This window comes from Zootermopsis nevadensis, unplaced genomic scaffold, assembly GCF_977971745.1.
Source record: "Zootermopsis nevadensis isolate Lab colony 2312 unplaced genomic scaffold, Znev_1.0 Znev_ptg000021l, whole genome shotgun sequence".
NCBI lineage: Eukaryota > Metazoa > Arthropoda > Insecta > Blattodea > Termopsidae > Zootermopsis > Zootermopsis nevadensis.
In genome coordinates, this window is record NW_028259153.1 from 21,285,140 (window position 1) to 21,338,186 (window position 53,047).

Genomic DNA, 53,047 nt, shown 5'->3' on the forward strand with positions numbered 1-53,047 from the left:
GGCAGATGATCCAGAAGTGGTTTGCCATTGCCTTCTTCTGTGTGTGAATGGAGTAATTGTTGGGATGCCACGGAGGAAAACTCCGTGTTGCCTAGACCACGGCCTTGCCCAACACAAGTTATAAATTCGGGCACCGCCGGGAATCGAACCCGAGAGCCCCAGGATTACAAGGCCAGCGTTCTAACCGCTAGACCACCGTGGCTAAGAGTTAATAAATCAGCAAAAACATCCCAGCTGATGTGCTCAATAGCTCGTTGTTGCAAAGAACATAACCAACATGGCTGCTGTCTGCAATTGAGGGTTCAGACTCTGATTGATGTACGATATGTTACGGACACTTGTCATAAACGGGGGGAGGGGGAGGGGAATGCATGCCACCTCCCCCCTCTGCCCCTCGTTCAAAATATAACGTTTTAATCTCCACCGCAACTCCCTTACGTTACATTTAGTAATCAAATGAAATGGGTCTAAACTGACATGATATGATTGAAGCTGAGTTAGTTACCATGGCAACAGCGGAAAAACTGACCACTGTGATACGCCTTCTTCCTCGCTTGATTATACAAATGCTGGGAAAAAAAAGTGGCGCAAATCGAACACAGAAACGTGAACATTTAACAGCCCAGTGCGTCCTGTTCTCTGAACAATGTGGACGTCTGACCGACAAATGCATACAATTACAGTCTGATCGAGGAATTCATTCGTAGCAAAACTTCGTCTGTCGAAAAAACAAAACAAAGAACAAAATACAAGCGCAACAGCGAAATAAAATATTTTCACTTTTTCCACAGAATGAGAGGATGTGAACTGAATTCATCTGACTCAAGACAGGGCCCAAAGAAGGGCTGTTGTGAAAACGGTAATGAACACCCAGGTCGCATTAAAGGCTGTGAATTTGACTATCACAGCAATTATTTAGCTTTTCAAGGGCAGATCAGCCATTGGAATTAGTTATGTAGACGACTGTCTGCTTTTACGTCTCGCAGAAACAGACCGACGTTTCGGAGATGCTTACTACCACATCGCCCTGATGATAGAGGCAGTAAGGTCCACCGAAACGTAGTTTTCTTAGCATATATTTAAGACTATAATTTTACACTTCTAGTAGCTTAAACGATCACGTAATTATCACAATCTAAAACATAGTTTGAGTCCTGAGCAACTTAAATTTTATATTTTCTGACAGAACGAGGAGAATGGATATAAAAATATAATATAGGTCGGGTATGACACGTGTTTATGATTTATTCCACTAATTCGTAAAATTTTAATGCCGGGAATGTGCATCCAGCGCGTTTTGTTTGCAAATAAACTTGTAACACGCATGCCTTGACATAAAACCGCAGTCACATTTATAGAACAATAAAAATTACATTTGTGCTCGCAAGCACATTTTGTTATTCACTTTTGACAGAAGTTAAGATGACTTAAACTACATTAAAGTAACCACATAATAACTCACGCGCCATCAAACGGTGACGGTCGGAAAGAGAAACAGTTGACAGGTGAAATGCGACAGGACGGAAAAGGACAGTAGCGCCTCACGGCAGAGATATGAAACACTGACCGAAACAATGGACTGTGCTCAAAATCATTCTCGAACACGTGCGTAAAATAAAATGGTACTGGAAATAAAGAAACTGGATGTCTCTTTCGGTTCACTTTGTAAAATAAGAATTCCTTTCACTATTGCATGAAATACGGCCCCTAATGCACATTTTATCGCCTAAATAAAACTAATTTTACCTACGTAAAAAGCTTGCGTACCTTTACAAATAATCTCGAATTATTATTATTATTTGTTCTTTACATGAACTCCTTTGCGAGAACGCATTGTGGTCTGGTCGCGTCTGTCTGTCCGTCTGCCCAGTTGATTGAACTCGAAAATCACTACACGGATTTCGACGAAATTCGACGTAGAGGTTGTGCCATTCAGCACGACCTCAGAATCTTACTTACGAATATCCTACGGACAGTGATAACAAAATGACAGATGGATAAATTCGCGAGGCAGACGCTGAGGTGCTGCGATCTCGTGAGCAAAGTAGGAATTGTCGAACAACGCGGGTCTTATACCCCTAAACGCACGTTGCAGAGAACGCATGAAGATATTATGATTATTCGGGTTCGAAATACACGCTTCGGCAGATTTACCACCTGTAAATCAGCCCCGGTACATTTCGGATAAGCGGCTGGTTTGACATCGGTTTCTATTTAGATATGACCTTGACTTTAATGAGAATCAAAACTCGGCAGTCCTGCTGGAAACCCACTCACTGTACTGATCGAGTTGCATCAGCTCCTGTGTTCGTAATAAACAGTCCAAAATTCAAATTTCTGTAGTGACTCTGGTGACTGGTCTAAACGTTTGCATTCGTTGGTATCCTAGCTTTTTCGCCTATCCTTCGAATGCCTTCTCGATATAAACCAGTATAAAGCATTAATTACAAGTTTTAAAGCAGACAAATGCAATTAAATTTAATTTAAGTCATCCTCTGATACACAGTTCTTAAAGACGTGAACTGCTACACGACTTGAGAAATGGCTTGGAGTCGATCGGCCCGTTAGCTCAGTTGGTTAGAGCGTCGTGCTAATAACGCGAAGGTCGTGGGTTCGATCCCCCCACGGGCCAATTTTTTTTCAACCCGTTTTTAGTCCACTGATGATTTTAAAAGGATAGACTTCAAAGAAAAATATCAAACGTGCTTCAATTTTCATCTTCAACAAGCTGAAGTGCACCTACGATCTTGCTAGACGTTTTTCAACATGTGAGATTTGATGCTCTCACATCGGTGAAAGTGACGTGTTCTTCTGGATTGTTACACCGTGAGGATGGACTAATAAGGGAATACCAACGTTTCGGTCGAATATACTGTCTCCATCTTCAGGAAAATTCCTTCCATGTTGTGCTGTACTAACAAATATGTATTTTTTTTAGAATACTGTTCCCATGATTACTTTGTTGTTCACCAGTAAAATGCCACAAACAACCCAAATTAAATTACGGGTATGAAATGTTTACTTTCTCGCTGACAATTTCATATGTTATCAAAAATTACAGAAGTTCTGACTGAAAAGTCTGAAAGATACTAAGGAATTCTTGAGTATTCTGTAACGATATGATTGACAACAGGAGGGTAATTTTCAGAAAGGCCACGATATCATGAAATCATGGTCTTGGTTTAACTCATTACATTTTTGTTCCTTGCTCTCTCTACCGACAAAAATCACAGAGGCACCGCCTATAAAATGAGGCTCCTATACGCAGAGTTACGCGAGTTATCTCCATGGATACGTAACGAACGCATTTGCCTTTTTCCATATACATAACTTCAAAGGACGTTTTGTCAGCAAAGTGTTGCAGAATGTAACCGAGCATAAAAATGTTTAAAAAGTGCTGATAGCGATTCTAGTAGTCTTTAAATGAGACTGTAACACATTATAACGATTTCATAACCTCCCCCTCCTCCCAACCACCGCAACTCTTCCTGTATCTCTAGTCTGAAAAAAAAGTACAAAAACTTTTTCACACGTAAGCTATTAAAAGGCGCGCTGTAAACAGATGTACACTTTTTAAACACGTTTAACGACACCCGTTAACACATGCACCGTACAGCTTACTGTGTGTTCTATCCGAAGAACAACTTTTCGATTGTACTTCGTCGAAAAACTACAATATATAAAATACATTTCAAATAAACGTAGCAGACCTTACGTATTGTATAGCAGTGGTGTTCGACCTTTTTTGTTCGCGTACCCCCAGATATAATTTCTCTTCAACTTTGTACCCCCAAAGGTGTTGATGTATTATTCAAGTTATACGTAGTATATAATCTACATCAAAATAAATTAAATAAATTACATTACTGATTATTCAGTGTTTATCGTAAAATAATATATATATTTTTTTAAATTTCACGTACCCCTAAGATGTCTTCGCGTACCCCCAGACATAATTTATCTTCAACTTTGTACCCCCGAAGTTGTTGGTGTATAATTTAAGTTATACATAGTATATAATCTACATCTCAAATAAATTAAATAAATTACATTACTGATTATTCAGTGTTTATCGTAAAATAATATATATATTTTTTTTTAAATTTCACGTACCCCTAAGATGTCTTTGCGTACCCCCAGATGTAATTTCTCTTCAACTTTGTACCCCCAAAGTTGTTGGTGTATAATTCAAGTTATACATAGTATATAATCTACATCTAAAATAAATTAAATAAATTACATTACTGATTATTCAGTGTTTATCATAAAATAATATATTTTTTTAAATTTCACGTTCCCCCTAAGATGTCTTCGCGTACCCCAGGTTGAATACCACTGTTCTATAGGATCAACATTTATGAATATTCTTAAGTTTAGGTTACGCCGCAGTGATCAGGTTAAAAAAATAAGAATGCTGGCACGCGGTTAGAGAGACATGGCCTCTCGAATATCCGTTGCCCATGGGCGTGTTACTTCATATTGAAAATAAATAAAAACTTTAAGACAAGGCGGATACCTTACGGCTACTGTAATGGTGTCTGACACGCGTTCGTCTGACTTCGGTAGTCAGTTTCTTTTAACATAGAACCGTCTGAGACCTTCACAAGTGTTAGCTGATTTACTGAACAAGTTTAATCTCGAGCACAGCTTACGAAATGCAAACATCGGCACAATTCTGGCAGCACTTGTACTCAAGTTAACTGTTACTTATGACGCAATAAAAACAAATTGCTCGCCATTTGTTTCAATAATCTGCTAGCAGATAAATAAACAGTGCTGTGGAGTTAATTGCGAGAAATATCAGCAAATATTAGTTGGAGATAATGCTGACAGCAGAAGAGGAATACGTAATACATTTCTTGTTACACTGAAAGTTAGCATTTTCTCCGCTGAATTTAATTAAAAAAAATAATGCGATTTATATGTTCGTACTTACATTTCGATGCTAGTTCATGCTGCCAAAACACAGGCCTTCTTCAGATCGCTGAAAATAATCGATGCTGGTCGTCTGGGAAGGGACACCGTGCAGACTCGTGGGAGCACACTGCCTTAATCTCCAGGGTTGAGACGGAGGCTACGTAACAGAATAGAGAAAATTACGTGTTGAGAAGTTTCATAATTTGCACCCTTAATTTAATATCGTAAGGTTGATTAAATGAGAAAAGCTAAGATGGGAAGGTCATGGGGTCAAATGAGATTATAATATTAAAATGACTCATGGCAAAATTGTTCTGAGGGGAAGGAGTGGATTGAATAGTCTCAGGATACGATATCCGGTCTGTCTTCACAAAACACGTACGGTATTTAACTTCCAGACATTATAAAGCGGGAAGTTTAGTCACTATCTGAGTGACTACCAACTTCTGAAGAAACACCCTGCACCAGAGAGCGTTATACAAGTAGTTAAAAAAAAAAAGAGCTGAACATAGAATGTTGTAAATCATCGCAGTAATATTTTAAATTCCTCCATTTTATATACAAGACATAATGCTCTAAAGGTCACTAGACTCAATAAAATCCTCTCGGGAGTCAAGCCCCTGATGATGGAAGCGGATAACGTCTCCGAAACATTGGGCTCCTGTCCAGAACTGACCGGTTCGTTGCCCTATAGGATTTTATTGTGTCCTCGTTGTCCTAGCCAAGTTTTCAGCAGTGCTGCATCACACCACTTGGTGAGGTCTAACTCGTGCATAAGGCACTTATCTGGGGATGTGTATTCAGGTGCTGGAGAAAAGCTCTGAATGACTGAACACACGTATACAAGGCATACGAACATATAAAACAGAGGGAAGAACGCGTCCACTTCTATTGTCATACATCATGGGGTTCTCGAGACAAGTAACTTTGTTGTGTGTTGTGATGATGGCGGTAAGTTTATTATTACACGATTTAATAATAGACGTGGATGAATCTGTGCGTATATAAACTGAAACACAGGATCTGAACTGAAGAAACTGTAACACACTAACTTCGGCTGAGCTAATCTAACCTAACCTAAATCTGACCTAACCTAACCCAACCCAACCTAACCTAACCTAAGCTAACATAATCTAACCTAACCTAACCTAAATCTGACCTAACCTAACCCAACCCAACCTAACCTAACCTAAGCTAACCTAACCTAACCTAAATCTGACCTAACCTATTTTACCTCGAGTACTGACTGTCTATTGCTTTTCGATATTATATACATGAAGTAGAAGCTGTATTAAGCGAGAGTATGTGAAATAGACTCATGCATTCTAACTGTAGGCCTACGGTTTAGTTGAAGATATATGTCGGCAAAGATTAAGTAGCCTTATTTCAAAGACTGGTCTCAACTCAACTTCCCTTTTCGCTATATTAATATACTATAACATTAATACACTTTTTGTATAAAGAAACATGAATTATTTTACCAGATACTGATGGTAAAATTAAAATGTTACGAAAGTACGATTTTAAGTTATGTTCTGTACGTCACAGGTCTCTGGCGTAATCGGAAATCCTGCGCGTAGCAAGATAACAATCGACGTGAGATACGAAATACTCTGTGATGAAGATTTTGGAGATATTGGAGCTCTTGGAGATTCTAAAAACTGCACGCAGAATTCAAAACTAAACAGCAAAACCGATGCTCCGGTAATCATAGCCGAATCAACGACACCGGAAGCAACTGAAGAAGTTACAGACACGACAACAGAACAGGCGACGACGGAGACGACGACGGAGACGACCACGGAGACGGCCACGACGCCAACGACGCCAACAACAACCAGCGCCCCTGTCACCAACGGAACATTCGTTTGCCCGAACGTGGGAACATACGCAGACCCTCAAGATTGCCACAGTTACTACAGATGTGATATAATAAGCAACCCGCAACACAATACTTGCATCATTCTTACGAAATACGATCCCAGTACACAGGGATGTTCTTTCGGCTTCTGCTAAAATGCCAGATGCAGCCCTCACGTACATTTACGTGCACATGAAGGAGAAATTGCACGTAAAACACGTTCATGAAATCTGCTTCTACACGTGAAATTATTTAAAAATATAAAATCACCTGTTTCTTTCAACTTATGTATAAAAACAACTTTTTCCTGCAAGACAGATGTAAGACAAGACATAAGTGTTATCGTTAAGACAGAAATTTCTTTTAATCGTGTAAACATTATGCATTTCTGTTCGCACATCCGTCACATTTGTTCTAGTGTTTATATTACTGTCTCTATCTTCAAGCATGAAAACAAAATTAAATCCTCTTTAAAATATCGAAACCCCAGCACTCCTAATAAAATACGTTTTCCACTAAGAGTCTAAGCACAAATAATGACAAGTCTTTTGTCTCTCGGAAGAAAGCGCTTACATGGAGTTTTAAAACATGAAAATCCATTTTCTTTTCCAATTCAAATTTATTTTCTAAACTCTTAGCATAGAAATTTGGACAATAAAAGGTAATATCAACATAATGTGACTCAAAAAGACAGTTTTTCTTTTTAATTTTCAAACCTTACCTCTACCAAACCTGTAAATCTGTATGTTTTGCAGGTGACCAAAATATCCCAAGAGACCCTCTGTTACTATGGCAACTGGATGTCAATCACTGTCATTAATGTACTTCTTTTAATTTGCTACGTTGCAATAGTTACTATTAAATTTTAAAAGCCGCAGCTCGTCTAAATAAAAATTCAGTCCGTACCGCAAAGAAAACACAACACTTCACCATTACAAGGATCAACTGGTTAACGCCGTTTAAGAAAATAATCTCTGTTTATTCTGAGAAAAATACGGAACATAAAGATACGAAATGTAAAGTTACTGACTGTTAAAGCAGATGGTACATATAGTTACCAGGGGGCTTTAAGGGGCTAATAAAATGTAGTTTTCTGGGGGAAGGGGGGCGGTGTATTGAAAATAAGGTGCAGGAGCTTAATGTGGACTGGAAAACACTGCTTTATGCACTGAAGACTTCTTTCTGGAAAAATGGTCACTCCTGCTGGGGTGGGACCCCCCATTAGGAAGCACCTACGTGGGGCTGAACAATAAATACAGCCATCCTCCTTAATAAATATATTTTAATTACTATTTCTTTACGTTATTTCATCAGTGTTTCTTCATGGACTGCTAAGGACAGACACTTGTTGGGTTTCTATTCAAACATTTTCTAGGCATTATATTACTGTACGTAAATTACAAGGCTGTTCAGAGCAGAGCCTAAGATCAGCACAAAAGACGCTGTGTTTTGTTCCTAGAAACAGGTACATGCAACACGTCAGGGGTAAAATTCCTTTACAATAAATCATAAAGAGACGTCAAATTATACATGTGTGTGGCGTCCTTCAGAAACCATGGCTTGTTGACAGCGTAAATTATGTTGTTGTAAAATTAACTGTGGAGAAAAAATGGAATAAGCCCACATCTTTAAGCACGAGTTGAAACACGGCGTAGAATACTGAAACGGAGTCTACGCTTTACATCAGAAAACTTATCGGCCGAATTTACCTGCATTTGGCAACGGTTTAATAATATCCCTGCAACAAGTTGTCTTGAAAACTTGTTAAAACACAAAAGTGTTTACATAACATAAATAAGATGTTGTATATTATGAGATATACGTTACGTTACGTTTATTTAAATATGAACCATGCTGAAAACTTAACCCCTTTTCGCACTCGAAGACGAATCTCATGTAGCAAAGTCTCTTGCTTCGGTCCTGATGTGACAGAAAGTTAGGCGAACGATTCCTCTTTCACGCAAGACAATAAATACGCACTTTCACGCACGCAACTTTGGTTTGGGAGGTGGTATATAACCCCAGCCAACAGCCTCGTAGTAAACCGTACATGTAAAACAGACGGACGAGAATGGGGGATCTGCTCTGGATATTTGGTGCGTTTATATTTTACGCACAGACGGTAAGCCGATATATTTATATTTAATTTTTATAACTGTAACCAATGGTAACTATTTGTACCACTTGCTTTAACTATCAACAACACTGAATTTTGTATTTATGTTTTTTCGTATAATTCTCGCTGTAAACAGCGATTATTTCCTTAAACAGCGTTAACCAGTTGAGCTTTGTAATGGTGAAGTGTTGTGTTTTCTTCGCGGTACGGACTGAATTCTTAAATATTATTTAGATGAGGTTAGGTTTCAAAGGGTTAACCAGTTGATCTTTGTAATGGTGAAATGAAGTGTTTTCTTTTCGGTACGGACTGAATTCTTAAATATTATTTAGACGAGCTTAGGCTTCAAAGGGTTAACCAGTTGATCTTTGTAATGGGGAAGTGTTGTGTTTTCTTCGCGGTACGGACTGAATTCTTAAATATTATTTAGATGAGGTTAGGTTTCAAAGGGTTAACCAGTTGATCTTTGTAATGGTGAAGAGTGGTGTTTTCTTCGCGGTACGGACTGAATTCTTATAAAAGCCTCGGCTCCACACTATTTATTAGTGATTTCTTCAGTGTCTCCAGGTTGCCACACTCGGAGCGGGTCCACAAGCAGTATCAAGGAATGTCAGTGCTGCCAACGTTTTTCAGTGCGACGAAGAAGGGGTTTTCCCCGACCCCAAAGACTGCCGGAGCTACTACCGATGCACGATCACCCTTCAAGCGAAACACGAGTCGTGCCTCTGGTGGTCCTACTTCCACCCCATCAGGAAAGGGTGCAGCATTGGAGGGTGCTCTATTCTGACGAAGCCGTCGCGATTTGGATTGTCAGCAGCGAACAGCACGAAGGCTTCGGATGAAGAGTTCCAGTGCTCGTCACCAGGGCTGTTTGCTGACCCCGAGGACTGCCGAGCTTATTACAGCTGCGACTCAAATTTGAGACCTCGGCGTTACTTATGCTATTTTGGGGTGGGCCATTACGACATCGACAATAATTACTGCACCCTCGGATTCTGCTGAACTGCTCAAGCCTCGTAGACCACTAAGGAGATACATGTGTTAACACTAACCGAATTCATAAATGCAACCAAATACATGTTTTCCTCAGGATCTCCAGGCGAATGCCGGGAAAAACCTACGAATTCTTCACTACGTCTTACTTTAAAATATTTAATTTCCCATCATTTATTCATAAGTTCCCGACTTCATTCGACATTATATAAACAATGTAGTTTAAACAAGGTTCTTAAATATGTTAAAACAAATAATTTATTAAACGACGCATTTATCAGTGTAAGTTTGTGTTATGTTAAGTGGACACTTAAACCAATCATTCAAAGAACAATAAATAAAATGTTTCCTATATTAGACATAATTAATACATGTTCCTATTTCATCTTCTCACGGCGACTAAATTAAGATGGCCGCCTCCTGGGATGCTGCGCGGCGTTTCCTTGTAGATACTGACGGACGTTTCAGAGGTGCCTCGACCATACTACAAGGCAAACGTCCCAGAAGACAGCCACATCAAACTTCAAGTGTACTCTGTTATAGTCCCTCCAAATTAATGATGGCTCGAGAGACGGAGTATTTTCATTTTTACCCCAGGAACCGGGCCCTTTATTGGTCCACGGATCCCGATTCAATATCTGTTGGAATCCTGCATCAACCACCGGAGGATTCCCCGCTGAGGATCAGTGGAATCCCCACATGGGAATATGAAATTGAGAAACTAAATGGATGCATTAACTCCATAGAGCAGAGTCCTTCTTGACAAGCTAACAGTCACTCACCTAGTCAAGACCTGAAGGTTCATTAACATGTTCACAAGGTCCCTATACTGGCACAGATAATCTCATCTCCACCCTTTACCCTGTTTCCATAAATACACTTTAATAATATCATCCCATCTATGTCAAGTTTTGTCGAGTGGTATCCTTTCCTCAGGCTTTGTAACAACATACGCTACATGCCCCACAAATTTCATGCTCCTTGAATTAATCAAAGCACACAAGAAAATATTTCGACCCAGGAACCATCAAATGAGTTAGAAATTTAGAGCACTAATTAACGAGGAAGTCGGTAATTAATACAACAGACCAGTTCTTTTAGGATTGTGAAACAAAATTACGATGGCACTGACAAGAATTAACTCTAATGAGGAACGTAAGAAATGCGACAAACATTCTGTCGTAAAAATCAGGAATAAGATTAGAGGATAACATTCAGATTGATCACAGGAAAAAAGGGTGGTAGGTTGATGGACTCTGGTTCAGCGGGTTTATTAGGATTTCCACCGCCAGAGTGAGCACTAAATCAGACAACGCATGTGTGCGAGACTTGTCTGAGTATCTCGAGAAAACCTAACAGCTGTTTGTTCGGAATTACAATTCGACTTTACTGTTCTGCATCCTCTCGCTTTACGTAAAAGAGGAGGATCGCTTTTCAAGGCGATGTCCATTAGTCTCTTCTCCAGAACCTGCTTATTCTTTTATCTAAGAGTGTAAATTGGTTGTGTATCGCCTTACAAAAACATGGCGTACCCGCGAGCCGCGGAGAACATTCAGCAGTCTCCTTACTATCACATCCCTGCTCTTTGTGTATCTAAGATCTGTCACTAGGATCCGACGTTTATGGTTCCGACCGCTTTAAATGCTAAACCGACTTAAAGGACAGGCCCAGGTGTTATGACGAGCAACGGGGCCAATATTAAGGCTCTGAAGCCCAAAGCTCGATCTGAATAACATTTAATGATTCAGTCCGTACCGCGAAGAAAACACAACTCTTCACCGTTACAGAAATCAACTGGTTAACGCTGTTTAAGGAAATAATCGCTGTTTACAGCGAGAATCACATGAAACACATAAATACAAAACGCAGAGTTACTGATTGTTAAAGCAGGTGGTACATATAGTTACCAGTGGCTTTTCAAAGGTTAAATACAGGACAGCGGATTACGTCCGTATGATTCGATGGGAGTGGGGAAGAAAAAAACTCCAGTTTATAAATAAGCAAAGAGATGTCCTGACGATGAAGGCAGCATGTTCCTTCAAAACCTGCGTGTACACCTAAAAGGCTTCTCAGCGCAGGTTAAAAGTTTGTCTGTCATTTTACACCATTAGACAGGATTTAGAGCCATTTCCGCTCTCCTACAAGTAACACAACTTATTTCACTCAGAAATGGCCTGATAACAGAATATTATATGTCGAAACATGTCGCGCCATTATGTAACGTTTTAAATAAAGTTATGAAACTGAAATCGACATTAAACTGCCTGTTTCACGAAGTTCCCTGCCAATATAATACCATCACTGTTTTGGTCTTACAACATACCACTTTCCAACAGTTTCCTGACTGATACTTCTCCCATGCGAGCCACATGTCTGGCCCATCGCAAAATTTTTGACTGAGGTTCTCAAGCACATTTGTTTCGAATTTTGAGGGTTTGGTCTCCAGCCGTTGGCCCGCAGACCGGACGTTATTTGATTTACGTTGAATTTCGAAACAATATTAAAAAAATCATAGTTTTACTCTCTCGTTGCAAAGACACACACGGGAAGAAACGTGTATTTAAAATCCACCAATAAAACATCATAATCTCGTATTATGGCCAATGAATATATCAAAAACACACAGAAAAACACAAAAGTGTAAAAGCATGTTACTCTAACTTGGAATGTTTTACACAAAAAAATTATTTTCGCTCGTATGAATAATAATATATTTCATTTTACATTGTTTTTCTTTAAACTCGGGTGTGATGAAAAATGTTTTAAGTCCAGATCTGCATTGATCATTTATGAATTAACGTAAAAAGTTACTTTTCAATCACTTTAGCAAAACCCTGCTCGCTTGTGCAATCTTTCAGTTAACGAATTTCATCTCCATTCAAGAGCTTTAAGCCAAACTGCTGCATTTTCACTTAATCTAGTTTTCCATTAAACGTACTAATTACTTAAGACGGCTCGGTTAAATCCTTCCTTTTAAAAACATTTCCCTGTGCAAACAGAATTTTATATAAAATTAACCAAAGTGGCTCGTCGTATCTTCAATTTCAGCTCTGTGCACACACACACACACAATGTAAGATTCCACTCACATACCTCAGCAACATACAAAATCAGATAAAACCGCGAAGAATTATTAAACGCATTTATTTTGAAGTCCGTGTCGAGCCCAACCTGACACATCAGTTGGAATTTTCTGATGCGAAGTCACGTTTACAACTCAGGCTGTTAGGTTCAGTCCTCGGCTACTCCACCTAAGATTCGCGAGGGGCGAATCGCCGATGGAGTAGGATTCTTCAGTTTCCCCTTGTCGCCCAATTGCCCGCACACCCACCGATCACCGCCCCACGCGGTCCCAGAGAGAGCCCTGACCAAGTAGCACATTGTCACACCCTGGGTACTGAGTTAGGGGCTCATCAAAATATTTTTACGAGATTATGAACATTTAAGAAGACGCCATGACCAAGAATTTGTCCCATGCGAAGGGTAATACCTCGAGAAATTTTGTCAAGACCAATTTATGTTCTCTGTCAGCAACTCAGACTAAATATATTTGAATCATAGGATAATCTACTACAAAAATTTGTGATTTGTCGTCTATCAAAAAATGACGTCATCAAACAATGTCACGTTATATTTGTTTACTCGGCATTGTTGTACCAACACAACAATGCCGAGTAAACAAATGACTTAAGTAAAACACTAAACTAATCCCCCCTTCGGTGGGAGGGGGTTAGTTTAGTGTTTTACTTAAGATTTTAAAACGCAACCAACCCCCCCGAAGGGGATTGGTCAAGTGTTTTAACCCCCATTCGGGGGGGGGGGGTTGGTTTAGTTTCTTACACAAGATTTTAAAACCCCCGAGGAGATCCGAAAGGAACGCTCTGCTCTAGTTAATTAATTAATAGCTGGAAAGGATATGGAAGGAAGAGGTAATTGTTCGATTTAATATACTATCCCAGAATTAGGTTCGAGAGACTGAGGAAAACGACGAAAACCGGTCAGAGTATCCGGTCGCCGAGGTGAGAAGTGCTGTAATAGATTTATTTAAGAAATAAGTTCATATGAAGATCACAATTTTAGTACAGCCATTCGCACCTCCTTGGGAGCAACACATCTGATTATATAATTTAATATTCCCAGACGTATTACAGACGTACAAATGCGTCAGTAGCAACCGACATTGAAAGTTATTTTCAAGATCGTGAACAAGCGACGAACGTTACATCTGTACAATTACGCGAAGACATAACAGCCAGTCAATTTTAAATGAGAGAGACTTACGCAGGTCGTCACTGGATAGAAAGACATCGCGTGTTTAGAAACAAATGAAATACGAGCCGCATCATGCAACAGAGAGGTTATATAAAACAAATGACAGCAGAGATGACGACCAAACTGCAGCGAACGCCATTACAAAATGGAGATCAAACTTCGTAAAATTCGGCTAACAGCTTTGCACATGGTAAGTTCCTCAGACTTCGAAGCATCTAACACAGCGACGGGAAATTATTTTATTTTAACTGTTGAACATTGCTATAGATTTTAATTGAAAAGCGGAAATAATATGAGATAAATTTTACAACGAACGTACTTTCTGTAGATTGCTTAAGTGTACGTATTTGTGAAAAACTAAAGTAAATAAAAAAATTATGACGCCTCACTAACCTTAAAGTTTTCAGACCAAAACTATGAATGATGTCTCACAAACCCTATACGTGCTACATACCCCGCCCATGACGTGTTCTTAAATTTCATCGTAAAAACAGTACAGGTTGATGATGAAATAAGTAATGACAAATTAATTGAAAAGGACGAGGAAATTAGCGATCGCAGCTTAAATCAAGGCATCATTCCTGTATTTGAATGGATGGCTGAGAAAAATCACGAAAACCGTCAGAATAATCGGTCTCTGGTCAAAGACTTGAGTCCAGGACCTCCCAAATACAAAGCAGGAGTAATGATGACTGTCTTATGGAATGTTGCGTCGTGTACTATGGTATACACCGAATGAAGTTTCAGAGCATTTTCCTGCTTCCATCATCAGGGAGCAATGTCCCAGAAGGCAGTTATCGCCACACTTGCTGCCGTGAGAACCTCAAATCTGACGAAAAAGTGAAAGTCACTAAGCAGCGGCGTCGAGTGACAATAAAAGTGTGAAATTCTTTCTTTGTCTGAACACATTTCGTCTGCGGACAACTTAAATTAACTGTGCAATTAGATTTTCAGTGTGCTCCTGAGTACAAAAGTGGTCACGGCGTTCGACTGCCCTTCCGAGGGGCTGTTCCCCGACCCGGCTGACTGCAGTGGCTACTACAGCTGCAACTACAAGCTTCAGGCCGCACGAGGAACCTGTCCCTTGAACACGCACTTCGACCCCGTGAACAGGGACTGCGAGGTCGGAGCTGACTGCAGCCAGCCAGCGTCAGCTCCTACGGCGACAACGGCCTCCGCGGTGACGAGTAGAGACTTCCCATGCGGTGGCGTAGGGATGTACGAAGACCCGACGGACTGCACTGCGTACTACGCTTGTGACCACAATGGGCAGGCTGTCAGACTAATCTGCCCGCTGACAACGTATTTTAATTCCGATTACCAGGACTGCGAGCCAGGAGTCTGCGCATCGGGAATAACGCAGAGGTCGGCTACATCAACAACTACAACGCCCACGACGACCACAACACCGACGACGACCACAACGCCAACTACGACCACAACACCGACGACGACCACAACGCCAACGACGACCACAACACCGACGACGACCACAACACCGACGACGACCACAACGCCAACGACGACCACAACACCGACGACGACCACAACGCCAACGACGACCACAACACCGACGACGACCACAACGCCAACGACGACCACAACACCGACGACGACCACAACACCGACGACGACCACAACGCCAACGCCAACGACAACCACAACACCGACGACGACCACAACGCCAACGACGACCACAACACCGACGACGACCACAACGCCAACGACGACCACAACGCCGACGACGACCACAACGCCAACGACGACCACAACGCCGACGACGACCACAACGCCAACGACAACCACAACACCGACGACGACCACAACGCCAACGACGACCACAACACCGACGACCACCACATCGCCAACGACGACCACAACACCGACGACCACCACAACCCCGACGACGACACCAACGACTACCACAGCCCAGACAACGCCGACGACAACACCAACGATCACAACGCCGACAACGACCACAACCCCGACGACAACCACAACACCAACTACGACGTCAACACCGACGACCACCACAACCCCGACGACGACTACAACACCGACGACAACCACAACACCGACAACCACTACAACGCCAACGACCACCACAACCCCGACTACAACCACAACCCCGACAACGACTACAACACCGACTACGACCACAACCCCGACGACGACTACAACACCGACGACAACGCCGACGACGACCACAACGCCAACGACGACCACAACCCCGACGACCACCACAACACCGACTACGACCACAACAACGACTACGACCACAAAACCGACGACCACCACCCCGACGACAACGTCGACGACGACGACCACCACATCGACGACAACTCCAAAACCCACAACGACAACTCCGGGAACGACCACAATGCACTGCACGAGTAGCTCAGATACCTACGCGGACCCCTCGGACTGTCACAAGTATTACCGCTGCGACGTGAATCTGAATCTTGTGTCCCAGACGTGTGCCCTTAGCGTCATTTATTACTACGACGCCAAATCGGGCGGCTGCTCCTTAGGCTTCTGCTAAACTGTGAACTGTAGCACTTTCGGTTACCTTAGAACTCAGTGCTGCTAGCAAACGCAAATTACAATGTTTCCATTGTCTGAACAACACTTTTTCGATTCCTCGCTTTGTAGTTTCGTGTCTCAGGTCCACGACAGATTGCAGGACCATGTGGAATTCTACTTTAATTCACCCGCTTCGAAATACTGTGAGGATATTTGGCGAATGTGCCGCTTGTTATAGGGGAAGCGGGAACTGAAGCAGTGATTCCGCTCAAGGGAAATGTCGTGCAGTACCGCCGGCACAGCCGTCAAATATTCTAACTTTATTCTTATTATGAGCATGGAAAGGAAGTTGCCAATCATATTCACTTGCGAAGAAAATAATGGCATTATTCTGCAATACCTCTTATTACACATGCTTTTTGTGTGATTTGATAAGAACACACACGTTAAATAGTAGGCCTGTCGATTTTAGTTCTTTTGTGTGAACATGCTGGTAGATACTAACGTTTCGGAGGACCATACTAGCTCCATTTACATGGCAGGAATTTAAGATATTGTTATTCCAAAACGTTAATATCCACCTTAAGCCCACGCGGTACAATTACATATGCGCGACGCCAGCGTGTTCACAGAAGCTTTTGAATCACTCTGTAGTTTTCGAAGTCAACCCAGCACAAAACACGACAAAATCGTGAAAACGGGCCCGTTGTCTACACCGCAGATGATGAGTAAATATGGAGCAGCGTTTAAACGATACTGACAAGGGTGGACAAAAGAACTGTAATAATAATAATTTTGTCCCAGTGCCACATTTTCGCCCACGAAACCCACTGAAATGTCCTGGGTGCTAATCCGGGTCTCTGCGGTGGGAGGCCAGTGACTAACCGCCTGAGCTATGGAAGGGCCCAAAAACACCACGCAGTAAGAGTCTAAATTCCTGGACAAATAGCAATGTTTATGTAACATTTATTGTATAAAGCTTAAGAACAAAATAAAAACTCGTTTAAATACAAAATAAAGTTACCTATAATAAACTTACATACATATTTCCTTCATCCCTGAAGATAGAGGCAGTATGTTCCTTCAAACCGTTGGAATGTGCCGACACGTTTACGAGGCATTACGACCAGGAAGACAATTATGTTTAGATGACGTAAGATTAAAATGTTACAAAATGCAATTGAAATCAAGGGTTAGCGTCTGGACTGACTTGAAGCTGATCATGGCTGTTTCTGGAATGTTGCGTCCTCAGGTTTGATAGTTTACAGGCGTTTCAGAGATGCTAGCTACCTCCATCTTCAGGGCGACGTTCATCACCATACTACACGGCAAAAAACCTCAAAAGAGGCGTATTTGTCGCCGTGAGAACCTGAAATCTCACCTAATGGGAAGATCATGGAATAAAATGGCGGTTAAACTGCAGATTCTTTTTTGTTTTCCTTGGTTTACTGAAGAATGTTTTCAACTGCTGACGTCATGCAGCGTCGTATAATAAGATCATCACTGAAGTGGTTTTGACCTAATTTAAGATATCATACTGGGATTTGCCTCGAGAGACTGAAAAAAACTTCAGTTTTCCAGACAGAGATCTGAACCCTGGATCTCCCGAATAAAGAAAATCACGACTGATAACCACTGAACTGGAGCGTTCAATGGCAAATGCGAATGCCTACAGATTGTCACAGTTACGATTAGTGCCACTGTGGTCTTGCTTGGAAGGTCTTATTACTCGCGTACAGATTCCTTGTACGTTAAATTAGTTGCATACAATCATAAATATGTTGTTCATCGTCCTCTAATTTGCAATATTTAGTAAATAATTTGCAGGAATGTTTGTAACTTGGTACAAAACTTCGCATGTCTCAACTGCAAGGGCTCATCACGTCTCTCTGTCGAACTGAAAAATGCGTGGAAAATTTTCCATGACTGAATACTGTCATTTCACTTTCGACAGAAATAAAATTACTTGAATAAAAGCAGCACAGTTTCCAAACACAATTTCTGAACCCTGTATCATGTAGCGGGGTCACCCACACTCATATCTTATTTCACTTAAATCCACTTTAATATTATACCAACATATACACCTAAGTTTTCCAGTTGGTTACTACGTTTAACGCTTCAGACTACAATTTTAAGATAATTTCTCATCCGTTCCTCCAGTTTTATCACCTTTGAAATGATCATTCACATCAAATTCGGTTCAGAATACATCTGTCCTCATACACTCACGAATACCCTTAATAAAATGTTTACGTGCGAGTGAGCTGTCATGTTTAAGGCCCCACTCCAATTAGGGGCTTTACACATCGCAACACAACCTTCTGTTTTTTTACAATGGCTGCAGACGTCAGTGATGAGGAAAACGAATTAATAAGTATGACGTAAGTTGACAATTAAATTCTATAGCAGCAGACGTATGGAAACTCTTAATTACAAGGAAACTCATATCCTACTCTGCAGAACACAAGATGCACCTTCAACGTTCTTTACGGTAAAGGATAATGTCAAAAGTTTTACAAAACAACTTCGGTGGGCGGACTTTCGTGAATTTGTATACAGCAGTGTTTTGATAAAATCTATAAAAACATTAAAATTTCAGTGAAAACAGCAATAAATGGGTATAAATATCCAAATGCGTTACGTCGCACGAGCGACAGCATGAAAGTGAAACGTCGATTTCAGAGAAGATCCCAATGTCATAATTTCCATTCCAAAATTTTATCAAAATCCGTCCGGTGCTTTTCCGAATTGAACCATTCGGACATGCAAATCGTACAACGAGCGTTTAACTGCATTTTTTTCCTTACAGTGCTTATCTTTTATTCCGTGAAATTATTCGAATAAACCGCGATTATTACCTTAAACAGCATCACCAAGTGATCGTTGTCATGGAGACGCGTAATGTCTTCTTTGTAGTAGGGACAGACTTTTCAGTGTTATTAAAAGGTCTTCGTGCTTCAAACGATTAAGTCCTAGTCTAATGTTCTCAATATAATGTTCGTGTTACAGACATTAATAAACAATACATAGAATGCGAAAGAGGAAATTTCAAGGTCACGCAAGTTCTATAAGTATATAACGTATTGCACGCGCGAGGTTCTCAAAGCAGTTGTACCCAAATGCTGTAAGGATGGACCGTCTATGGATGACAATCTTCGGTGTTTTAGCTGCGTCTCTGGTGAGTTCCAACGCCAAGTACGTTTGTGAGCGTCAACGCACTCCAAAGATGACGACCGTCTTCTGGGATGATGCGCTTTGTAGTCTGATAGAAACTGGCCGACGTTTCAGAGATGCCGCCCTCATAATAAACTAAGAACAGTGGCAGTAAGCAGCTCTAAAACATATTAAATTTCTACCAGACTGCACGGTGCAACATCCCACTAGATAGTCATCTTCATTTCTTCTGCAGTGAGAACTTATGATCTCACCAAAATACTTCAAACTGGGCTCGTGTATCATAAAAGTTGGATACTTTCTACGTCAGGTGAGCAACTATCAGTTTCTGAAAAGGCAAATTCTCCATCGATCGTTTGCATAAGGCTTGCATCTATTTATTGGTGACAGACTAATACATAAAATAATCACTATTGGCAGATAGAAATAAGTTCAATATTAACACAGCAAATAAAAGGTAAATAAAATATATTTTTGTCATAATTTATTATATTTCATATCAAAAGAAGAACATTTTAAATAAAGGTTAAGCCGACTATGTGATACATTTCAGATAGTGTCGTACTTTGTGAATCGTTTATAGTGAATCGACAACGTTCAATTGCATTTTAATATAAAATTGAATTACACTGATTACTTACCGGAAAAAAAAAATTCATTTATCACAACAAGTTTTGATACAGATTTATGAAGGAAACACATCAAGTGTTCTGATAGCTAAATCACGCGAATAGACACACGAGTAACATTTATCACATGCCCTTAAACACAATGAGATCACGAAAACCAGGAAAATTACCCAGAAGATAACCAAAATGTACACAGAGTTACATGACCCTGCTAAAACTCCCTGGCTTGTGTGGAAAACTTTTCACACTAAAATGTATTTAGCAATGCTACCTAATTTTGTCCGTTTATAATATTTATGTACGCGTACAACGTTGTAATATCTGACGTTCCTCATGAAGGTGAATATTTAAATTGTGATATTCCGGGTTCTGGCCCCGTTTAGTCTTCTAGATGATTACCAAAGTATCGTCTTCACCTTAACAGTCCTCCATCTTCAGGGCACAACCTGAAGACAGAGGCGATTCGCTTATACGAATAACTAGTTGCCACCTACGAGATATGACGTCACGACCCGGAACACCAGTCGGCGATAAATAATCCGGTCGTTACGAGCCACAGAATTATCTGTAAGTTCTGATTAATTTCTCAGGTTTCCGGCTGCCTTGCGACTGTCCCTTATTCGTTCCAATGCCCCGGAGTTGGAACATTTCCGGATCCCACCGACTGCCACAATTTCTACAATTGTGACAGCAGCCTGGTTCCGAACCTCGGAACCTGCATGGACGGAACCGGAACTTACGACTCCAACAGCCAAGTGTGCAGAGTGACGTCGTGTTCCGGACCTCCGGAACAACTTTCCACTTCAGCTCCTGCCTTCACGTGTACTACAGTCGGGGTTTTCGCCGACCCCACGAATTGTCACAACTATTACACCTGCGGAGAAACCCTACAGCCGATTCCCGGATCTTGCATGAAGGGAAATGGTACATTCGATCCTGTCAACGAGGTCTGTACGACTGAGCCCTGCCCTGATGCTGTAGCGTTTGTGTGTTCGTCCTCCGGATTTTTTGCCGACCCCAAAGATTGTCACGGTTTTTACGTCTGTGACGAAGATCTTGATTTTACTCAGGGCACTTGTACTGCTATTGCGCGGTTCGATCCTCAGCTCATTTGTGTCGTGGGCTCCTGCAGTCAATCCTTGAACACAACAACAACAACAACAACAACAACAGCAGCAGCGCCGGTTACTCCAAGTAACATCGCGTTCAAATGCACGGCTGAAGGGTACTTCGCGGACCCGAAGGATTGTCACAGCTACTACGCCTGCGACAGTAGCCTCAAGGCGGTGCGAGGTACTTGCATGGGCGGAGGGGGGCATTTTGACCCAGAATCTGAAGGCTGTTTGGTAGGTTCCTGTTAGTGGGACGATGGAAACAGAATCAAACAGACCTATAACGTCAAACGCAGATAAAAACACAGCTCTATTTCTTTGTAAACACAAGCAAGTACTTTACACAATCTTTAGGTGAGATCTCTAAAATCATATTTTATAAAGTACGTCGTATCTTACGTATAAAATGATTCTCGTGTACGGAAACACACTTTCGTTCTCTCCATTCTTCACACACTTTCTTTCATCAACGTCCACGATTCGGGCGAAGATAAAATCAGAATTCACGGGTGTTATCGCACACAGCTTTATTAATGTTAGCTTTTGGTATTTCCTTACTGATGTGCATTTTACAGTTCCGATGAACAATTTCAAATTTTTTTCCCCCATTTATGTTAATTTTACTGTCAGCCTCAGAGCCTACATTGCACTCTGAATAATTAAAATTCCTCACTTCTTGAATTACTGTATCCCCTAAAACGCTTTGTTCTCGTATAAGTGCCTTCCTGTAATTGAATTTCTTGTTACTTTTGTGTCAAATTGTTTACATTATATACACAAATTAATTTCTTAGTTTATTACTGTGTTAATTACAATTGTTAGAATCAGAATATTCATCTACCAAAATCAGTAATCCGAACAGACAAAAAGCTGCTTAAAGTGTCTGGATCTGTATTTAAATAGAAAAAGAAAAAACATAAATGTTTATAACCACAAATAAATATTCTTATTCACAAAACGAAATTATTATTTTGCATGGAAATCCGTTCACTTTCACACAATTATCTGTTCGTGTTTCCTGCATACCGACGCCTGTCGTCGAGACACCGGACTCAGGATTCCAGATCATCGGAAGACGAGCATCGGGACGTCACACAATACGTTACTGGGAAACCGACGCCGAGTGTCGTGACGCCTATCGTCGTCATAAAATTCGAAAAACGTGAAAATCGCGTGTCATGTCACACGTAGCCGGAAATGTTATGCCGATCGTCAATTGTTAACGCCGAGAAGCCCATTCTAACCTGACCTGACCAGCGATTATATCCTTAAATAGCATTAACAAGCTGATTGTTGTCTCGAAGACTCGTGATTTTTTGCAATATTTAATGGCTTTTTCAAGTAGTATCAGGCGCATTAAGTATTTTAAAAGATTAAGAGGTTTTGCTTAGGGGGAAGTATTCGCGATAAAATGCCAGTTTTACGTATTGTTTACAAAAATATGTAGAACGCGAAGGTGATAACGTCAGTATAACTCCAGTTCTATGAGTATGTAACATACTGCACGCGCAAGGTTCTGAAAGCAGTCGTACCCAAATGCTGTAAGAATGGATCGTCTATGGATGATAATCTTCTGCGTCTTAGCTGCGTCTCTGGTGAGTTCCAACGCCAAGTACGTTTGTGATGGTCAACGCACTCCAAAGATGACGACCGTCTTCTGTAATGTTGTGCTTTGTAGTCTGATAGAAACTGGCCGACGTTTCAGAGGTGCTTACTGCCCTCATAATCAAATAAGAATGGAAGTAGTAAGCAGTTCTGAACCAACCATAATCTAATTATGGAGGTATTAGGAACTTCTGAATCGCAGCTAAATTTTTGGATTTGTCTAGAGAAGCTTATAGTCGCTGAGTCAGCCAAACATCTCCCCTTTTTTTTTATAAACCCCGAAATTTCATTACAGTGTATTAATGTTCACTATCCTGAGCCAGATGAATCCAAACGACACCCTCATATGCTATTTCCTTAAAAGCAATTTTAATATTATCCTCCGATCTGCGTCTACGACTTTAGGGTCGTCTACACAAAAATAACTTTAAGAGGAGACGAGCCCGTAACTGGAGTCAAGTTCTCCATTTTTTAGCATTAATGCAACAAGACTGGGTCAAAAGATGTGCTTTATTTAACAAAGTTGTTATTCTGAGTTTCTGAGCCGTGTAGGCGCATTGGTACATGCCAAAGCTTCTGAGGAACGTACTGCCTCCATCCTCATCCTCGGTAATGAAGCATTCTGTTTCCATTTTTAAGTCCTGATGAAGGACAGGTATGCTGTTCCGAAACTGTGACATATACGGACGAGCAAACACGGCTACAAAACTCAGAACAGAAACTGCGAGAACCTCAAATCCAAAACAGTTGCTGTATGGGTTTAGAAAAGGATTAGTTACAAAAATAATACAAATGTGTTTAAAAATATCCTTAATATAATATTTTTGTACGCGTACAACGTTGTAATATCTGACGTTCCTCATGAAGGTGAATATTTAAATTGTGATATTCCGGGTTCTGGCCCCGTTTAGTCTTCTAGATGATTACCAAAGTATCGTCTTCACCTTAACAGTCCTCAATCTTCAGGGTACAACCTGAAGACAGAGGCGATTCGCTTATACGAATAACTAGTTGCCACCTACGAGATATGACGTCACGACCCGGAACACCACAATCGCCATGAATTAGACAGGGGTAAATAAACCGGTCGCTACGAGCCACAAAATTATCTGTAAGTTGTGATTAATTTCTCAGGTTTCCGGCTACCGTGTGATTAAACCGCATTCATTCGAATGCCCCAGAGTTGGAACATTTCCGGATCCCACCGACTGCCACAATTTCTACAAGTGTGACGGCAGCCTGGTTCCGAAACTCGGAACCTGCATAAACGGAACCGGAACTTACGACTCCGACAGCCAAATGTGCAGAGTGACGTCGTGTTCCGGACCTCCGGAACAACTTTCCACTTCAGCTCCTGCCTTCACGTGTACTACAGTCGGGGTTTTCGCCGACCCCACGAATTGTCACAACTATTACACCTGCGGAGAAACCCTACAGCCATTTCATGGATCTTGCATTAAGGGAAATGGTACATTCGATCCTGTCAACAGAGTCTGTAAGGCTGAGTCCTGCTCTGATCCTGTAGCAACAACAACAACAGCAGCGCCGGTTACTCCAAGTAACATCGCGTTCAAATGCACGGCTGAAGGGTACTTCGCGGACCCGAAGGATTGTCGCAGCTACTACGCCTGCGGCAGTAGCCTCAAGGCGGTGCGAGGTACTTGCATGGGCGGAGGGGGGCATTTTGACCGAGATACTGAAGGCTGTGTCATAGGTTCCTGTTAGTGGGACGATAGAAACAGAATCAAACAGACCTATAACGTCAAACGCAGATAACAACACAAGCAATTACTTTACACAATCTTTAGGTGAGATCTCTAAAATCATATTTTATAAAGTACGCCGTATCTTACGTGTATAAGGATTCTCGTGTAGAACTCCCGTTGAAATTCTACGGGGAGCGATTACTTGGTTTAATCTCTCGTAATCCTTTTGATTTCCCTTATCACCTTCGTACATTTTGTTCCTTCCTTTCTTCAGTATTTCTTTTCCAAATCAGATAGTAATTTTTAAAGATGCGATGTAAAATCACACGTAATAAAGAATTATCCAAGAATATAGCAAGACAAATAATACATCAATTAGAACAAAAGATCTCCAGAGAAAGTCACTTCCGAGTGGTTCGTAGTCTGGAGGTCCCAGGTTTAAATCTTGGCCCAGAGAGCAGCTACCTTTCATAGTTTTACTTAACCCCCCCCCCCCCCAACAAGTACTCAGAAAGTACCTAAAATTGAGCCTGGACCTCTTCCTTCCACATCCTTTCCAATTCATCATTAATTAATTATGTTCTCATTCGACGGTGTATAACCTGAGCTAACGTCGTTAAATAAAAAAACCGCAAATAAATATATTATTATTATAATTACCAAATGTTTTAATTTCCTAAACGCTGGCTAATGCTTTTAAGCTAAATCTTCACGTACATTACCGAGAAATACTGAGGTCTCAGGTGTCCCTGCAGTAAGGTAATGTTCCGTCACTGTCCACCGAGGCGATCGTCAGCTGACACAGCGTGTCAAATTTTTTTAATGCCATTCGATACTAGAAATTCTACTGCCAATAACTGACATCGTTCCTCACTTCCGTGCTTATATTTTTAATGTTTTTTTATTTAACGACGAATGATAGGACGATTAATGAATTGGGAAGGATTTATAAACTAGAGGTCGTGGCTCAATTTGAGGTTCTATCTCGGCATCTTCTTGGAGGAACTGAGGAAAACCACGCCAGAACCAATTCACGATAGACGGTCTTTGAGCGACGAATTTCGGCAAAATTCCGTGCTATAAAAGAGTAGACGACGCAAACGGACGATTAAGAACATGACAGTCCGCTGCTACTTCGTTATTCAGCTGCTTTACTGTGGTGTAACAAGTGAATTATGAGCCGTGAAAAGACGTACGATAGAAAGAATGCGAGGGCGCTACGATGCAACGCAGAGATGTTCCAGGGTGAAAAACCAATGAAAAACATTTGGTTTTTCGGCGACAATTCGAACCAGACTCTCTGACAACTGTGAACTGAGATCCTTCTACTCCCAAAAAGTTATCTGAAACTTCCTGATAACATAAAAACCCAACGAGCAACTATAAGCGTTGTTTTTCTCACAGGACCTCATACTTACGCACTCACCACACAGTAACAAATAAACGCAAATGCGTAGCATAAAACTCATAAACGAACTTCATCATACAAATTTCACGCTTTCGAACAAATAATTCATAAATCAACAACATTTCGTGAGGCCGACATATTGATTTCTATTTCCATAATAAATTAATACATGTGTATGATCCTATAATGGGCCTAAATTACGATAATGATCATCACCTCAGAAGTATGCAGGACTGCCGTTGAGTATATAAATCCGCGTCTCAAATACCAGAAGATAAAGTTTAATATAATTTCTTCTACCAAGCTTAAGTACTGTAACGTAATGTAATAAAGATCTTTTAAATTAGAAGACCCTAGAGAGTTAGAAAATAACAAAATCTGAACGTCGCGATCAAATACCACGAAGTTATAAACTAATTACCAAGCAGATGTTTACGAAAATACGTCAAAGCAGACCAATATATTTTATTAGGGGTCGAAAGAGCAGGCACATGTAGGGACCTCCCTCCCCCCACCCCCAAGTATACAATACACAGTATTTATGTATGTCATAAAACAAGGCACTGTCCATCAAGAAACAAGTGTCTTGAACCTGACTAGTTGATTTGCGTCACGCCTGCCACATCCGTCATTTGTTTTCATGACGACACACAGCGGGGGGGAAACGACCATCACGATTAGGAAACAGGAAGTTCGGCGAAGAATTTATAACACAAACTTCCCCACAGACAACAAACATTAATGGATATTTTAACTTGTAATAATCACTCAACTTCCTGACAAAATTCTGAGTGTAGTGCCCGAAAGTCCTAGGGGAATTTTCGACATTTACTGACGTGACTATCCTGATGGCGAGTGGCTTACAACACTCCGCGCACCCCACAACCTGAAGGTTGATACAGTAGGTTCCTCCAAAATGTCGGTATCTACCCACGGGTCCTCAAGGCATCACAACCCATAAGATCGACATATGAAACGAAGTCGACAAAGTGTTATTCGACTTTATCGCTGGGAACAAAGGCAGAGACTTATCGAAGTCTCCACGAGATTATTTTATGAGTGTGGGGCGTGAAAACTAAGGCCACTGATACATCGTTACGTCATCAGTGACCTCAGAATATTTTTCCCTATTTGTATTCAAACACGTGGCATGTTTTGAACATCTGTGCTACTATCAGTTTCTCAAGGACGACTCTCACCATGGAATAAGCCCTATATAAGTATTTTATTTCGGGATAAAAAACAAATTCCTTGTACCGTCTTGTATTACAACCAAATATACAGATAAAGTTTACTCCTAAATTAATAAATAAACAATTAATAATTAATTAGTGTTCTGTCTGAGGACAGGTCCATATGAACAGGATCCTTCCATCCTTTTCTCTTCTCGGACTGGGACCTGTTCATATACGTTCTTGGCAGATGATCCAGAAGTGGTTTGCCATTGCCTTCTTCTGTGTGTGAATGGAGTAATTGTTGGGATGCCACGGAGGAAAACTCCGTGTTGCCTAGACCACGGCCTTGCCCAACACAAGTTATAAATTCGGGCACCGCCGTGAATCGAACCCGAGACCCCCAGGATTACAAGGCCAGCGTTCTAACCGCTAGACCACCGTACCCTAAAAATAAACAATAAGGAAATATAAAAAGCATTCAGAGTTGACGTAGTGAATTTTAGGCTTACAAGGAATAAAAATGTTAAAGGCATTAATGCCAGTCTTACAAAACGTGTGATATGTTACGTAACAAATGCGCACGCCTATAAAGTAGACATATCTAAACAGCGATAGTCGAATTTCTGTACACGAAAACAGGCGATTAAATATTCCTTGAATAATAGTCGTCCTTCGAGATCAAGGAAGTTATTCTTTAAAAGCAGCAAAACGGAAACAAAAAAACCTATAGACAAAAGATAATAGTATACTAATAGCAGCAATTTTTGTGAACAAATAAAAAACTTGAAAAGATAACAAATTTTTAACTATCACTAAAAGTGGTTCATTTAAATGCAAAGGTCTTGCGATACGAGTACCTTCAACGAAAACTGTAGGAACCGGGTTACATACAAGTTTTGCGAGACACAGAATAACATTCAACATTCGAAAGCGAGCAGAACGGAGCGGTCTTAACTCTCAGCATGTGGACTCAGAGCTTCGTGAAAATTTTCTTCACTCTCTCATTTTATATGGTAAGCTATTTCAAGAATTATTAGCACTCGAATAAGCAGGGGCGAAGCCTTAGATGTAAATATTCTTTAGCCATGCAATTAACTAAACATGATTACGTAACAAATAATCGGATAACCCTCAAATTCCTTTTCAAGTTGAAGTTTAAAATCATACCTAAAACTGCCTTAAGGGTGATAATCGTCAGGGTAAGGCAAATATTTAATAAACGACAATTCTGATTACACTCGTACTGATTCGTAAAAGAAACAGCATTTGTCATGAATGACCATGAAACACTAGGGATGTGACGTTACAGTAGAGAGTAAAACATAAATACAAAATGGAATCACCGAACAAGACAGCATCCTCCCATCCCCCTCAGACACCGAGAACAACCAACAAAGATTATATATATATATATATATATATATATATATATATATATATATATATACGCAAGTGACTAACTATAATTTATATATTTTGCATTTTATTCTCTAAATTCTTTTGTAAATTCTTTCAAATTCTTTAGTGTTTCTCTCAATCTTCTACTTACAGACCGATATGTACATCTGATAAAATTTAAGAAAAGACAACACCTCGCCCAAAATTGAAAAAACAAATGGCATGAAACATCAGCAAATGGAATCATATTTGAGTTTTAAGTTCGTAAATATTTTACACCTGATGATGGTTTTATAAAAACTGAAACATGTTGTGTAAAAGATGTTCCAAAATGTAAATCGATCAATCGATATGGAACATCAATGATATTTTATTATCTTAATTATAAGAAATTTTAAATATTGTGATAAGACGGATTAAAATAAATAATTGTTATATATTTATATTCATTCATAAAATTGTGAATAAATTATATTCGGGGAAATATTTGCTGGACCTCATTTCAGATTCTCTTATCTTCACCAGGGGCCAGATAAGGCATCGAGCTTAAGGGATCGCTTTGTGGAATTTTACATTTTTTTTAAAAAATATATTTAATCAGTGTAACTAAACGAATTAAAATGTGAATAAATAGATGCCGTGTGTTTAAAGTTACGGTCGTGTCGTTGCCTGGCTTCTGAGGCAGACTGTACCTCAACACTCAAGGGTTTGTTACCCGGGGCTGTGAGATTGCATTGTCACAAACTCACTCTTGAACAATGCGATAAGTGGATGGCGTACCAACAAGCGAGAATCAGAACGCTCTTCGTATAATTATATAAGTATTCTGGGATGTTGAATCGCGTGGATTGGTACATACTGAATCTAAGCTCCTCTGAAACGTCGGTCTTTGTCTACCGGAATACGTGACGCAACGTCCAAGACGATAAACCATCTTTACAATTTTAAAAAAAATTCTGTATGAAACTTGATTTGTCACTCTAACATGACGTCAGAGGAAATAGTGTTCTGAGGCCAATATTTTGTCCTCAGACAGAGGAAGTAATAATACAAGAATGGATTAAATCACACAGTTAACAGCGTCATAATTTATATTATTTAATTATCATTATTAAGATGATCAAATTATGGGGGAGGCAACATAGTAGGCGTGGGGCAACTACGAAATCCATGCAAAATATTAGTAATAAAACCTGTAATTTTAGAGCAATACTAAACAGGTCTCAGATAAATAGGACAGAATCGATTACATACTTCGTTACCATGATGGACATTAGGATGCCACAAAAGCGAGAACGTATTGACCAGATACGCGACTTTCAGCTTTTAGACTAACTTACTGGCCTTGTCGTAATAACAGGAGTGTTAACTCTGCTTTCAGGCCACGGCGTCATCTCAGGACGCTGGATTCAAATGCAAGGCAGCGGGCTTCTTTGCCGACCCCACGGACTGCCACAGATTCTATAACTGTGACGACGACCTGGATGTAATTCGCGGTACCTGCACCAAGTACGGACACTTCGATCCAGTGGACACGTGCGTCTGGGGAGAATGCACCAACGCCTATGCCCCCAGCACTACCCCGAACACAACCCAACAAACGGCAGCTACCACCAGCAGTACGCCGACCACATCAACTTTTAAATGCCCTGGTTCAGGGAAATATCCTGACCCGAGCGATACTCGAAGTTACTATGTTTGCGACTCAAAGATGATTCCTAAACGTAAAACATGTTTTATATTACACAAATTTGACCCCAAAAGAAGTGCTTGCATATTGTTCATATTTTAAATGCGCCCACAACACGTTAATTAATTAATTAATAATAATAAACTTCTGTGAGACTTGTAGGATTAGTGTCTCACAGAATTGTAACGCACACATGCATGTGATTCTATTTGCAAATGCAGAAACATTTATATTCGTATATATAATGATCTATTACGAAATTCAGGCACTGATTTAGGTAAAAATTATTGTAATTTGATGCTTTAAACAGCTCGAATATAATACAATATAATAAAATGAAATACTCGAAAAAACCTGATAAAAGAGAAACTGTCTTAATTCTGCTACATAAACTGCTAGTGTCTTCTTGTATTTCAATAAATAACCTTTATAAGATATTCTAAGACGTTTCGAAAGAACAAGTAAAGGATCCCAAGATGTCATTCTCCACGAGATTATTTTATGAGTGTGGGGCGTGAAAACTAAGGCCACTGATACATCGTTACGTCATCAGTGACCTCAGAATATTTTTCCCTATTTGTATTCCAACACGTGGCATGTTTCGAACATCTGTGCTACTATCAGCTTCTGAAGGAGTACTCTGGCCACAGAATCAGCTCTATGTGCGTATTTTATTGAGCGGAAAAGCAAATTCCTCGAATCTTCGAACTTAGAATTGAAACAGTTAATAAAGTTTACTCCAAATAAAGATTTATATAAAACCATTCGGGTTTGGCGTGGTGCATTTAGGGCTTACAAAGTATAAAAACTGTAGGTATTAGCATTATATGTGACATGTAAAAAGGTAAAGTAAGGTAAATCTGTCTTACTATACCCCATGTAGGCGCTTGGGGGGAGAGGCGGTATAGCGCCTAACTCATTCTTGACCTCGGCACTAGATGGGGGTGAGTGGTCAGTGTCACGCCCCGGCCGGCTTTACCCCCGGGAAAACACCACTGTTCCCATTGGGTAGGAGAGTGGGTGGGCCCCAGAACCGGTCTGGACGCAGAGGCTAGAGGAAAAATCCTCGAACCCCGGTCGTCCAGTTCGTAGCCAGTCACTAAACTGACTGAGCTGACCGTCCTCACACGTAACAAACAGAGATAAGTAAGCGGTAATCACCGAGTGTCCTTACACAAAAACACAAATTTCGGAAGTCCTTGAATAAGCTTAGTCATTCCAGGATAAAGCGAATTACTGATTACAAGTTACGAAACGGAAATGCAACATACGATTACAATGATAAATGAACAGCAGCGTTTGCAGGAACAAGAAAAACACAGTTATTACAGAAAACGAATGTATCCTGTCACTAAAAGTGATTCTTTATGACGTCACAGAGACATTTTAGCGGAGAGAAAAAAAACACAATAATTGTGGAGCACACCAGTCGTGTGTGAGCTGCTATAAGACGCGTGTTCAAACCTCAGCAGAGCCAGACGACGCGAATTCTCAACATGTGGACCCAGAAATTCGTGACTTTCTCCTTCATCCTGACATTATATATGGTAAGTTATTTTAAGAAGGATCCTCAGTATGTGTAGATGATTTTAGAAATGTATATAATTAATAAAAATATAATTAGCAACTAAATAGCCGAGGTTGCGTGGTTATTTCTAAGTTGATAAACAAATTCACTTTGCATTGTCATTACAAAGTCTTTCACTGTTCAAAAATCAGTACACACAGAAGGTTCAGAATTCAAATGAGGGGACCGATGTGCCACATTTAGAACAGAAATAATTATCTACTCATAATGAAACAGATTCTTCACCACAGATTGTTACAAATCCTACTTCAGATAATGAAGGTTCAGTTTCACATTTCGGCTGATGTCCTGAATGATTTTATATGTATATGCAATTCACAAATATATTAAAATTAACTTGAAACATTGTATTAAGTGTAACAGCCGTTAGCCTATGGTAAAAGATAATTACGATTATAATCGTTCGTAGCAGGAAACGCCCGATATTTTTTACGTATGAAAATAAAAAATACGCGACTTGAAATACCAGTAGAAATACGAGAGAAATTTATCATTAAGAAAAATTCTGACTAAAAATCCAGGAACGTTACAGGCATACTCATGATAAATCTGCGATTTAGAGATAGGTCTAAACTGATTCGGGACTGACTTCATTACGGGCGGTGATGAGCAAACGTATTATATCAAATTGGAAATGTACTGACCAGCTACGCGACTTTAAAGATTTTCGAGGAAGTTTCTGGCCAGCCACTGTCCTCTCGTAATAACAGGAGTGTTAACTCTGCTTTCAGGCCACGGCGTCATCTCAGGACGCTGGATTCAAATGCAAGGCAGCGGGCTTCTTCGCCGACCCCACGGACTGCCACAGTTTCTATAGCTGCGACGACGACCTAGACGCAATTAGCGGTACCTGCACCGCCTACGCACACTTCGATCCAGTGGACACGTGTGTCTGGGGAGACTGTACCAACCCCGTTATCATCACACCTTCCCCCGCGGCTCAGTTCAAATGCACCACTTCGGGATATTTCGCCGATCCAAATAATTGCCGCGGATTCTACCAATGTAGCCTCGCCCTCGTGGCTACACATGGTATCTGTATGGGGGGTGTTGGATTTTTCAACAACGAAACTCTAGGATGTGAGATGGGGAAATGTTAATATCTTCCACGCCACGGACGATATAACTCGAATTCTAGGCTCTTCTCTTCTGTTCTTCTGAACAACTTTTAATTACGACTGATGTAGTGAATATAAATTTCTTTGCAGCTAAAATAACTATTTGTGGGTTTTAATACATATATATATATATATGCCTAGCTAATTAAGTTCCTTTGCGATGTGGAAATAAAATCAATTATGATGCTAATAATCCACAGTGAAAAGAGTCAACAAATTAGTTTTGTTTGAAAACTGAGACTCTAACCAAATGGAAGATTCGCGAAAATTATGGGACAGATTCAATTTTTATAAAAACAAGTTTCTACAGACCTATTCCTCGAATTTGTGATGGCTTAAAATTGTTCATATTTAGGATTTGAGGTTTTCATGGCGGTGAGTCTGAAGATGGCTGTCTTTTTGTTCACATTCATTTCCGCAGCCTTCAGAATCCCTTTCTTATCCCATTGGGTTTCGAAAAAGAAGTCATCATACTTTGTATAAGTCGAAACAAGTCCCAAAAGCATTCAGAAAGTTTCGAGAACCGGACGTGTATCAATAAATACCATAGCAACAGATCAATACACTGAAGCCTCGATTCTTAATACTGACAAAAATTTATTTCTGGTTGTGTTAATGTATAGACAGAAACAGAGTAACAGAAATACAATATAATAAGAACAATATTATAGAAATAAGACAGCCACGTACAATACATTCATATAACAAAAAATAAAAAGTCTTAATATGGAAATTTACTGTTCTAGGGATGAACGTATAGACTACGTATTGAGTTGCCTTTGTCGGAAAGCGATCAGACAGGAGCTGAATAAAAATATAAACTCTGTAAACACCAAAATAAATACAGCTTTCGTGTTTCATTAAAATACAATCACTTTCTCCCAGTGCACGTATACTTTGGAGTTTCTGATTTCCGTATTGTCTACAATTAGCTATCCGTCGGTAAACGATCTTTTGTTGAGGTTAGGAGTTGTTTAAAATATGCTGGTAGTAAATTTATTAAATATCGGGCCGTTTGCCCGCATTAACGGTTGTGAAAGGGGGAAACGATTAAACAATTTTTGGAAGAGAAACTGCGAAAGAGAAGGAACTACTTTCAAAACGCAGAAAGAAGCTGGAAGCATCAGAATCAGAAATTGGAAACCTTCATATCTTCCATTGTTTACCTATTTTCATGGTATCATCACATGGAACGGTGCGTCTTTTGTTTCTATGATAATAAAGAACCAGCCCGCCCACTGTTTTGTGGCGCTCGTGTAGTTACTGGTGCTGCCATAGCGGGCGCTTGGGTAACTATCTCCTCTCTTTCTCTCTCTCTCTCTCTCCACTGTTTGCTATAAATCTGTTGTCTCGCTGGGTTTGTTTTTGTTTTGTTTTGTTTGTTCAAATGTCAGAAAGATCGCACAGAGATTATTTCATGGAGGAGTTTCCATTATAGAATATATGCCTGTCTATCTATCTGTCTGTCTATCTGTCTGTCTGTCTCGTTTCCCCGCTTGGTTGTGGAATACAGCGGTCCGTCAAAACTCCTAGAGCTCCACCAAATTCACTGGTGGCTCTGTCTACGGGTTCAATTGTTATATTTAACCCTTTTATGAAGGCGATGTAAATAATATTTGAACATTCAGTTCTCCCTCAAAAGAAAACACGTCTCCAGGACATTGATCAACTAGTTAATGGAAATAATAGATATTTATTCTAATAATCACATAAAATCGATAAATGACTGTAAAATCAGGCGCGCGCGGTGTAGAACTTGACCGACGTTTCAGAGGATAATTTCCCTGATGATGGAGGCAGTAAACACCTCCGAAACATCAGTCAATTTCAACCAGACTGCGTGGCGCAAAATAACAGAAGACATCTTCATTCATACTCGTCGCCGTGAGGGACAGATATCTAATTTCTGTCGATCATAACAACGTGTTCATTTCGAAGGAGAAAATAAAAATTAATCTGCGTGGTTGCTAACGAGCAGGATTGTTAATGATCATATCTGGAGACATGAACAATAAGCAGTTTTATGTAGGTCACCCTGTAGTGTGAAAAGCTTTGAAATTAATTATGTTAAAAGAAACCGGACACGGAGCTCGGATAGGGGAGAATTTTTGTGGGGGAAATGAGACCGAGAAATAAGTGAGATGAACTGCATGGTCTTGTTCAACGCTGGAAAGATTTGCCGAGAAAGACATTGAAATAATCACGTGATCAATAACTTTGTGGCCACATGCGTAGTAATTTTGACACGTGACTTCAAAATTCTATGGAATCAAATAAGGAGGCTAGGGTGGTGAGTAAAAAGGACTTAAGTCCACGTACATTATAAAATATTAAGCCCTTGTGAGCACAGAATGCATATTTTTTTAAACAAGAAACTAATTTTGAAAATTGGCAGGTAAACAAAACCATCACATTCTGAGCTCAAAGCAGGTAATTTGTTTGCATGCATCGTCCAGCGTTTTCACTGCCAGAACAGAGTTTTCTATTTCCCTTGGGAAAACGCGGAAAAGAATAAAGAAGGTTTAAATTAGCATCACAACAGAAATCTTAAATTTTATTGCTGTTTTTATTGCCCCCCGTTTCTTACTACCCTTTAGCCCTCCCTATTTAAAATTACTCGATGCCCTCGCGTAAAATGCAAAATAAAAACATCACACGAACAACAACAACCGAAATGACGAAAGTACGTATTTATTTTATTTGCTCCGAATTCCTAATTGTGTCATGGGAATGATTCTTATTCGCAAAAAAAAGGGGCGAGGCACGTGTCCTAACAAACCACCATAAGTAGGCCTACATTCATATTACCAAAACAGAAATTTGACCAAAAAAAATTCGAAGTCAAAAATTTCATCACACAAAATAATGTAGCTAGATGGACAGTGAACCTGATATCATAATCATCATATTATCAGATAACTTATTTTCTCACACGTATTCTCTTTCAACTTCCTCGAAATTTCATCTTCTATTTCTTTATTATTTTAATAAAATCCGGCACTTCCCTGAAACATCTGAAGAAAACCTCGTAATCCTTCCGTCTTGGTAGCCGGACGTTTTGTCAAGATTCGAACTCAAGGCCTGCTGTACATGAGGAGGGTGTGATGCTACTGGATCGTCATGCCTGAAACTACTCGAAAGTAACCCAAGGAGGATAACATTAATATGGATCTTACAGGTGTCTGAAGATGTACTGGTTAGTGATGACGTGTAGATACTTAGGACTCGATGCTATGAGATTCTTGTACCACCAGGATCGTTATCTGCTGAAGGAAGAACTTGGGGTCGTCAGAGTAAATTTACTACAAGTTTTCGAGTGGAGTGTTCTGTTTTCTCCCCCTCTATAAACTTAACATAGTTCGCGGACCACAGTTTTGTAACAATATTCGAATAGTCTGAACAATATAGCCATAACTTTGTCACGTGAATACGTGACACAGTGTAACAAACACTAAAATACACCAACTAAATTTTTCTCCTTGATTTTTCCCTTCTTTCTTCAGAGAAAATTAAAATACCAACCAGTTTCAATCGTATATAATCTGGCACATGGCTGGATTTATGCTTTCTCCCTAAGGGAAGTGTTATTAAATATTGTTCATAGAGTTCAAAGCAGTCCGCTTCTTGTTTAATTTGGAAAACGCAGTAAAGTTTTGTGTTGTACAGTTTTACGACGTTCCACTCGCTGAAAAATCCCTTCGTATCAGTATTCACTGTCCATGCCGTGTAAACCTTATTTTCCTTATTTATATTTTAATGTCGTGTAGGCGCGGAGGTTTTTAATGATTTCAGTCTTAATTCGAAAAGAAAAGAAAAACTCATAAAATAAAAATGTGGCCGGATGAGATGCAAAGTGTTTCCATTCGCATTAATCATTAATAATGCATTTGTGAAGGCTAATTCATTTGACTGTAACGTGCAACATCTACGGGACTCATTCTCCGTGGAAACCTGGAATAATGTACATTGCATGGTCCTGCGTCCTATCACAAACTCTCAAACGATACTGAAAATAGTAAAATTTATATATTTCTACCTTTTATGAAATATCTATATTGATGTAAGACTTGAGGTTCTCACAGCGGTGAGTATGAAGATATCCGTCTTCTGGGTTATTGCGCTGTGTAGTCTGGTCGATGTTAACCAACGTTTCAGAGGTCATACTGCCTCCATCATCAGAGTATGAAGATTTCTGTCTTCTGGGTTGTTGCGCTGTGTAGTCTGGTCGATGTTTACCAACGTTTCAGAGGTCATACTGCCTCCGTCATCAGGGCGATTGTTAGTATGAAGATTTCTTTCTTCTGGGTTGTTGCGCTGTGTAGTCTGGTCGATGTTTACCAACGTTTCAGAGGTCATACTGCCTCCGTCATCAGGGCGATTCTCAGTATGAAGATTTCTGTCTTCTGGGTTGTTGCGCTGTGTAGTCTGGTCGATGTTAACCAACGTTTCAGAGGTCATACTGCCTCCGTCATCAGGATCGCCCTGATGACGGAGGCAGTATGACCTCTGAAACGTTGGTTAACATCGACCAGACTACACAGCGCAACAACCCAGAAGACAGAAATCTTCATACTCATCGCCCTGATGACGGAGGCAGTATGACCTCTGAAACGTTGGTTAACATCGACCAGACTACACAGCGCAACAACCCAGAAGACAGAAATCTTCATCGCCCTGATGATGGAGGCAGTATGACCTCTGAAACGTTGGTTAACATCGACCAGACTACACAGCGCAACAACCCAGAAGACAGAAATCTTCATACTCATCGCCCTGATGACGGAGGCAGTATGACCTCTGAAACGTTGGTTAACATCGACCAGACTACACAGCGCAACAACCCAGAAGACAGAAATCTTCATACTCATCGCCCTGATGACGGAGGCAGTATGACCTCTGAAACGTTGGTTAACATCGACCAGACTACACAGCGCAACAACCCAGAAGACAGAAATCTTCATACTCATCGCCCTGATGACGGAGGCAGTATGACCTCTGAAACGTTGGTTAACATCGACCAGACTACACAGCGCAACAACCCAGAAGACAGAAATCTTCATACTCATCGCCCTGATGACGGAGGCAGTATGACCTCTGAAACGTTGGTTAACATCGACCAGACTACACAGCGCAACAACCCAGAAGACAGAAATCTTCATACTCATCGCCCTGATGACGGAGGCAGTATGACCTCTGAAACGTTGGTTAACATCGACCAGACTACACAGCGCAACAACCCAGAAGACAGAAATCTTCATACTCATCGCCCTGATGACGGAGGCAGTATGACCTCTGAAACGTTGGTTAACATCGACCAGACTACACAGCGCAACAACCCAGAAGACAGAAATCTTCATCGCCCTGATGATGGAGGCAGTATGACCTCTGAAACGTTGGTTAACATCGACCAGACTACACAGCGCAATAACCCAGAAGACGGATATCTTCATCTATATTGATAATTAGCTTTGTGAATCACACGTTCAATGTTGATTAACTGCGTAAAAAAGAACGGAATTGGATCTGAAACAACTGAGCATCGAAACGAATATCAAGACATCAAAATAAAATACGCAACATATAAAGAATCTTTGCATATTTTAAAACAAATTAGGTTTAAAAAAGTTCGTAATCTTGTCGTTACAGCCCTTAGAATGTTCGTTTCCGTTTCCATGGGAACAAATTCCAGCTTTCAAGTCATATTTAAGCGTACAAAGCTACTCATTCTAAGAATCGCTGAATATTATCTTCGTTTATTGGTTAATACACGTATTTTGTATCTGAAAAATTATGATAAAATAAACTGAAATACAGCATAACGCATTCAAACCCACATTTGTATTTAATTGATTTAATTACGAGTTAATTAATGTTGTAGCATATCGTACGCACATACATTTACCAACACGTATTGAGGATTTAGCCCGCTTAAGTAAGAAATTGATCAAATTATCTAAAATAAAACACAAGTGTCCATAACAACGATCAGCTGGCTATTTTTATATACATATATATATATATGTTGCAAGACAACATTTGTGTATTTTTTCGTGACTCTTACACGAAGGCATATTCACTGGCATATAAGTCACTCTAGCACTAATGTCCATTAAGCGCACAACGTGTGGTACAGGAGTTAATAGATGAGACATTTTCCAATCCAACGTGAGAAGTTTCACATCGTCTGAAACATATATAATGGTGACAGCCATTTAACACAGCGTTATACCAATGTTTTACTGCTTAAAGACTGCACCATTCACGAAATGTAGCTAGCTACCTGTGAAATATTACTTCTCTCTCTTACGCGTCTTCGCCCGCCATTTTGCTGACGGTTGATGACGTAATAAAGCAGTCTCCATGTTGTGAGTTGGATGATAGGGTGAGTAATAGGACAACGCGAGGAAGTAGGGGGTGGTTTGGGGGGGGGAGGAGAATTTAATTCCGCCGGGGGGACAAATGAAAGTGTCTGTGTGCTGTTTTATACAACTCAGGTAGAGTTTAGGTTTCCGAGTTGGACAGAAATGCCGAAAGGGAGTTAAGATGTAAAAGTGTTTTCTTTTTTATGGCCGAAATTCTGGATAAATTACTTTGTCTCGGAATATTTAGAAAACCTTTCCCATGCTGATTTGTATTTAAAGAATCATTCTTCTGTAAGATTTGAGTTTTTTTTTTAATCCTTCTTCTGTTAAGACGGGGAACGCACGGAATATGTACGTATGTACACACCCACACGAGCGTACACGTATCGACAATTCGATAAAAGTTGTGTTTCTTTTAAGACATTTTTTTACCAGATCAGATGTTATGACCCTCGCATTTCAGAAGTACTTCTGTCTCTTATGGAGGTATTGCTGTTGACAAGCAAGTACATCGACATTATATAGTCTTTAGCTACTAAAAAGCGTTGTTAAACAAAATATAAATAAATAAATATATGTGGTAAAATGTCGTGTAGTCTGTTAGCCTGATACGCACTCTAGCTCTTGAATATTATTGCAACTCGTAAAGATTATCAGACTTTCAGGGGTAAAAATAGAATCTTCCAGCCATTCAACAGTTCCCAGTTTTAATTATGTTTTCAAATAGAAAAGCAGTTTCGTTCTGGTCCCTCCTACGACCCTAAAGAATCTTCAGCTAGTGTAAGCGGGTAATTCGCTGCAGACAGACCGTGCGGGAAGGGAGAATGACGGATGACGGATGGAGACAGAAGGGACATGTTACCGAAGATGGTTTCAATTTCGCTAGCCACACATTCATCCACCCAAACACACGGCCTGCCCCTTGCTGACTTCCACATATTATCGCCCATACACTCGTCCACATGACGACGTTTCCCATTATGTTGCACTGGTGTGAGATTCTGCCAGAGCCATCTTCAGAGATGTTACAGGTTGCCCGTCGACCACAGCGGGACATAAAAACAGAAACGGTTACAACTAGCAAAGCGAACCTTGTGACATGTCTAGGCCTACGGTTAAGTACAGTCTGTCGGCAATTAAGAGTGAAAAGGCGTGCTCCAAGAAGTAGGTCTACACGTTTTATAAATGTATTGGTTACGATGTTACGACCGTGTCTCCACGTTCATTAACTGCAAAGGCACGGCTGTGAATTTTTTTTGTCAAACAACCTGAAGGGAAGAAAAGACCATTTAGATGCCTAAGCGAAGTAGAAATTACACAGGGTGTTCCATTTAAAACGCATCAGAATAACAATCGCGTACTACGGCAATCAATTAAATCAGAAGCAGGCCCACCCTATACAACAGACTCTGCAAACACATCCAATAACGCTCGAGTGAAGGTCACATTCGTTGCTAGGCCGCTCCCTACGCCATTTGCTTTATAAATAAGACATATTATTAAAATTGACATTATTTTATATGTGAGGATGTGGACAGGATTCAATTTGTACAGAACAGTCTAGTGACGGACCCTTGCGAACACGGTAATGAACATTTAGGTATCATAAGAGGCAGGACATTTCTTGAGCAGCTGAGCAACTACTAGCTTTCTGAATAAATAAAACAGAGCAGGATAGGTATTAAATAAGTATATTTTCCTTTAAATTTATATTTTCAATGTAATACTTTGCTATTCAAATCAGAGCTAAAAATCTATCAATAGGGCTGAGAAGCCCCTTTTAGCGCGATCTTCACACTGTCTTTAAAAAAAAATTTAGAGACTGGTTTCTGTAATTAAATCAGGGGCCATATGGACATGAGTATTAGTGCAATGACGTGTCAGAGAAAGAAAAAAGAATTCCTTTCCTCAGAATCCCTTAAAATCTTACATAATTACACGCAATGTGACATCATCTAGTAAACAAGGAGTTAGACTAGTTTTGGCCCGTTCCGACCTCAATCGTGCAAAAGTCGTTCTCAGTTTGTTAAATCCACGCCGTTCGTAAAGTTTTAACATTTTGTGAAAGCCGTCTCTTTGCATTCAGTCGATATGTTAAATTCAATTACACCGCGTATCACCTATAAACATTATCATGCATCATAAAACAACTATAAACATATATATACCTGTTTTTAACTCATTGCTGTGAAAGTGGTTATCCCGTCATAAACACAGACATCAGAAGTTACCATACACAAACAATACCGGAGGAAATACAAGTATCTTTACAAATGAAGTCTCTTCATGACGAATATAACCGTCCATAGCTGATAAGGTCCAGTGCGAAACCCCTTTTCCCTACACCGCCTAAACCCCCCCTCCCCCCCCCCACACACACAAAAGCAACAATAGGCTCAGAGATAGTGCAACTTTCAAGTTATCGTTGGTAACCATAGAAACAACATTTCGGAGCGAGGTTCTATTATGAGATCGATCGATCGATAGGAACCTGTCAGTTCATCAGACTCAAGTTTTCGTATCTCCGAGGCCCGCAGTATTAAATCCACAGCATCAAACTTGACAACAGCTGCGCCCTATCGAAAGCAACCCCCATCCCCTCCTCTTGTCCATCATTTGCATTGTTTAACAACGCAACACTAGAACCTCAGTACTTTGCAGTGACCAGCGCCAAACCCTTCTGCGGTCAAATAGTTTATTAAAAAGGAAAGTGAATGTCACAGTTCTGTTATGGAATGTATAACACACAAGTTATAGGTAAAACTCGTATGGAAGATGCCTTTTCCACATAATATGACGGAGGTCGAGATAAATATGACCAGGACAGAAAACTTTGCCGAAAATTATATCAACGGAAACGTCTGCTGGTATTTTTAGCCCGTTAAAGACGAATTCTTTTTTTCTGTATGAAGTTTGAAATTGTAAGAATGCGTTTTGTTCGCTTACAGTTCGAGGACAAGTGTACCGATCTGAACCAAACTTGCGTTGAATGACATCGTAAAGGCCCGTTGTAAAACTATATTAAGGCATGAGATGATAATGTTGCGTCATTATTGTGTTGAATATATACTTGCTCAATTTTATCAGTCAAATCACAATAAAATATTATTTTATTAAATGTTAAAATATTAAAATATTACAATTAACATTTAAAATATACGGCAATAGATTCAGACAGACGAACCTCCCCCACTCTTCATTTATGATCGATACAAAAACCACTGCAAAACGTTTCACCCACACAAGATCACGTTAAGCGCGACATACATTACGAAACGACCTTGAATGTGATATTAAATTACAATAGGTCTGGAAGAGAAAAACTTTCTGATATTTGATGGACATCTGACGAAGAATTGCACTTAGGATATTACATTTTAGTTTATATGGATCATACACCTGAAGATGGTTCATTTAGAACCGAAACATGTAGTGTAAAAGATGATGCTCTAATGTAAATCGAAATATTCGATAGAGAGCATCATTTTAATATATTTTAAATGTTAAATGTAATATTTTAATATTTTAACATTTAATAATAATATTTTATTGTGATTTGACTGGTAAAATTGAGCAGTAAATATTAAGGCATTTTCGGAAACAAGCTATGGTCAGAACTGACTCAGGCTTCGCACAGTCTCCCATGGGCACTGAGTTCTCTCAAGGGTAATTCGTGAAACGTAAGGGTAAGTAAGCGGTCATTTTGAAGTACGTCACAGTAGCAAGACGTTGTTAGGTTGCAAGAACTGTCATGGCGTGCTGTTCAGAGATGCGAGCGATGATTTGTTTGGTATCTCCCTCCAGACCCTCCCCCGCAAGAAGCATCCCCCTCTGCTACTCGTAAGCTTCTTTGCTTTGTGATGCAAAGTGTCAAGATAACAAATACCTTACTCTTCCGATTTAAGCTTCACGGAAATTACGCCAAAGTACGGTATCCTAGTGATAGCAAGTTGTAGAGACGATAAGGAAATTCCTCTTTGGTGATAGTAACAAAGACTCGGACAGTTTCTTGGAAGTTCGTGTTTCAGACTTCCGAATAGAAGCACTGTCGTTGGTACAGTTGTCCTTATCTGAGAGTGTCCATTGAATTCGTACAAAAGACCGGAGGAAACTGCGAAAGAATACAGAAGTTACGGAGACGAGACGTGTCACGTGACCGAGAGGATGACATTTTGTGGGTTTAAATTGTTATGGCTGTAGGCTTACTTTGTGGCATGTGACGGATGCTGTCCAGACATTAATACTCTTATTACCAGCGTTGTGTGATCCGTCAAAGTTAACGGGAATGGCCACTTTTGTGTTGAACGGTAACACAATTTAATGTCGCATTAATTTTAGAAATTACTTTATAGTACGAAATTTATAACATTTATTTGTTTTGAAAAATTTAATTTTTAAAACATCGTCACCGAGACTGTAGCCAATTTCCTTTCGAAATGTACCAACACAGAACAGACCGACTGATTTCCGCCAGAACCCACCATAGCCTCATCTACAATTCTTGCTACTAGAGTCACCACCGTCAGAACCTAATTTCAAAAATATGGACGGATATTGGCTGCTATCATCAACATGTTTCATACGGCAGACTCAGACCACGATTTTTTGCACAGGAAGAATTTATAACAAAAGCAGAATTTATATATTTTTTTTAAATTCAGCTCATAAACCGTTAAAACGATTAAAATGTCTCTGCGCGGGAGGCAACTGAACACAAGAAATATAAAACTGACTTAAGCCTATTCTGACAAATATATCGTCATCTCTCTTAGTTATTTTCAACTATAAACAGAAAAACAACCAACTCCACTACCCCCTAAAAAGCAGTCAACCCGCTCGATCCAGCTGCTGGGACCAGATTTAGCTCACAACTCAGCGATTTGTTCACCCTCGGGCGCGCAATGCGATCGTCAACTTGTCGACCGCAGCGCTCCTTACTGTTACGTGCTTGGAAACAACTAACAACCGTAAAATGTTCTCCATCTTGGTGGAAGGATAGAAAAAAAGGAGAATAGCAAAAGACGGACCGAAGATTTAACAAGGAAACAAAAATGTTATGAGAGGTGAAGATAGTTAAGAGGATTTTCAACTGACTGTCTACTTCAGCCAGGACAGCAACGAAGGAGGATAATGATTAACAAGTGAGAAGAGCAAGTTATATTTAATTTAAAGTGCTTTTGAAGGGGAAAGTACATCTTACGTATTATTTTATGACATTTCAGATTCTCACGGCAGGTCTTGTGGGCTGTGACGCGACGTTTCGGAGGAACACATTTTGGAAGTTTCTCAACTTGCGTCTGTTTTTATTGCAAAATATATTTTCTTACTACGAATTTGCTGTGACCAATTTCTTAAACGACCAAATAAATCAACTCTAATCCAGACACCTCGTTCACACATTGAAAATATTTAACACCTCGTGTGGCGAAGACGGCACATGACCTCTGTAATTCCTAAAAAAAAAAACAGAATCTATTAGGAAAAAATAATGAAAATATTCGGCATTTATTCTGAGAAACGAAACGAATCCATAAACAGCCTCTGCGATGGATAAACCGAGTGGTTCACATATTTACCACTATCTTACAAATGGCAGTGTGCTGTGCGCTGTGACCTTTGTTCGTGACCTCGCCGTATCTCTCTATGGCCTTGAAAAAGATGGAGAATTTGCAGATGAAGACGAAGCTGGAGGGGCAGAGAGCTCGTGCGAGAAGTCGATGGCCTACTGTACGTAGTTCGCTGCCACGGACAGCGTCTGCCATGGCTCGGTCTTGTCAGCCACAAACAGCCAAGACCGGATCCTGTCCCTATTTTAATAACTTACTCCAATGGATTCATGAAAATCCAGTTATATCTTCCAACTTCGTGTTCACGAATTTGTTTAACTGTCAGAACTACTAGACACACGCGAATTTATTCCCAAAGAACCTTCTTATCATTACAAGGCAAAGTACAAATCTATTACCACACGCAGAGCTCCAGTACAATCCACAGGCCCACACGAATACAAAAATAATGTTTTAGGGGACAGATGGATTCAGCTGGCAAAGCACAGGGTCTAACGGGCTTTGCAGCCCAGCAGTTACAACTACTCCTAACTACATGAGGTTTCTCGTGGTTTTCCTCAGCACCTACACGAAAATTCACGGATAATAGTTAAAGTTAGGCCAAGACCATTTCTTTTACATCCTTTCCAATTCATTATTTATCCTCTTACGTATTTGACAGCATTTAACATGAGCTACTGACAGAATCGTTAGACAGATCGTAAATGAGGCAAATGGTACCGAATAGCGTTGTTTACAAAAGGGGAGTATTTTATTGATCACTTAAGGAATTATTCAATTTGTCGAGAACGTCGTTGCCCTGTGGTTACTACTAACATTATTTTTTGAAAATGAGTAGGGGAGGGGGTCCTAAGACCTCTGGAAATAACCCGCATGTCTCGAAATATCACTCAGGACGTTGTAGTGACCTCAAAAACAAACGCTGGCTTTTGTGAATACGGTAATGAATCTTCGGGTTCCACGAAAGATGAGAAATTTTTTTTAAGGGACAGAAAGACTACGAGCTTCTCAAAAAGGAACAACATGAAGTTAGCCAAATAAGAGAACATAATTTTCACAGGAACAGGTCTGTAGCTATGTTCTCTGAAGCAAACCTGAAACATCTTCAAATCTTCCACTCTCTTATTTAAGTCACGAAAAAAATCCTTTAACTCATATTTATGATGATATTCTGATTTTTGTTCTACAAAGTCAAAAAACCAAAGCAGTGCATCATCGCCATTTCTAACAGGAACAAAACAAGTTAGCAAGATCCCGCAGGAAGAAGGCAAGAAGCTGGTGCTCACATCCATTCTGAGGGAGCCGAAGCGCCCCAGGTGGCATACATCATACTACATTTACTTTGCCCTTCAGGAAATATGTCCCTCGTCTGCAGGGGTACCAATATAACAACCATAACTTCAAGTTTGTGACGTCTCCTTACCACGCAGTCGCCCCGCTACATTAATTCAAATAACATACTATTTTCTTCATATAATTTACATTGGTTGTGTGATTTAGGCGTCTGTTTAGGAATTTATAGCATTACTTGGGCTACTCCCGAGACCTTTACCTCTCGAGCCGGCTACGTTATATCAATGTATCGCGCGGAGTTAGAGAGGGGTTGGGGGTTGTTCTTGAAGAAGCCCTTCTGTGAGGGAAGGGTTGTGTCTGCCTCACAGGAAACACTGTCTATAGGCCAAGGAAAATCGACAAAAAGTTTACAAGCGAAAGGCACTTTCTCTCCAGAAGACAGTCAAGTTTAACATAAAGCTACTTACTTGTATTAAATACAATTTTAACACTTTCCAGCAGTCGGATGTTACTCGACGCATCAGAACACAGAGACAAAATAACAGAAACACGTCATGACTCCATGAAAGAGTCCTTCATGAGAACGAGAAATCTTAAGTTTGAACAGGGCCCATTAAATCACACGAAAGGCAAAGTGGCGTAACTGAGTATTGCCTGTTCTATCTCTATTTTATTTATTTATTTAGTGTTCTGTCTGACGACAGGTCCACATGAACAGGATCCTTCCATCCTTTTCTCGGACTGGGACCTGTTCATATACGTTCTTGGCAGATGATCCAGAAGTGGTTTGCCATTGCCTTCTTCTGTGTGTGAATGGAGTAATTGTTGGGATGCCACGGAGGAAAACTCCGTGTTGCCTAGACACGGCCTTGCCCAACACAAGTTATAAATTCGGGCACCGCCGGGAATCGAACCCGAGACCCCAGGATTACAAGGCCAGCGATCTAACCGCTAGATCTTTATTTAAACATGTTTCTTCTCCTGCCTTTGTAATTTAACGTTTGTGGTCGGATGTTGTGCGAGTGACGAACTTTCAAAATGTTACACCAGAATTTTCAGAGATTGACCAAAAACCTAGGTCAGATCCCGGGGCACAGACATGAACCCTGGTCTAGTCGAATTCAAAGCAGGGGCGCAGAATCGAACCTCGTCTTGTTCTTGTGGTGCGATTCATAACGATTTAATTAGCGTTCCCGCACAGAAATATGTTCCACGAACTGTAGCAAACAAAGGGCTGTAATCTTGCAGGGTGGTTTAGAAGTTTGTGTGGAGGCGGAGAGGGTAGGAAGGGGAGGTAGAAGTGAAATGACGAATAGGTTCCCGTCGTCTTCGAGAAAAGCCAAGCGAGCGAGCGATCTACTTGGTCGGGATCTTGTATAGTTTACTCTTGAGGAGTTGAATTAACTTGAGCGTCAAGGAGATGGCAGTGCCAGATGAGACACATGGGGTCACTTGCTTCTGTCTGTCACTGCTACCGACTTCGGTTCTTTGTGTCTCGGAAAGTTAGATTCTGTGCTTCAATGGTATGACTACCACCCATTGGTACCTCTAAGTATTCCGCAGTTGGTCGAGACGATCAAAATTCTAACCCAAGATTTTAAAGCATCGATACGGCGCTTACCAATAACTTCCAGCCTGGAAAGTACTTACAGGGCCATTAACTAAGTTGAATTACTGTAGATTTGTCGCGAAACAAACTCTTCAATCATTTGAAGCCGAAGCTCATCTGAATAAAATTTAAGAATTCAGTCCGTACCGCGAAGAAAACACAACTCTTCACCATTACGAAGATCAATTGGTTAACCCTTTGAAGCCTAAGCTCGTCTAAAAAATATTTAAGAATTCAGTCCGTACCGCGAAGAAAACACAACACTTCACCATTGCAAAGATCAACTGGTTAACGCTGTTTAAGGAAATAATCGCGGTTTATTCCGAGAATCATACGAAACATAAATACAAAATGCACAGTTATTAATGGTTAAAATAGGTGGTACATATAGTTACCACAGTGCTTTAAAGTGTTAAGCAACTGGATGCCTACCAAAGTAACTAGATAACTAAGTTCTTCAGAAACCGTTTAACTTCCGTGAACCACTTCTCAGGAAGCACGAATAAATTATGTATTTGTCGTTCTCATCTCAGAAGTTCGCACGATAGTCATGCTGGTATTACTGCAGAGGGAAATTAGGATGTACTTAAATGGGGTAACATCTCATGACTTGAAACTGTTGAAGTAATTTGCAACACAATAACACATTTATATAATTAGAATAAATACGGTCCGATAGGAGAAATGCGTCAATAGATATAATTACAGGCTATCAGACCGCAATACCAAATGCTAGGCGAAAGAGCTTTTCTGATAGAGAATTAAAGTAAATAAATTGGATTAATTGATTAAAGTCGTGCGGATCATTCCTAAACACGAGTACAAAAAAATCTGTTCATTTCGGTTGATCTGTCACACACAAATTACATTTTGTTTGATAAATCACGTTTCTTCAATCGGAATTAATGTCGGACGTCACAGAAGACATCAATTTCCGATAATCATTCCAGCCTCACGCGCTATTTAATACGAGCGTAAAGAAGTACGTATTTTAAAACACTTTTTTTTATAAAGGCGTTACTGCGACACCCGGTATACGACACAAAATGTAGTTTCCATCGCATATGGTCGGTACCCGAGAAAATTCGTGCCGAACCCCAGTTACTGCCAATGCGTGCGGGACGGCACTCTATCCTGTTGCCTGTCACGTGACCTCGGGAACACGGACAAACGCGTTGTATTCTTAATGCCTGCCCGGGGCGCGTCTTAAAGTTCGCCTACGGATATGCCTTCTGGAGCACGAACAAACACAGCTCACACATTACTTACAATAACGTAAAGTATCACGTGTCCGTCCGACTGACAGACACTAATTCAAGTGCCGTGGACACACAGACAACGCGAAACTTCACGTCGATCTCAGCTCTTGATTTGCATCCGGAAGAAAAGATGATCGAATCTTAGAAGGGTTTTTTTTTGGCTAGCAGTACAATTAGTGGGCAATGCTTTAGCCGCGTCGATGGAGTTGGTAGAAGTTCGAGTGATCGCCATGTTAGAATTATTAACAGACGAAAAGTATGGAATAATAACGTAAAGAAGCCGCTATTAACAACTTAAAAGGTTTTCCTGGTTTCAAGCGGCGTGACTACTAACATTCGGAGCAAATCTTCGCCTTCATCTTCAGGGCGCTTTCTCCGAAAAGTTAATACCCAACCACAAGACGACACAGCGTTACAGCCCAGAAGATTAACACTGAAATCTTCACCGTCGTAAGAAATTAAATTTTGTTTTCTTTTAACACGAAAATTTGCTAAATAAAACACCGTCTCAGACTTCCGTTCTATTTCAGTCTTTGCTTGTCATTACGTCTTTCTATTTTATCTATTTCCCTTCGTTTCTTCATCTCATATTCCTCCTGCTCTACTCTTCCAACTCCCTTCTCCCATTCCTTTCTTAATTCATCCCTCCTTTAATGTTTCCACACACATTCGGAAAACCTATATTAACAAATTAGGTAAAACCACACTTCTTTAAATTTTAATAAATTTGTGGGGTGTGCACGTTCTTTCTGCCGGGTATAACACTGGGGTCAATGCAAGAGCGAACAGGTTAGTAAATTGTGCCGGAACTACCCCCCCCCTCGCCACACACACACACACACACTCCGGTCTACCGATTCCCTGGAGAATACGCCTGGAGCAATTCACAACCCCCCCCCCCTCATTCCCCCACCCTTTCCTTTTTTCCAGCAGACGCCGTGAAATATTCAGTTCCCCTAGCTCCCTGGTACATAAACCGACGGGCTAACGGGTGACCGCCCTCGGCGGTGTGCCAGGAGTTCTAAGGCGATTGAAACGAGGAATATCTGTCAGTTCCTGGAGGCCGCGTCAAACGATACTGATGCTGATTTTGGAGCTCCTGTTCATTTTTTTGGTAAAATAATTATACGAGTTCCCCTGTTTTCGGGGCAGAGAAACTATCAGAGACAAACGATAAACAAAATATCAAAATATCTATGTTATATTCGATATATATCGATACATCTTTCCCGTCCCTACTTCTAAATCTCGAAAACGAGAACGGAACTGCAGTCTTCTGTTAACAAATTAGCAGCAAAACAATTGACTGTCGTCTCAGGGGTTAAATTCCAAGACCAAACGAATTCAGTGCGAAATTTCTCGCCGTAATTTATGTTTTCGTCACATTTACAACACTCAAAACTTCGAGGGAACAAATTAACAAATTAACCTCCGTGATAACCCCGAATTTCACACCAAGTGGTATGATCACAGTTCAGATACCCTCTGAAGAAGAAAAAAAATCGATCAACAGAAAAAACAAGTGAACAACAGAGCGCCCAAGCAGATTCTCTTGTTCGACTGCGTAAAAATAACCTGAAATTACAATACATAAATTATTTCGATTTATTTCCGATGTTACAGCCTTAAAAATGGGACTATTGACGAGAATGTAGGACCATGGATAGTGAATTTTATAGATGTCCAAGCCTACACAGCAAGTCCCAGGAGAAACAGCGGCCTGGGCTGTGTGGGAACTAAAAGGGCACATGTCAAAGATATCAGTCGTGTCATTCGGGCTATTAACAGACAAAGAAACCATGACAACAGAATTTAAATATGCCAGCATCGTTAAACACAGCTTGAGAAAGTATCGATAGACTTTTTAAATCGCTGAAACATTACAAAAATAGCTTTCTTAACCACTTTGTCAAGAGTGTGGTTTATGTGATATGTCCCCCTTTGAAACATATGCGCTCAGTTTTAGTCAAACAGAGACGTGTACTCGCTGTGGAGTACATATTCTTCACTAATTTGCTCCCTGCGTTGGTGCAGAATAAATTGTAGATCAGAAAACAAATCTTAATTAAAACTTTCCACATAAAAATTCAATCTCTATCTCTTAAGTACTGTGGAGATTACACTCGCTGACGGACTGACAAGTTTTAACAGCATCACCATTAGACGATCTCTAAATCGAATAAAAATACACAGGCCTGTTTGCAACAGAAGCGAATGTTCGTTGGTTCGTTGCTGATAATTTGCTGTTTCGCCTTTTTTATTTATTTATTTAGTGTTCTGTCTGACGACAGGTCCATATGAACAGGATCCTTCCATCCTTTTCTCGGACTGGGACCTGTTCATATACGTTCTTGGCAGATGATCCAGAAGTGGTTTGCCATTGCCTTCTTCTGTGTGTGAATGGAGTAATTGTTGGGATGCCACGGAGGAAAACTCCGTGTTGCCTAGACCACGGCCTTGCCCAACACAAGTTATAAATTCGGGCACCGCCGGGAATCGAACCCGAGACCCCAGGATCACAAGGCCAGCGTTCTAACCGCTAGACCACCTCATCTTAATATTATTTAGTGTTCTGTCTGACGACAGGTCCATATGAACAGGATCCTTCCATCCTTTTCTCGGACTGGGACCTGTTCATATACGTTCTTGGCAGATGATCCAGAAGTGGTTTGCCATTGCCTTCTTCTGTGTGTGAATGGAGTAATTGTTGGGATGCCACGGAGGAAAACTCCGTGTTGCCTAGACCACGGCCTTGCCCAACACAAGTTATAAATTCGGGCACCGCCGGGAATCGAACCCGAGACCCCAGGATTACAAGGCCAGCGTTCTGTTTCGCCTTACGGGACAACATTGAAGACGTGTCTTGTTACAGTCGCTGCCATGGCAATGCTGTTAAGGGGGTTTGGGACCTGCTGAAATATGGTTTTCGAGTTACACTTGAAATTTACAAGTAAATAATATATTAATATAATTGACCGGGTCCGCTGATACGTATTTCTACTGGAGCAGCTATCTCTTTTATGAACACGGTGACATCAAAATATACGACTCAACAAACAAGATGGAGTTTAGAAATATATTTTTCCCCCTTACAACCATGACTTTCGTCAAATTGAAGTGTATCGTGGGAAAAACAAATTTTAAGCATGGAGGTTACGTTCTTTTATTACGCCATCAAGTTCTTTATTTAAAACACAAACATTTCTTCTCGTTTCAGTAACGCCGAGGGAGGAGACAGAAATATAGCGTCACGTAATGCAAAGATGTCTCAGGGCAAACGCATGACCTTCAATTAGGGGTGTACAAAAACCCTTACTGTTCAACCCTGCCAATAAACATTGCTCTCAGATCAGGTGTAATTAAAACATGGAATACGTGCACTTTCAAATTGTACTTAACGAAACATTAAACGCTATTAAAATAAAATAAAGAAGTAAATGAAATTTAATTAAAATATCGATGTTCGTCTTCCGGGTTGTAACGTCGTGTGGACTTGCACGTGGATACTAAACGTTTCGGAGAAACATGTTGCCTCCATCTTCAGTACGGTTCTCCGAAAGGTTGGCAGCTGCGTGCAAGTTCACATGGCGTTACAACCCGGAAGACCAACATCTGCATATGTTTCGAAGTGAGAAACCCTAAATATTATAGAAATTAAAACTTATGACA

The 53,047-nt window shown here is 40.4% G+C and overlaps 5 protein-coding genes and 1 non-coding gene across 6 annotated transcripts; all 6 read left to right on the top strand.

Moving 5' to 3' along the window:
- The first annotated feature begins 2,558 nt into the window (after window positions 1-2,558).
- TRNAI-AAU (transfer RNA isoleucine (anticodon AAU)) lies at window positions 2,559-2,632 on the top strand. Its single transcript has one exon. It is a non-coding gene; the product is annotated as a tRNA-Ile (tRNA).
- Window positions 2,633-5,766: 3,134 nt separating this feature from the next.
- Window positions 5,767-7,454, top strand: LOC110830117 (uncharacterized). The gene is made up of 2 exons (XM_022064615.2): window positions 5,767-5,868; window positions 6,466-7,454. The coding sequence occupies exons 1-2, from the start codon at window positions 5,821-5,823 to the stop codon at window positions 6,931-6,933; spliced, it is 516 nt and encodes a 171-aa protein (XP_021920307.2). The 5' UTR covers window positions 5,767-5,820; the 3' UTR covers window positions 6,934-7,454.
- Window positions 7,455-8,773: 1,319 nt separating this feature from the next.
- Window positions 8,774-17,720, top strand: LOC110830172 (uncharacterized). Its single transcript, XM_022064739.2, has 4 exons — window positions 8,774-8,900; window positions 9,453-9,891; window positions 14,932-15,038; window positions 15,106-17,720. Exons 1-4 carry the CDS (start codon window positions 8,850-8,852, stop codon window positions 16,699-16,701), a joined length of 2,193 nt encoding a protein of 730 aa, XP_021920431.2. The 5' UTR covers window positions 8,774-8,849; the 3' UTR covers window positions 16,702-17,720.
- A 1,443-nt stretch (window positions 17,721-19,163) lies between these two features.
- On the top strand, window positions 19,164-22,195 carry LOC147873237 (uncharacterized). The gene is made up of 2 exons (XM_022064603.2): window positions 19,164-19,863; window positions 21,079-22,195. The coding sequence occupies exons 1-2, from the start codon at window positions 19,816-19,818 to the stop codon at window positions 21,847-21,849; spliced, it is 819 nt and encodes a 272-aa protein (XP_021920295.2). The 5' UTR covers window positions 19,164-19,815; the 3' UTR covers window positions 21,850-22,195.
- Window positions 22,196-23,030: 835 nt separating this feature from the next.
- LOC110830111 (uncharacterized) lies at window positions 23,031-25,263 on the top strand. Its single transcript, XM_087352789.1, has 2 exons — window positions 23,031-23,195; window positions 24,340-25,263. Exons 1-2 carry the CDS (start codon window positions 23,148-23,150, stop codon window positions 24,928-24,930), a joined length of 639 nt encoding a protein of 212 aa, XP_087208915.1. The 5' UTR covers window positions 23,031-23,147; the 3' UTR covers window positions 24,931-25,263.
- A 3,048-nt stretch (window positions 25,264-28,311) lies between these two features.
- Window positions 28,312-34,130, top strand: LOC110830118 (uncharacterized). Its single transcript, XM_022064616.2, has 3 exons — window positions 28,312-28,507; window positions 30,274-30,681; window positions 32,902-34,130. The coding sequence occupies exons 1-3, from the start codon at window positions 28,457-28,459 to the stop codon at window positions 33,268-33,270; spliced, it is 828 nt and encodes a 275-aa protein (XP_021920308.2). The 5' UTR covers window positions 28,312-28,456; the 3' UTR covers window positions 33,271-34,130.
- Window positions 34,131-53,047: the final 18,917 nt, after the last annotated feature.

What these genes read in the sequence shown, in the direction of transcription:
- LOC110830117 (XM_022064615.2), top strand. Translation starts at nt 5,821, where the DNA reads ATGGGGTTCTCGAGACAAGTAACTTTGTTGTGTGTTGTGATGATGGCG. An exon ending in TGTGTGTTGTGATGATGGCG is followed by an intron (nt 5,869 to 6,465) that starts GTAAGTTTATTA and finishes TGTACGTCACAG; the next exon opens with GTCTCTGGCGTAATCGGAAA.
- LOC110830172 (XM_022064739.2), top strand. Translation starts at nt 8,850, where the DNA reads ATGGGGGATCTGCTCTGGATATTTGGTGCGTTTATATTTTACGCACAG. An exon ending in TTATATTTTACGCACAGACG is followed by an intron (nt 8,901 to 9,452) that starts GTAAGCCGATAT and finishes TGATTTCTTCAG; the next exon opens with TGTCTCCAGGTTGCCACACT. An exon ending in GGCGTCGAGTGACAATAAAA is followed by an intron (nt 15,039 to 15,105) that starts GTGTGAAATTCT and finishes CTGTGCAATTAG; the next exon opens with ATTTTCAGTGTGCTCCTGAG.
- LOC147873237 (XM_022064603.2), top strand. Translation starts at nt 19,816, where the DNA reads ATGGACCGTCTATGGATGACAATCTTCGGTGTTTTAGCTGCGTCTCTG. An exon ending in GTGTTTTAGCTGCGTCTCTG is followed by an intron (nt 19,864 to 21,078) that starts GTGAGTTCCAAC and finishes TTAATTTCTCAG; the next exon opens with GTTTCCGGCTGCCTTGCGAC.
- LOC110830111 (XM_087352789.1), top strand. Translation starts at nt 23,148, where the DNA reads ATGGATCGTCTATGGATGATAATCTTCTGCGTCTTAGCTGCGTCTCTG. An exon ending in GCGTCTTAGCTGCGTCTCTG is followed by an intron (nt 23,196 to 24,339) that starts GTGAGTTCCAAC and finishes TTAATTTCTCAG; the next exon opens with GTTTCCGGCTACCGTGTGAT.
- LOC110830118 (XM_022064616.2), top strand. Translation starts at nt 28,457, where the DNA reads ATGTGGACTCAGAGCTTCGTGAAAATTTTCTTCACTCTCTCATTTTAT. An exon ending in TCACTCTCTCATTTTATATG is followed by an intron (nt 28,508 to 30,273) that starts GTAAGCTATTTC and finishes CTCTGCTTTCAG; the next exon opens with GCCACGGCGTCATCTCAGGA. An exon ending in CTTGCATATTGTTCATATTT is followed by an intron (nt 30,682 to 32,901) that starts TAAATGCGCCCA and finishes CTCTGCTTTCAG; the next exon opens with GCCACGGCGTCATCTCAGGA.